The sequence below is a fragment of the Lontra canadensis genome, unplaced genomic scaffold (assembly GCF_010015895.1).
Source record: "Lontra canadensis isolate GAN:19392208 unplaced genomic scaffold, GSC_riverotter_1.0 scaffold59, whole genome shotgun sequence".
In the NCBI taxonomy this organism is placed as follows: Eukaryota; Metazoa; Chordata; class Mammalia; order Carnivora; family Mustelidae; genus Lontra; species Lontra canadensis.
In genome coordinates this window covers 1,005,505-1,076,242 of record NW_022631053.1, presented here as the reverse complement: position 1 = coordinate 1,076,242, position 70,738 = coordinate 1,005,505, and the positions used below count along the sequence as shown (strand labels likewise).

At 52.4% G+C, this 70,738-nt stretch overlaps 1 long non-coding RNA gene across 1 annotated transcript; it reads left to right on the top strand.

Moving 5' to 3' along the window:
- Positions 1 to 40,341: 40,341 nt before the first annotated feature.
- On the top strand, positions 40,342 to 57,154 carry LOC116878834. The gene is made up of 4 exons (XR_004384888.1): positions 40,342 to 40,533; positions 48,767 to 48,869; positions 54,045 to 54,859; positions 56,748 to 57,154. It is a non-coding gene; the product is annotated as an uncharacterized LOC116878834 (long non-coding RNA).
- Positions 57,155 to 70,738: the final 13,584 nt, after the last annotated feature.

Below are 70,738 nucleotides of genomic sequence, written 5' to 3'. Positions count from 1 at the left end.
CAGGTAGAGAATAGGAGAGGCTAGGGAAGGGATTTCATGATCTCTGGAGGTCAAAGGAGTGGCATTCTGAAAAACGCAAGCCGTGCTTCCACAGTTAGTTATCTGGATAATTTGGATCACAGCTAACTGGTCCTCTTGAGAGCAAAAGTGGGGCCAGGGAAGGAGCTTGGAGGGAAGAGTGAATATGTGCCCATGGGAGTAGATGCCCACCAGCAATGCTGCCCTGACCCTCTCCCTAGCTGGTAGCAGGCTTTCACGTGCGCCTGGGTACCTACAGGTTTGGAAGAGAGTGCAGTAAGTCCCAATTGTCAACTCCCTTCATCCTGAGTTGTCGCCTGACATGCAGATTTGATGCAACTGCTAAGGCTGGTGTTCCCATCAGCCATAGAATTGGGACTGGAAGCTCTTTCTAATGTTGGATCCCCTGGGCCACTGGCCGCTTGCTCCTCTTCCTTCTAGCATTTTGAAGAAAGTGGTTCCACAGCAGAGGTGGTGGTCAAAGATCTCCCAGTGGCCAGAAGATAAGGCCCCTTTGTGGTCTACAACATTAAGTATTTGGAGGAAAAAGAATCTCTCCCTGAGTATGGGGCGCCTGGGTGGCTCAGTGGGTTAAAGAATCTCTCCCTGAGTGAGAGAAAGGAGATCTCCTGGAGCTGTGAAGGTCTGAGTGGCTCTTTGAGGTTCCTTTAAGATATTTAAAAATCCCACTGAGATGGAAATTTGGGCTTGTGGGCGTTGGGGAGGAGAGCAGCAAAGAGCTGGGTCTGGTGATGGGCATGCCTGCTCAGTCCTGTTTAGACCCCCACCACCAAGACTGACGCCATGTACAGGTCTTCTCAGGAAGTTAGAGTCAGCCCCTCAAATCCAGATTCTTGAGCCAATGGCATCCGCACTAGAAGGGGTGCTCCCTGTTTCCCTTCCCCCCTAGAGTTGGAAGGCCTTCCACCACTATGACGGCTCCTAGACAATCCCTGTAAGAATGGAGGAGGGAGAAGGAGAAGAACCAGAAAGATGGGACACCCATCTCTCCCTGACACCCAGTGCCAGCTCCTCCCATAGGACCCCCTGCTGAACAGGCAGAAGGGAACAGAGACCCCAGAAACCCAGAGTCCAGGTCCTGAGGTCTCTTTGGCAGGGTTGACCCTCTGGCCTCAGGAAGAACAGAGGAGAAGCATGGGCCCGTGTGTAGAACCCCGTGTGCAGGTTAGCTGTTGAGAGGAATCAGCCAAGTACACTAATGAATCTCTTCCATGTTCTGGTTGGGAAGCAGAAGAATGAACTTAAGGGCCTCTAGAAGTAATGGCTGCAATGAAGTCCCCTTCCCATCCCTTCTAGCCGAATTCCTCCCTGGGAAATAATTTCAGCGGGTTTGTGCTTATCTGCAAGTCTGGAGTAATTATGAATTATTAATTCATAATTAAGACTGTTGATTGTGACCATTGCTCTCTAGTGGGCTCATTTATTTCCTTCTCCTCTGTGAAGCACAGGGCAGCGTCTGTTAGCCCCTGCCCTCAGAAAAAGCAAACTGAGGCCTGGAAAGCAGCCCTTGAACTCGGCCCCTATGTGGAAGGGTGGCCTCACTACTGGTCAGGTCATGCTGCATCCCCAGAGTATCTGCACTCAATAAACCTCCTCCCACTAACGCCAGAGTTTAAAGTGCTTTGCAGGCTTGGCTCCTAGAAAGGTAGAGTGAGGACTGCTGGTGAGACTCCAGCCAGGGAAGCAGCTTGGCCAAGTCTGGGAGGAGACAGCAGGACTCCCAGGGGCAAGACAGCAGGACTCCCAGGGGCAAGACAGCAGGACTCCCAGGGGCAAGAACCCAAGTGATGTGGCATCAGGGGTGGGCCCTCTGCCTTCCCCTGCCTTAGGAGATGCTGGTCTCCCTCAGCCCTCTGAAGACCCCCCACCCCAGTACATACCAGGCTCCTTTTGCTGACCTCCCTTTCCTCCCACCCCACTCCCCTTCAAGATACACCACACTCTGGGATATTTGGGGGCGGGGAGATGGGATCTGCCAGTTGTTTCACATCTGTAAGGGCCTAGAGAGGGAGAAAATTGTATCCTGTGAGATAATTTCCGTCTGAATCCCTGCCTGCAGCTCACCTCCCTCTGCGCTGAGACATTCTCTTCATCCCCTCTTCCCTCCTTCCCTGCCCTCTGAAAATGCTGATGGGGACCTGACCAGGGGCAGCTCCCACAGCTGCATCTAGAGAGACAGAAGTAGAAAACCGAGGGACAGGGTTCAAACCTCCTACTTCCCCTACTATTCCTCAAACCCAGATCAACACCCCAGTCCAGGGCCCTCTCCCCACTTCCCCCAACTCTGCCTCATGGAAATAAAGCCCTTCTCCCATTCCTGAGGCTGGGACCACTCTAAGAATTTTGCTCTAGGAACACCGCCACCTTTCATAGGACATTTGGGGGCCCAACTCCCATGCCTCTCTCAGTGCCTGTCTGGTCCAGAGGGAACCATTGGCCCCGCCAGCACATGGCCACTTCCTGTCCCAGTGGCGCAGTCCATGGAGACTTCTCAGCCGCCATCCCAAACCTCACTTGCTCTCCGCAGTCCCCCAGTCACTCCAGCACCCTTGTGCTCCCCCAAGCCAGAAGGCAGGTAGGAAGCCCATCTAGAGAGTCCCCTGGAGTTGGTGAGCATATTTTAATTTACTGTTTGATGGCAAATAAAGAGACCTTGGGAAAAAGGGAAGGAGCAACTGTGCCTGGCGACCTCCCCACCCGCCCCTCCTCTGGACATTGGCTTTCTCGATGAAACAGTGAGCTGTTGTTCTTGGACAACCATTCCCCACCATCTCCGTTCGAAGGGTTTGAGTTTCACCCTCCGTTCACCCCCATTAATCACCCCAGCAGCTAAACATCACCCAGCCCCCTCTGGCCCTTTCTCTTCTTCTTGCCCTTAGTATTCATGGCGGGCATTCCTCACTGTGGAGTGCCTCACAAAGACCCCTCCTCCGACGCAAGGTCCCTCCCCCCTCTCCAGCTACCCAGTCCTCGGTGGGCACTGCTCACCTTCCCCAACCTTCTGACTGCCAGCTGACACTCTTGAACCCCGTTCCCCAGCTTTTGCCCCTGCCACTGCCCGTTCCCTCCCCACACTCTCCTCCCGGTACCTCATGGCATCCCCACATCCCTCTGCGTCTCTCCCACCCACCATCCTCTTTCCTCCATGTTCCATCCACATGTATCCTTCTCCTTATTTCTCTTGTCCTTCCCCTGCCCAAGACCTTCCTTAGGCCCTTCCCATCTGAGCACTTCCCTTCCAGCCTGGAGAAGCTGAGAGGCCTAGGAGCCCAGTGGTTAAAACCACAGGCTTGGGATTCAAATCCCAGATCTGTCACCTGCTAGTCTGTACAACCTTAAGCAGATTACTTAACCTCTCTGAGCCATCCATAAAATGGACATACCCACTGACCTTATAGAGTTGTTGTGTAGATCAGATTAAATTTTATTTGCATAGATCCGAGCATTCAGCAGGGGCTTGATAAATGGTAGCTATTAATATTAGAGGCTTCTTGTAAGGAGAATAAAGGATGCTCTTCAGTTTCCAATAAAAGTGAAGGGATTGGCCCCTCCACCACCTGAAAGGGAGGGATAAAAGTTACATAGGCTTGCAGATAAGCAGGGCCCCTTTCCCAGGCAGCCATCTTCTGTTAGCCCTTGAGGGGGGTGTCTCATCTTTTGCTGCACATTGGAACCCTCTGAAGAGCTTTAAAAAAAACACTGATGCCTGGATCCCACCTCCAGAAGTTCTGATTTGGTTGGTCCAGAGTGGTGCTCAGGCATCTGAGTTGTAAAAACTCAGGGGACACTGATGGGCAGCCTGAAGTTGAAGTGCGGGCTGGAGGAGGTGATATGGACGTGAGAGGCCACTACTTCACCCTTGTCTTGTGCATCAGCAGAGAGGAAGGGAAGGATGCGAGGCCTGGAGCTGCTTTGTGGTGTGGGCACTCCCTCAGCCCTTGCCTACCTGGCTTCACTGGGGGAGGGTGTCATTTAGGATGGGCTTCTCTGGACCCCTCAGAATTTTAGAGACTCATCTTTTCCATTTCTTACCGTTGCTAGGATTTTGAAAGGGGCCACCCCAAGAGGAAATAGAGAATTGGACAAGACCTCTCAGACGCCCCTTTCTCTTCAGAACAGCGTATGGTCCCAGACCACCAGTGCCAGCGGCCGAGGCAGCGGGTAGGGAAATTTGTAGTTACATAGTAAATGGAATTTCTACCTGGTTGCTACAATAATAGGCCAAGCAATTAGGATACAAGTTTCCCGGATCTTTTCCTATATTTCCAAAAAGATAAATCACCCCCAGGAACAGAATCTGCATATTGTAATTAACTGATAAATATTTCATGCCTGGTTCAAACTTTCTCCTCTTCTATTTAATGGCCACAAACTTGAGCACAGAAGAAACAGGGGAGTGAGGAGAGGGAGGGAAGGGAGGCCCCACATAGGCTTTGGGGAGGGAGAGACTGTCTCAGCTGCTTCTTTATTTACTTTCCTCCTGTTCCTTTAAGGAAACATTGCTCACCTGGAGAAAATTGGGTCCCAGGTGGTGGAGGGTGTGATGTGGGCCTGTTGGCCTCGGCCCTGACCTCCCTCAGGAGAGGCCAGTCTCTGGTGACCCCAGGGCCACTGGGAGCAGCAGGCTTTGGACTCCAAGGGCCCACTGTTTGAATATAAGTGCTGTTCTGCCATTTATTAACTGGTTGGCTTAAGGCAAATTTACTTAGTTTTCTGAAACTCAGTTTCCTCATCTGTGAAATAGGCATAGCCATCTTTTCCTCGTAGGGTTGCCTGTGCCAGCACATTCTCCCATGCACGCTAACTGTTATTATCAGTGGGAACAATTTGTAATAAATTGTTCCCATTGCCTTGTACCCCTTCCCTTGCCCTGTTCCACCCGTGCTTAGGGCACCTAAGCAATGGGACGCTATTGTGAATATGACAAATGCCTATCTCATTTAAGCATCAGAAGAGCCCTCTGAAAGGAGTGTATTATTATCACCATTTATTGTTGTGTTATGCACATGCAGGGCTGAGACCTGTGGAACCTCTCAGTATCTTCCCAGGGTTCTCGGGCTAAGTGCTGAAGAGCACACACCGTGTAGTCTTCTGGTTGGGCTCTGCCATTTCCCGTCTAGCTGTAGATGCAGCATAAAGCGACTTCAATTAACTGAAGTCTCAGTTTCTACATCTGTAAATTAGAAATATCCAGGGTACTTACCTGGAAGGTCACAGTGAGAAATGCACGTACAGCGCCCGGCTCAGTACAGGCACACGGTAGGCACCCAGTAAACATTAGTCAGCATCCTCATCATCCTGCCATCGTCATCACCATCACCATTACACCACCAGTGACTCTCAGGGCCATGGTGGTGGCTCCTGGCCTTTCGTGGTGTTGGGAGGTTAAGTGTGTGTGAGGGTTCTCCATAGGCCACAGAGCAACTCTCTCATTAACTCCCCCTTCCCCCACCCCCACACTTCGGTACCCAGGACTTGGGGAAAAGGACACTAAATAGATTATGACTCCATTTGGGGAATTAAATCAAAACTCAAGACTAACTCAATTTGGCTTCTGACGAGAGAGAAAGGTTAAAAGGGAGTGAGGAGGCGTCTGGGTGTGCTCTCAGAATGGTAATTGGTTCTGGATCCTTGCCCCTGGCCCCTTTGCAGGGCCAGCACCCAAAGGGGATCCCTTGGGGCAGAAGAGGACCGGAGGAGCCTTAGAACTATGTGTCCCCTGGAAGTGGGTGAGGGGCTTGGGAAATTGTTCAAGAACATTTCCCCAAGAAGGATCCTTTCCTCACAACCCTGAGTCAGCCTAGCCCAGGATTGAAGGGGATCCCAAGACCAGATGGGGAATGAGGCTTAGGCGGCTGGGCGGGCCTCAATAGGCGGGAGGAGGAGTCCTGCTGGAGGCAGTCACCTCCCTGGTAACTCTCTTTAAAGAGGACTAAGCAAGGCTGACATTGCCATCTCTCACGTTCAGATATATTTCTTAGACACCCCAAAACCTTATGACACACATCCATGCGGAAACATATATTCTGTATCTGGATAGCCACCCAGCTGTCATTCAGCTTGGTACCTTGGCCCGGATTATTCCGAGCACTCTGAACTATAAGTAAAATCAATGTCGACGTGAGCGCGAGGGTAATTAACCCTCAGTATTTCCGTCTTCGCTGCTAACACTCTCCATCCGCGGATAGAACATTATTTACCATTATGCAGAAGGGGAAACTGAGGCTCAAGGATATGAGCGAGTAGCTTGTTTGGAATCACAGTTGCAGTGTAGGATCCAAGGATGATTCCAGAACAGAAGCCGAGGTCTCCGAGGGAGATAGGGCAGGGAAAGCCCCCACCTCAGTCCTGACCCCGAGGCCTCAGGCCTCCCCAGAGCCGGCTGGGTTGGGGGCAGCGCTACGGAGGGAGGGACTCCGGGGCTCGCCGAACAGCGGGGCCTCAGGCGAGAGCGTCGCCAGCACGTCCTCATTCCGCGATTACTGTCAGGGGACCATCCATCAGCGCCGCCCAGGACGCTCGGCCCAGACTGCCCGCCGCCCGCTGGGGTCTCTCCAGATCGCATTAGCGAGGGGCGAGGGCGCGCTGCGGCACCACCGTGGGGCGGGGGACCTGGGCAGGCCCGGGGCTGCTCTGGAACGCTCCCCTCCTCCCAGATCCCGCCTGGGCATCCAAGGGCGTGGAGGCGGGCGCTAGGTCCGGTGAGTGCCGGGGTGGGAAACCCAAACCCACAGGATCCAGCGAGGGGGCCCGGGTGAGGGGGGGCGTGCGGGGAGGAACAGCCAGAAGCAGAAAGAGAATCACCTGCGAAGGGGGAAACAGGAGCAAATTGGCTGGCACGGGGTGGGGTTAGGGGGTGCTGAACAGGGAGTGCAGAGAGCGGGACTGCTGGGGAGAGAGGGGCTTGGGGGGGACTGGGGAGAAAAGAAGGGGTGCAGGAGGAGAGAATTTGGAAGGAACAAAGGAGAACAACCAAACGGGTTGGAGGGAAACTTAGAGATAAGCTATTACAGCCCCTTCACTTTACACTGGGAGAAACTGAGGCCCAGGCAGGGGAAGCCCTTATCCAAGACCCACTCCAGCTGCTGGCTGGCTGGGCTTTTGGCCCCCACACTCATTCATTAAGTCAATGCTTGGGTGTTGAATATCTGCTCTGTGCTAGGACTGGGGCTACCTACATAGATGGGAGACCTGTTCCTGCCCTCCAGAAGCTGCAGTCTTTCCTGGGCTGAGGGCGGGGTCTGAGCACCCAGAGGAGTTCAGGAGGGGTTCTGGGAGCCCCACTTCTGGCCACTCAGCTCCCCTTGCCCTCTGCTGTTCTGCTTCCTTCCTGGCATGTGGCCGCTCCATAGAAGAACTCCCTCCTTTACTTTCCACAGTACTCCCCCGGAGCTGAGACAGGTGCTTGGAAGTTTGGCCACCTTGTTCTGCCTCCCATGGGCCACAGGCTAGACCTGAAAGCCAGGCCTTTATCGCCGGCTCATCAGTCTTCTGGAGATGGGTAACCCCACGCACCACCACAGTGAGATCAAAGCAAGCTGGTAGGCAGGAGGGAGGTCTGTACACGAAGCATTTCCAGGTTCCACAGCCTGGAGTCATCCTTTTGTTGCCACTCTAAAGCAGCTGTCCTTCCTGAGGACACCAGGAGAATGCAGCTGGCACCATCTTCTAGGGAAGGACTTGTCCTCTTCGGTCAGATTCTCTAGTGCCTTATGAGAGGCTTTGTGCCGCGCATGCGAGCAGTTCCAGAGAACTTTGTCATCACCCAGAGGGTTTGTGGTCTAGACACAGATGAACTGACACCTCCCTGGCTTCCCCCAGTCCCTGCCAGCATCATGGAGTCCCCACATCCTTTGCCACCCTGGACCATTTCCTTCCTCCTACCTCTGGGAGAACTGAGTGGTTCACTCTAATCTCCCACAAGATCTCTCCTTAAGCCTGTTCCCTGACACAGGAAGTGCCTCCTTATGTCCAAACTTGGTCCCTCCTTCCCCATTGTCCATCATCATCCCTTTGACTTGACTTGGGATTTTTGTCATGAGCAAAGCAGAAACAATGCATCTTTTCCACAAACATCCCTCTCTCTCAGTGATTCTCGCCCAGTTCTCAGTAGCCAGGCAGGGAGTAGGGACAACCTTCCTCCAAGGGCTCTAGAAACTTCTCTTTCCTCTATCTGAAACAAGCTCCTATATACTCTGAGGTTGTGGTGGTTGTTTTGACAAAGGGAGCAGGGGTGCCTGGAAGACGCAGTTGGGTAAGTGTCCAGCTCTTGGTTTCGGCTCAGGGCATGATGTCAGGGTCACGAGAGTCCCACCTTGGGCTCCACGCTCAGCATGGAGTCTGCTTTTGATTCTTTCTCCCTCTCTCCCTGTCCCTCCCACCCACACTCTCTCAAATAAATAAATACTTAAAAAAAAAAAAAAAGAAAGAAAGGACCAGCTTTCATACATAGCCCAGGTTGTATTTAGAAGGAAGAAAATGGGAGTTTCCAATCCCAGAATCTTAGCCTCTGTGCCAGTCCCCAGAGTGGTGTGGGGCTGGAGAAGGGAGAGACGTGAGCAGAGCAGGACATGAGCAGATTCTCAGGGATAGGGCCCCTAGAGGGCAAGACACTCCTGAACTTCCAGATCAGAGACCCACAGACAAATTTCAGCATTACTCCTTCATGCAGGCCAAGCCATGCCCTCAGGATCTAGTCTAGTGGAAAAGCCTGGCTCTCTCCGCAGCCACTGACACTTTATCCAGAGGAAGATGTCAGGAGCGGGCCTGGGAGCTGAGAGGTTGGGAGTAGACAAGAAATTCTTCCAAGGGCATGTAGATGAGGGGGTGGAGCGCCCAGCCCAGCAAAGCATCCAAGGAAGGAGGCCTTGGCAATAACTCTCTGTGTCTCCGTACTAATTCCACGTACATTTTCTCGTGTGATCCTTTGTGCGGGGTTCACGTTGGCTCAGAATACATGCTTGTTGTACAAATGGATGAATGAAGAGCCGTGGGAGGAAGGTCACGATCCTCGATTATAGATGAAGAAACAGAGGCACTGAAAGGTTAAATGACTTGCTCAAGGTCACATGTCTTGTCAGGGACAGGACCAAATTGCAGTGGAGAGCCTCTTTGGTGGTCGATGGAGGTGGCAAGGCAGGAAGGGAGGGAATAAACTATTAGATATACATGGGGGCAGGTGGGGTGAACAGAGGAGAACTCCATAAAGACGAGACTCTCTGAGAAAGATGACATTTAAGACCGTGCACATTTTACGATGCCTCTTTGAAGGGTGATTTGTAGCATATACACAGGTCTGCAAATAACATGGACAGGTCAAGGGGGAGAACAGATTGCTGAAGACCAGGAGAGACAGCCAACTCTGAGAGTCTGGACACCTCACCCCAGATATTTGCTAGCCCCTAAATGCTGTGTGACATCAGACCAGCCACACCCTTCTCTGAACGTCTAGAGAATGAAGATACAGATAAGGAGGCTGCACATGGGCCAGAAGGGCTGAGTCATTGTCCTCAGGGTAGCAAATGCGGGCTTTGGGGTCCCACTTCCCTGGACCTATTCTTTGTTGTTATTATTGTTGTCGGTTTTGTCTGATTTCAATTATTTTATGTTTTTTTGAATAGGAAATACGTGGTTGAAATCTCAAAAGGCACCAAAAGTTATACGCTGACAAGTAAGTCTCCCTCCTGTTCTCAGGACTCCCAGGCCACCTGGGTCATCTCTTCATTAGAGCTGCACTAACTGGGGCACCTGGGTGGCTCAGTGGGTTAAAAGCCTCTGCCTTCGGCTCAGGTCATGACCCCAGGGTCCTAGGATCGAGGTCCACAATGGGCTCTCTGGTCAGCAGGGAGCCTGCTTCCCCCTCTCTCTCTGCCTGCCTCTCTGCCTACTTGTGATCTCCCTCTCTCTGTCAAATAAATAAATAAAATCTTAAAAAAAAAAAGAACCACACTAACCACAGTCTCATATCTGACTCAAATGTATTTTCTCCTTCTCCCAGCTTGTCCCCTGAAGGTACCACGAAGCTGAGTTGAGCACTGAGGTTTTGGGGAGAAGTGGTAAAGGGACACACCCAGACCGGTGGGGCTCTGGAGTGCCAAATATTGTCAGTGTCTACCACCGCCCCCACCCTTCACCCCCCTGGAGGATCTCCAGCTCCCAAGGCTCCACACCTTCCCTCTACTACCTGTTGCACCATTGGGAAGTCTTTCTTGATGCCTATCTCCAATCCCTTCTACTTTGGGTGCAGCCCAGGATTTTTTGTTCTGCACTCTGAGGTAGTGGACTTGGTTTCCTCCCTTGCCCTACCTACACCATCAGTCCCTCTCTCCCCACCTTGAAGGCTCTGAATTCCTGGTGCAGCCCTCATTTCCAACCCCTTCGTGCTTGTCTGGCTCATTCCCTGGGTGTTATTTGCCTCAAGTACACTTTGGCCATGGAGATGAAAGCCAAGTCTCCTACCAGCTTCAGGGGTAAATCCAGGCCTGTCCCTAGGGCAACAGAATCTCCCCACTTTTGTTGATGCTCTAACCCAATCCTGCACTTGGGCCCATCACCTTGACTCCCAGATCCTCACCCGTGACTTATATGACCTATAGTGAAATCAGGCGCAAGTTAACTCCATGCCTGGGATGGCCTCTCCAGACTCCAAAGGTTAACCTCATTCTTTGCATTTACTCATTAAGCAATTATTATTCAGCACTATTCCAGGTTCTTGGGATGCATCGGTGAAAAAAACAGAGAAAGACCCCTGTCTATGAGGAGTTTGCATTTTAGCAGAGGGAGACAGATAATAAACAATATATTTATTGAATAAGTAAACTATACTGCATGTTAGAAGGTGATAAGTCTTATAGAAAAAAACGGATCAGGGAAAGAGGGCTCGGAATGGTGGAGAAGTCTGCAATTTTATTTATTTCCTTATTTATTTATGTATTAAAAGTTTATTTATTTTAGAGAGAAGGTGTGTGTGTGCGAGCTAGGAGAAGGGGCAGAGGGAGAAGGAGAAGGCAAGCAGACCCCCCGCTGAGCATGGAGCCTGACTTGGTGCGGTGGGTGGGTGAGGTCAATTTCGAGACCCAGAGATTATGACCTGAGCTGAAACCAAGAGCCAGTCACTTAACTGATTGAGCCACCCAGGCGCCCTGAGATGCCTGCAATTTTAAGTATGTCAGTCCACAAGGTCTCATTGAGAGTATAGTACTTGAACAAAGACTTAGAGGTGAAGGGGTAAACAAGCCCCACAGATATTTTGGGGAAGAGTATTCCAAGTGCAAGGAACGGCTGGTGCAAAGACCTTGGGATAGGTGCATGTCTGGCAAGTTTGTGGAGCCTGCAGGCCAATATGGCTGGAGTGGAGTGAGCAAAGAGAGTGGGAGAGGATGACAGAGGCAATGAGGGGCCGGATGGGGCAGGGCCTTATACAATATCCTAAGGACTTTGATCTCCATTCACTCTGAGTGAAGCAGGGAGGAAAGACATGCCAGGACTTAAGCTTTTTTTTTTTTTTTAAAGATTTTATTTATTCATTTACTTGACAGAGAGAGAGATCACAAGTAGGCAGAGAGACAGAGAGGGGAGGGGAAGCAGGCTCCCTGCTGAGCAGAGAGCCCGATGTGGGACTCAATCCCAGGACTCTGGGATCATGACCTGAGCTGAAGGCAGAGGCTTAACCCGCTGAGCCACCCAGGCGCCCAGGACTTAAGCTTTAAATGATCCTTCTGCCTTTTGTATTGGGAATGGCTTGTACAGGGCAAGGGAAAACACAGGGACACTTGTGGAAAAGTTATTGCACAAGTGCCCCTGAAAGGCAAGTGGCTCAGACCAGGTAGCCGCAGACATGGGGACAAGGACCTGGATTCTGGATAAGGGGACCCTTCTCTAGAGCTTCCTCGGCTTCTGTCCCTTTGCTCTCTTCACATTCTCTCTTTTTTTCTAGATTGTGTGTTTTCTTTTTTATTAAGGACTGAGGGCTCCCTGAGGGTGGGGCTCCAGTCCTGTCCCAGGACCTGTCCCAGCACTCAGGGTAGGGCCCCCTCGAGGGGCAGACAGCCCAGGGCTGCCTAGGGGCAGGTTGAGTGCAGGACAGCCTGGCAGCAGTCCCTGGTCGCCTCACTGGCTCCCAGAGCTAACGGGAGGAGGCTGCTGTCTTTAAAGAGGGTGTGATGGACAGTTATTGAAGGCGCTCAGCTGGGGGGCTCTGCTCTAGTCTTCATCTGAGCTGCCCTCAAGGAAATCATAACCAGCTCTTAAAAACATGTTAAGACCAAAGCTGGTGTGTGTGTGTTTGAACAACGCTTCAGACAGCTACTTAACACTGGGGGCCTCCGGGCCTTTGATTCCTCTACCCCTCGCCTTGCCCTCTCCCCCCATCTGGCTGGTGTTTATCGGCCAAGACGCTGTTTAAATCACACTGGTTTCCTATAAACATTTCACTTGAAATGCCCTCCGCTGCTCCAGAAATTCATCTATCACCAGCTCGGGGGCGGGGGTACTTGAGGAGCCTCAGGGTGATGGCTCCCCATCTCTCTCCCCTGTCCCCCATCAGCCCTCCTCCCCTGACCCATATTCTCAGGTTTCACACCATAAGAACCACTTCCCCTCGGTGTAACAGGGCACTTAGTGCCAGGATTATTTACAACAGCTTCGACGGCAACAGGCTGCGAGAGCGGCCCAGCCCGTGGACGCGTCCTCTTGCAAAGCTCAATAAACGGACCTGGAACACTGCTTACCACCTGATGCCTGGCCTCTTGTGTGTGTCATTTTGGCTTTGGGGGAGGATGTGGAGTTTGGGTAACAGAGGTCTGGCGATTGGGTCAAAGCTGTCCTCAGACTTGAAGGGGTTTAGAAGTCAGGGCCCTGTGTTCCCTGTCTCTCATCTCTGGCCAGGAGCTTCCTCTCGGAAAGGAGCCGCTCATGGGGCTTGTTCTCGGGCAGGTTGCTCTCCCCTGCTCAGTATAGTGCCTGGAGTCAAGCTGAGGAAGGAGTCTGTCCTGCAGCGATGTAGGCGGCTCTAGGGCTTCTGCCGAGGAAAGTTTTGAATTGGCTCAACTTGGGTTAGCATGGAATCAGAGGGATGGATGCATTTACTTCCTGAGGACTGAAAGCTCCCTGACCATCTGACCATCGTCCTCGCCCCCAGCTGTAGCAACTCACTAGTTGTCCTAAGTGGAAGGCTCTGCCCATCTGGGCCTGGAGGATGGTAACCCACATAACGGATCCTCACCCCATCTCTTACTGGCCAGGGTCACATCCACGAGGGGCGTTATCCAACCTCTTAAGTCCTTCCCAAAGGCCCGATCCAACCCTCCCCAGACACTGGGGCCCCTCCACCTCCTTCCTGTGCCCGCTTGCTGCCTGCCACGCACCTCCTGGGTGAGTTCAGGGAGAGCCCTGGTGAGAGACTTCTAGAAGGGAGAGAGGGACCAGGGTGAAGCCTAAGGTGGGACAGGCAGGGGAGCAACCCTCATCTTTGAGGGTCAAGTCATGCTCCCTTTACAAGCCAAATGAAGAAAAAAAGTTCTAAGGGGAACATATGACTCCATAAAATAAAGGGACATAATTGGGAGCGATATCTAATTTATCTATTGAATGCCTCCTACGTACTCTTTTATCACTTAGATGGACAGAATATAATTGGTGTGCTGAACGCCATCAATCTCAGGGCCTGGGCTTCCTGAGCTGGCTACACCTATTACTGTCAGATTATGACACTGTAATACCAAGATCAATGACATTTTAAATGTGCTCCAGTTATGGGCAATTGCTGACAATAAAAACAGTGACAAATTGATGAAACTTGGGCAGCGATGATCTGGTGTCAAAAATAAACCATAAATAATCTGCTTTCCAAACTGGGAGAGGTGCCTGGGATGCCGGCTGAGGGGGGAAAGGCCCAGGGGAAGACAGTTTATCCCCTCACAGCGTCTTGGTCACCAGGGAAGCCCCGGTTGCCTTGGGAAACTCCCTCCAGGCTGGGCTGCAAGGGCCCAACAGGAAAATGGAGAGGTGGTCTTTGGTCATGGCCTGGTGTCCTTTCAGAGAAAGTCCTATCACTGAGACTTGGGGAAGGGCTTGCCGGTGATTCCCACAAGATTCGCACAAGTTCACCAAGATGCTGGTCAGTGTTCTTTCGGGATGCTGGCTGAACTGTGGAACTTGGGCTCGGCCTGTCACAGAGTGGGACCTAGCCAACATTAAAACTGGGACCATGAGAGTCTCTCTTCGAGGAGGGACTGGCTCTGTCCGCCTAACTGCTGCCCCTGTCTCCACCTGCCCCGGCGTTCTTTCCAGGCCACTTGGCCGTCCCCTCCCCCATCCCTTTCCAGGAGATTCTTGGTGTCTCTCTTCCAGGGAGGACTTGCCACAGATGACGTGTTCTGGATTCTGGGCACTAGTGCAGGTGGGAATGGGTTAGGGGGAGTGTTCATCAGGTGACCGTGGAGGAGAGATAGGAAAAAGAACATGAAAAGTAAGAAGGAACTTAAGCTATGGCTCCTTCTCTAGTTCTGACTCGTGTTAGAGGTTTCTCAGTGAAAGGGAGCTCCAGATCTTCATCCAGCTGAACTATTTTGGGGTACGTTAAAGTAAACCCTTCTCCAGTTTCGGATTTTTAAGCTCTGGCCATCCTTCATAGTTTTGTTCTCACACATTTCCCTCATTTTCCTAATTCCAGTTTCTGACTATGGGTATCACTGCTGAGACTACTATTACAAGGGTTACTACCAACAGGAAGCATTTTTGGAGCAACTCTTACATGCCAGACTGCTCCAGATGGTTTGCACATACTACTTTTTAATCTCCACAGCAGCCCAGTGAGGTATTATTTTTCACATTCTAGAAGGGAGGAAACAGGGACGCCTGGGTGGCTTAGTCTGTTAAGCATCTGACTCTTGATCTCGGCTCAGGTCTTGATCTCAGAGTCCTGAGTTCAAGCCCTGCAGTAGGCTCCATGCTGGACAGGGAGACTATCAAAAACAATTAAAAAATAAAAAATTGAAAGGAGGAAACAGAGGTTTAGAGATTTGGCAAACCACTTAAGGTGGCACAGCGGGTAAGGAGGAGGGCAGGAGAGCAGGAAACATGTGTAAGATGTTGGCTCTTAGGTTCATTTTTACTCCAGTCCCTCTCACAGACCTTCTCGTCCTCTTTTATATATGAGAACTCAGAGGCCAAGGAGCTCCCTTGAGAACCTAGAGTTAGTGAGGGACAGAGCCAGCCCTAAACTTAGCTTTTCTGACACTTCCTCTCTGCATTATACCTGTGCTCTTTCTAGATGCACCACAACAGCCTCCTTAGTAGGGATGCTACTGCTCACTCAGCCAGGGGCTCCGGCCTTGACCCCTGAGGCAGCAGGGGGCCGCAGTTAGCTTTGAGTCAATCAGCCCAGTGTTGCTTGACCCCTGTGGAACCTTAGGCAAGCGATCTTAACTCTCTTGAGTTTCAACTGGCTGTAACAATTGAAGGGACAGTGTGGGGGTGCCTGGGTGGCTCAGTGGGTTAAAGCTTCTGCCTTTGGCTCAGGTCATGATCCCAGGGTGCTGGGATCTGCTCAGCAGGGAGCCTGCTTCCCCTCCTCTGTCTCTGCCTGGCTCTCTGCCTAGTTGTGATCTCTGTCTGTCAAATAGATAAAATATTTTTAATAAATAAATAAATAAAAAGAAAGGACAATGTGTATATGGCATCTGGCAGGGAGCCTGGGACACAGTAAGTGTTCGCTAACTGGTAGTCATTAGAGATGTTACCTCTGACAGTGGCAGAGAAGTTTGGTGAAATAAAAAATCCAACGAAGAAACGTAGGAAGCCACACACTGATGTGCTGCTCACTTGGGGGGCAGGTGCCCCAGGGCCACAGGGCAGTGGCTGCCTGGTGGATGTGTCACGGGGCACATAAGAAGCCTCTCTGAGTCCCACGAACGTTTCGATGGCAAATAGTTGAAAACATCATTTATATCAACACACGCAAAATGGGCTATTAATAAAATGCCAAGTTTCCATAATTTTAAAGCTAAAACTTAAGGCCTCAAGAGAATTTGTCCCTTGGCCAGGCCCCTTCAAGCTGAGCTCCCAGGCTGCTGGGGTCCTTTCACTCCCTTCTCTCTGATATCAAAGGGACTTTGGCAGAAAAGTTGGAGAATCTTTATGTTAGGGACAGAACCTGGACAAGAGCCAAGATTTCTAACTTTGTCACTCTTTAAAAGCAAAACATACGAACCACACTACTGTCCCCACCTCCCCACTGCTTAACCTTCAAGTTTAGCATTCAGAACATGAAGCATTCGGTGTAAATTTACAACTTATTCCTGATTCCTTCCCGTTTAATAATTACAGCCGAACCACTAATCGTCAACCTTGTGAACTGCATACCATATAGGAGGCTGCAAAGCATAACACTTATTATTGGTTGGACCCAAGGCTTCCTATCACTTAAATCATTTTAAGTTTTATGGCTGTGGAAGGAATTCAGCCATCCAGGTCCTGCTCACCCTTCCTTGCTTTACCTGCAAGGTGCCTTCTGCAGGTGCCTTCACCTTCTGTAGGTGCCTCGGTTGGCCCAGACTGGAGCTGCCCAGGGCTCAAGGTTGCCAGGCTCTCGAAGGGCCCTGGAGTGGCCTGTCACTCACTGGACATCCAAAGGACACACACCTAACTGGAGCTATGTGACCAGTTCAGCAGCAGCCACCACAATGGCCCTCTATGGCCCTACTTCCTAACTCCTGGTCTTTCCAAAGTTTTACTTTCTTCTTTTCTTTTTCAAGATTTATTTATTTGATGGTGGGGGTGGGGTTGCAGAGGGAGAGAAAATCTTAAGCAGATTCCATGCTGAGCCCAGAGCCTGACACGGGGCTCGATCTCAGAACCCTGAGATCAAAACATGAGTTGAAACCAAGAGTCGGGTGTTCAACCAACCTTGCCACCTAGGCACCAGCCCCCTGCAAAGTTTTACTTTTTTCTTAGTGGCACAACTAATATATGTTGATTGCAGAGAAATTTAACAGTCCAGATAGTGAAAAGGAGGGAAAAAAATCTGAGTAGTTTCCCTGCCAAGGAAGAAACTTGGTTAGCTTGGCAAATCACGTGACTTGGGGCAGCCATGTTGAGTCTCCACTTGTTTAAGTCACACAGTGAGACCCTCTGAAGGTTTGAGCTCTGCTCAGTGTGGGGGTTGAGGGAGGTGGTATTCTGCAGGGCATACTGCTCTGATAAAAGTCAGAAGCCTTTCCAGGTTCAAGGTGGGAGGGAACTGGTCACAGCTTGGTTTGAGGATCATTAGGTTGGTCCTTTGATGACTCTGGCATTTAGATCCAGAGGATGAAAGGCCTTCCCAGTGGATCCCAGCACCCCTTCAAATGGTAGGCTCATGGAGAAGTGGGCTGACTGGATTCTGGCCAGCTCTTCCAAGATTTTCCCCTCCAACTACTCCATTTCTTCATGATATTTAAAATTCCTTGAATGAAGAACAAATCCAAGTTGCAAGCACTCCTAGGAAAGGGAGTCTAGTGACTTGGATCTACAACAGCTCCTTTTCTGAGAGAAGGAAATGTATTTAAACAAACAAAACTAAAGTGACGTTCCGGTACCCCCAAAGGAGTGACGTTGGGGATGTGAAAAGCATTCCTGCCCCAGAACCCAGGGATGAGGTAGGGAAATGCCATTAATTATACTTGGGACCCAAAGAACTCTGAGGCCAAGCTATGGAAGTCTCAGATGAGGGCTAGACAGATGGACAAAGATGGATGAAGATGGAACAGGAAGTCAGTGCTGGGGTACAAGGAAGGGTGGGCTTGGGAAGTCTTCTAGGGGAGGAAAGTATGTCAGAGGAAGAGAAGGACAAGACAAATGGGGGGCTGTTTAAAGATGAATTGACGGGGAGGGTGGGTGGTGACTGGGCCTGGGGAGGGGGTGATGGGGTGAAGGGTGAAGGGGGGGAGTAGTGGCTTTGTAGAGGGCAGTCTTACAAGGTGATGACCAGAACTCTAGGTTCTGAAAGCAGGAAAGCAGGCTATATTTCACATCCTTCCCTGAATAGAGAGATTGGATTTGGTCAAGAATAAGTCCCTAGGAAGCAATTGTGAGCACCCTGCCCGTCCATCTTATTGATGAATATGGAGTGGGAGCACAGTTGGGAGTGTGGGCATCTGACAAGGTCTTTATGACTCTAGAATCACTTATTACACCTTCTTCCTTCTCCTCTGCCTCAGCTAATGGGCTACAGGTACCCACCGCACAAAGGGCAACAAGGCAGTCGTTGTGGGTAATGCAGAAGCTGGGCGCTAGCCTCCTGATGTTCTGCGGAAACTGGACTTTGAATTTGGTTTTCAACTATTGCCTTGCCCCCGGCAGGACTGAGCCTTTCCCCCCCGCCCCCAAACTCTGCGTCCCTTCAAATCCTTCATAGCCTTCAATCCTGAGAGCTGGAAGTCTGTTCTTCTCCCTACCATCTACCCCTCCTGTGCAATGCGGCCCCCTTTTTTGTGGCCCAGAAAGATAGCTTCTGGATTCATCTTTCCCTGCCATCCATCTTCTCTGCTGGGACCCTCATATTGGATGCTAGCACTATCATCCCATCAGTCTCACTGGGGTCTGACTCTGGGAGTCAGTCTGGATTCCTTCGCCCCCCCCTCCCCATGCACCTCTCTGAGTCAACACGTATCCAGGGAGCATGTTTGAGAAGTCAAGCCCTGTTCATGGTGCTGAAGAACAGTGTGTACAGCACAAACTCCTGCCCCCAACTCCCACCCCGGGCTTGCCATCAGTGACCTCTGGTGTGGATTCTACCTCCTGAACATCTGTAGTCCCCTCTTCCACTCTGACCATCCTCAGCCCTCCGCTGTCATCTGGAATTCTCTGTTCGGTAGCCAGAGAGATACTAAAAAACCCAGATCTACCTTTGTTAGTGCTTCGCAAAAACCTCAAATGAAGACTTTTTTAAAATGTGGCATGAGGGCCACCTGGGTGGCTCAGTCCGTTAAGCATCTGCCAGGATCCTGTCTCAGGGTCCTGGGATCAAGCTCTGAGTTGGGCTCCTTGCTCAGTGGGAAACCTGCTTCTCCCTCTGTCCCTTGCCCTCTCCATGCTCTCTCTCTCTCTCTCTCTCTCCGTCTCTCTCTCTCATGCACGTGCACATGCTCTCTCTCAAATAAATAAAATCTTTTAAAAGTGTGGAGTGAAAAAAATCAAGTTGCAAGTTATATTATAATAGTTGAACAGCTTTTTTAAAAAGCACTGAAGCAATATGTTATTCATGGATATATGTATGTGGTGAAATATGAAAACATAGTCTGGACGAACAACCCCAAATTCATATGCTGGTGCATCTGGGAGGAAGGAGAATGGTACTGGGGTGGGGAGGGAGCTCCAGTTTTATCTGTAACGACCTGTTTATTTTTAAAACTTTAGAGCAAAGTTGACAAAAGGTTAATAATAGTATAATAAAACCTTCAGTCTGGACAGTGGGCACAAGACTGTGACATTATTCTATTTTCTGTATTATAGAAAAACTTGTCAAAATACCTCAGGAGTCCCTCACTGTCCCCACCCCCCCATAGCCTGACAAATTGGCTGGTCACCAGCTTGGACCAACCTCTTCTCTTTACCCAGAGGACCTGGGGTTTCCCAAAGAGACCACAGGTGCTCTCGCCTCTAGGTCTTTGCCCAGGCTCTTCTCCCGAATGCCCTTTCCTCTCTGCTGCTTTGCCCCTGTCCTTCCAGACTCACTCAGCGGGGTGGTCAGGCGGGCTGGTGTAGGGAGCCAGTTAGGACTGGGTAGGTGGAAACGTTCTGGAGAGCACAATTCTTTCTTCTCTTGGTTTGTCTGCAGCTGCAGCCAGAGAGACAGATCACTTGTTTCTTTTTATTTAAAATCTGGTTTGTTTCAAAACTGTTATCAGTAAGGGGGATGTGGAAAGAGTAAGACCCTCCGCAGAGCCCTCCTGCCCTCCAGGCTTCCCAAACAGCCTGGCCCCAAGGCAGAAGATTCTCAGCAGAATTAGGAAAACTGATAACCTCCTTCCCTGGTCTGGCTCTATGGGGATTACCGTCTGGCCCTCCCTGCAGCTGCTGGAAGAGCTGCGTTAGCTCAGGCCAGTGCCATCCTGTGCCTAGAGGGAGGAAACACAGCCTGGGCCTGCTGTGCCCACAGCTCCTGCTGGGATGCTGGCCAGGCACACAAACTCTGAGCCTGAACATGCTTCCCCGACCATGCTGCCCTTGATGTCTCTGCATCCTTTGAGGTAGGGGTGGTTTTGCCTCTCCTGCCTCCTCCTTGCTTCCCCTTTCACAGAATAGGGTGGACAGCTCTCCCATGCACCCCTCCACCCGCATATGGCAACCATCCCTGCCCAGCAGAGCATACCTCACTCTGAATGATCTCTGCCTGCTGTGTTTCTATCTTCTGCACCAGACCGTGATCACCGAGGCTGGGGATAGAGTCTGGCTGTTTTGCACTTGTATCTCGAGTGCCTGCGGCTCTGCTAGCCTCACAAATGCTCCGCACTCTCTCTGAATGAGTGGATTGTCTCCCCTACTGGACTGTGAGCACCTTGTTGACAAGGACCAGGTCCTGATCACCTCTGGGTCCTGAGGGCTTCCTACAGTGCTTGGCACATACCTGGTGCTCAATAAATACTTGTCAATTTGTGTGACCAGACCTCTGTTTCTCCCCTTATAATCTGATAACCTCCCCTTATAATCTGGGTGAAGGCAGAGAATCTTTGCTTCTCTCTCTCTTCTCCCCCAACTGTGTCAGGGCTGGTAGATGAAGCTGTGGAGCCCTTTCTCCCTCCAATGACCATATATCGGAACCTTCTAATGGTACAACAGAAGGTAATGGCTGAGTCCCTGGGTCCAGACATCTCTCCCATAGCCAATCCCAAGTACAGGAGGACCGCTTTGGGGGGAAAGGGTGCTTCAGGGCCCTTCCCCACTCACTTCAGTCCCAACATTATCAAAGATCCCATTGTCTACTCTAAATTCTTCTGGATCCCACACAAGCCTTGTTTCATCTTGACCTATTTTCAGAGAAGATGTGTTTTAGCCAATTGTACCTGTTCCTCAACCCCAAATAAAATACAGGATCTGTCCTACTTTGGGACCAGTGTTTCCCCTTCTGGAACTTTCTTTTCATCATTCTACTTCCAAATCAGTTCTCCTCCAGGAAGTCTTCCTTGATTGAGCTAAGCATGTTTTAATTTTCACCCCCTTCACCCATTATTCTATTTCTGAACAACATTTGTAGTTTATACTTGTTCCTATACTGTTCAAATGTGAGTTCTGTGTTCCTAACCAGACTGTATAAGTATGCACTAATTTATTTTATTTAAGTAAACTCTACCTCTAACATGGGGCTTGAACTTACCACCCTCAGATCGAGAGTCAGCTGCTCTAAACACCCCAAGCATGTACTATTTTAAAAGCAGGATGGAGGGACACCTGTGTGGCTCAGTCAGTTAAGTGACTGACTCTTGATTTCCATTAGGGTCATGATCTCAGAGCTGTGAGATCCAGCTCAGGCTAAGCATGGAACCTACTTAAGATTCTCTCTCCCCACCTCTCTCTACCCCTCTCCCCTTCACCTCTCTCTCCCACTCCAAAAAAAAAAAACAAAAAAAAACAAAAAAAAACCGTAGGGAATAAAAGTAGGTAAACAAAAAAAAAAATAAAAGCAGGATTGATAGGTGATTATCACAAATTGACAAGAAGAACAAAATACAGCACCAAAAAGAGAGCAAAGGAGGATTTTCCTTTCCTTTTGTTGCTTTAATGTAGAATTTTCATCTTGGTTCTTGCAAGCTCCTTAGCACAATGAGGAAAGAATTTGACTTCTGCAAAACACTTTACGACACACGGAGTACGTGTAAGTACACAGGAATGAAGACCGTGACTTTTATTTGTATTATTTTTTCTATTCCTCCACTTCATGGGGTTGGCCCCAAGTCCTTGGCTTAAACCCTGAGTGTTAATTGGTCAACCTAGCTTTGGACTGTGGTCGACTGAGATCCCCAGATTCTTTCAAGCTAAAGATTTCATGCCCTGCCATGCGGATGTAGGTGGGGGAAGGACCTTTAAGTGTGACCCATGAGAAGAGAACAGCTTCTCTCAGGCAGCCGGTTCCAGGCTGTGTGTGTAGGGAGGTGGGGGAAGTGGGGAAAGGGAGAGTGGAGACAGACATACATACTGAGCTGGCAGTTGGGGCAAGTTTGGGGAGTGGAGAGAGGGGAAGAGAGGAGTCTGGGCCAAGGCCAGAGGTGGCTCCCAGGGGAGTCCTCAGAGCGGGCCGCCGGACGTCGCTCCATCCTTCCCGCCTGACGGATGGGTCTGCTGCTCAAGCACAAGCTGTCAGGCCAGGCCTCTGCCAAGGCAGAACAGTGGCGCTTCTGTGCGCGCTGCTCCGCGCCTGGAGAGTGCAGTCGCCGCGAAGGCCGCGGGAGTGATGGAGAAAGCAGACGGCCCGGAGCTGGAGCCGCGAGGGGCGGGGACCCGCAGCCGCTGGGTGACGGGAAGCAAGGGCCACAGGATGCCAGCAGAGGGGGCGGGTGAAGAGCCCTGCGGAGCCGGGGGTGAGTAGTGGGGGGAATCAGCTCTGGGCGGGGTGGGGCGAGGGTTGGGGGACTGCTGGCTGGAAGAAAACGCCGAAGGAAGGACGCCCCACGAGGGCTGGGGTGAGGAGCTCAGTCCTCCGGTCTGACGCCCCTCCTCCTCGGTCACCAGAGCCTTTTGCCCGCAGTCTCACGACGCTTGTTTCCCGGTCTGGCGCTCAGAAACCTTCCAAGCTCTTCCCTCCCCTTGGCCTTCGCCCCCTCGGCGGGCACGTTCCGCAGCCGCACCGGCCCTCCGCGCTCGACGTCCGCAGGCTGCCGGCGACATCCCCGCGCCTCGCGCCCGGGGCCGGGCTCCGGCGGGCTCTGCCATCCGCCCCTGGCCCGGCTCCGACCCCGCCCGGCAGCCGCCTCCCCATCAGCGTTAATTAAAACTTGCGAGATGGAGAGGCTGGCGCGGGCGGCTCCGTTTTATTTGCAGCATCTTTCATGCTGCTGACGATCGTAAAGGGCTTTAATATTGAAATATGGGCCATTTTCCCAGCTCCAGCCCTCGCCGCGCGCTCCCCACACCCCCACACCCAGCCACCCCGCGCTTGATGAAAGAGCCCCTGCAAATCCATTAAGAAGAGATAATTGAAAACTCCGGGGTAATATTTAAGGCCGCGCGCCGACGCGGGGCGGAGGGCCCGGTTGCGCCCGCCAGGCCCGGCAGTGCGGGGCGCGCCTGTCCCCCGCGCCCTTCACGGGCCTCCTTGCTCCCAGCTCTCTGAAGGACCTGCTCTCGCTCCCTCGGCTCTGCGGAAGACTTCCAGTTCCCGAAAGGGTGACAAGTCACATGGGCGAAAGATGGCTCTGGAGCCAACGTGCGCGCCGCAGAACCAGCACCTGGCCCCACCGGTCCAGCTCAAACTGGAAACATCAGCTCGGGCGCTGCTTGGTGCCTCTGGGCGTTGCGTTCCCCTCCGCTTGCAATGTCCTCCAGCGCTTGTCCATGAGGGGAACTGCAGTCCCTCCATCCAAACCATCCAGAGTACCGGTGCACCTGGGGACGAGGACACAGGCTTTACTCCATATGTTCTCAATTCTCCACCAAAAAAAAAAAAAAAAATAGGAAGCAGCCCAAATATCCCTTTTATGCCTCTCTTTCCCATAAAGATGAACTACCTGTTGTCCTTCCTGCGCATTACTGTCCCTTAGCACATTGCGCTGTCATTACGGTTTCAAGTCTGTCCCTCTACAAGGCTATGACATCTTGAGAACAGAGATCAGGTTTAATTTCCCTCCATAACCCCTGCTCCTGGCTCGGTGCCAGGAACATAACATATGCTCAGTAAATGTCATTGAATTGGATGCTGCCTGGGTCCCTAGAGGTCTCCAGGGTTTCCATGCAAGCAAATGGGGGGAGGGTAGGATGGAATAGGGGCAGGAACTAATGAGGCTGGGTTGGGGGTCATGTTTGTTTCCCACAGTAACCGGCTCCAGGATGTTCCCAGAATGGAGCAAGGGGGTGGGAGAATGGCTGAGCCCCCATTCTGTGTTGTGGTGTAAGCATCCTTAGGTTCTCCAGGGGTGGGGGTGGGTGGTTCTTTATTCCTTTTGGCTTACTCCCTCAGTCAGGTCAGCCTCAAAGTTCTTGCTGTGAGTGTGAGTGTGTTTGTGTGGGTGTGTATGTACACACCCACACAGATGCCCATAATTTGTTTTTGGGGGGAGGAGGGGAGAAGAGGGAAGCAGAACAGGTTATCTGAAGACCTACCTGTGCAAAAAGCATGAGTGGTTCAGGCATTTCCATAGATAACTAGCTGGCCCCCCACCTCTCTGCAGGGCTCTTCCTGATCGCCCCTCTTGCCCCAGACTTCCCAAACACAGCACCTAACACCCTGCCAGGAGTGGAACTCACAAGAAGGCACCCTTGAGGGAGGGGCTAGTCTGGTTCAACTTCCACCCCCACCTCTTGTTGGTCCCCTGGCCACAGCTGCAGGGACCCACTCTGTGGGGCCAGGATGAGGCCCATCCTCTCCCAACTCTCCAACTCAAGGACTTCTTGGATCATAGAACAGGAGAGCTGGAAGAGGCCAACAGAACATCAGGTCTAGCCCCCTCCTACTACCAATGGGGCAACTGAGGTCCAGAAAAGGTTTGTATATGTGGCCGTTGGTGACAGAGCCAAGGTGAGCATCCCAGACAGTTAGTGGCAGAGTTAGAATTAGACTCCAAGTCTCTTGTCCTACTTAAATACACACATTAGTATATGAAGCACCTTTCACAAACATTATCTAGGGTGGGTTTACAATTCCCATATACAGATGAGAAAAACGAGGCTCAGGAAGATTAGTGATTTGTCCAAAGTCCCACACTGGTAAACAACAGATCCAGGATTTGAACCCCAGCTTGATTGGCTCCAATTCCAGTGCTCACTGTGCATTTCCCTGCCCTCAACACACACACACACACACACACACACACACACACACACAGTCAGGTTGGGCCACCTTCCCGGACATTCACTTTTCATCCCTGGGACATCTGCAGTCAGAAGTCTTTTCTCTCTTCAACCTACCTCTTCCTACCCAGGACAGTGCTCTTTGCCCCAGAAGAAGGCAGTGGGGGTGTCCCTGCTACAGTTCTGGGCACGGGCTGTCATGATCTGAAGCCACGTAGAGCCTGTTCTCCTGCACACAGCCCTGCTCTTGTCCACGGCCACTGAGGCCTCAGCCATAAATCCCCAGGTCTCAGCTCATAACCATTAGCAAGCGATTGGGCTCATCAGGACGCATTTATGAGACTCAGGTCAGATAAATGGATTGCCGGAGGTCAGGAGCAAGGGATCTCCTCGCCTTGCCTTGCTTCTGAGGTGTCCCCACCACCCAGAGGCCGGCAGATTTCATTTGACTTACAGCTGCAGGTAGAAGTAGGGGTGTTGTCGAGGTGGGGTGAGGCTGTATTTCCCAGGTGTGGCAAAGGGCCAGGAGATGTCAAGCCTCAGAGAGCTCACAGTCATCGGGGCTGGAGACACACACACACACACACACACACACACACACAGGCACACACATAAGCCCATGCACACTCTCACATCCCAGCTCAGATTCACATCTAAACTGCTCAGCCACCACCACCACGACTTCCCAGCACACTCACTTCAATGATGTCCTCACACGGCTCCACCTTTGAGGCTTATCTAGATCAATGCTATTCAAACATCACTGTGCAAACAAGTGACTAGGCATTTCATTAAAATGTCGATTCTGACTCAGTAGTTCTGGAGTGGAACCTGGCATTGTTTTTCTAATCAGCTCCCAGGTGAAGCCCATGCTGCATCTCCAAGGATTTTATTTTTTTCTTTTAAGATTTTATTTATTTATTTGAGACAGAGAACAAGAGTGAGAGAGAGCACAAGCAGGGGGAGTGGGAGAGGGAGAAGCAGACTCCTTCCTGAGCACGGAGCCTGACATGGGGTTTGATCCCAGAACCCGGGATCAGGACCTGAGCCAAAGGCAGATGCTTAACCCAGTGAGCCACCCAGGCATCCTGCTGCATCTCCAAGGATGTTAAACAGTGTTCCTATGTATTGAAGAGTTGGGAGTTTCAGAACTTGGAAGAGATGGGGGTGTGTGGTTTGGAACACCCCTCTCCTCTGGGAGATTCTACTATGCACACCCAGCCAACTGAGCCAGTTCTGGAATGCTGTTCCCCCTTTCTTCTCACAGCTCTCTCTTGCCCTTCAAATCTGAGCCAAATGTCACTTCCTCAGAGAAACAACCAACCACCCAGTCTGTGATTTCCTTAGCCCTCTTCAGAGCAAGTACCACAATTTGCACCTACCTATTTGCCCACCTGTTTTGGTCTGTCTCACCCCTTTGAAATATAGGGTCCCTGGGTTCAGGGATTATGGGCAGGCTCTGTTCATTCATGAATTCTCAGCCTCCAGTGACTAGCATATAGTCTGTACTCAGTAAATATTGCTGAATGAATGAATGAATGAATGAGGCACTTTCGTGTTGAGAAGTGATGGGGGAAAGAACATCTGAATAAGGATGGGAGGCCAAAGGCAATTAGAGAAAACTTCTTGGAGGAAGGAAAATGGGAGGAAAAGAACATTGCGTGAAGAACTTTGGAGACATGACCAAAGGAAAGGAGGGAGACAAGTGCTTTTGGGCAACAGATTGGCACTCCGGTCCCATCTGACATAGCAGGGGAGGGGAAAGGGCCTGGAGAGAGAGCTGATGGGGCCAGGGCCGGTGCTGCAGGGTCTTAGAAACCACGGCGGGCAGCAGGAAGGCATATTGTCCTCCTCGAACCTCATGGGCAAGGTCCTTCCCTTATTTCTCCTTTCCCATGCCTGCCAGATTCTCACCGAGCCCCTCTTCCATGCAGGGCACTGTGCCGGGTACTGCATTTACAAGGATGAACACAATGGCTCTGGGTCCTGCCCTCATGGAGTGCTCAGTCTATCAGGAGCGACTGACATTCAACAGATTGAATTGTTTGAGCTGGGCTAAGCCAAAGGAAAGGTGCCTGATGAGGGGTGTGAGGGATAGTGGAGAAGTTTCCCTATGACATGACAGTCACCCCAAGTCCTGAGCAGGGAGGCTCCGCTTACATCCTGGGCTTTCCTGCATTCCTGGGCACTGCCCCTTTAAGAGGCGCGCCTCTTCCCTGAGCAAAGGAGGTTCCGGGCAGGCAGCCGAGCCTGCCAAGGTTGTGGGCTATAAATCAATGCTGGCACTCCCTTGGCAGTGGGCGCTCCTCTGAGTTGCCCAGATGGCGGGCAGGCCTGTGGCTCCAGGGGCAGCCAGGCTCACGAGAGGGGGGAGGCGGGCAAAGTGGGGACACAGCTGGGCCCTGGGCCCCGATGGCAGCTGTCCACCTCTGTCTAAGGGCCTTGGGCCAGAAAAAATGCCAAGGTCCTTCTGTGCCCGTCACAGAGACCTTCTGGCTCCTGAGTCACAGGCTGGCACTGGCCTTTGGGGTCACAGCCCTGACACTTCCCAGTGATCCAAGCCTCACAGACATCCTCTGAGACCAAAGGCCATGGGGTTTTCCTTCTGGATGACCTCTTGGAGTCATAGTCTGTTCTAGCAGCCAACCTGAAAGTTCTGCCAGTGGTTTGACCCTCTTCCCTCTTGCCAAGGCATAGCCAAGGCCTACTCGTTAACTCTCTGAAGGACCACAGCTTCCCATTTGGTGGGGGCTTTGGGACTGTGCTGACAGGTCCCCTCTGCCCTCACTTTAAGCCTCCCAGAAAGACAGGGGAAGATTTCTCAAGGTCGGCTGCAGAGGGTGGAACTCCACCCTCTTGGGGGTTGGCATCCCTCAGCCACCCTCACAGGTGCTGTAACAGAGGGAACATATGTCGCTCCCACCCCAGAGGACAGTAACAACATCTCAGCCGCCACAGCCCCACAGAGTTGGGCCCAGCAGGCCTTGACAGAACTGGAAAGGCAGCCTCTCTCCTGGGCCTGGGCCTGGGCCTGGGCCTGGGCCTGGGCCTTGGCCTGGGTTGTGTGTGGAAGGGTGGAAGCAAAGCCTGGAGACCCTTCCCACAAAGGAATAGACAGGCTTGACTGCTCTCCCTTCTTCCCCCACTCCCAAACAACCAACATGTATCTAGCAGAGTGGAAAATTCCTGGGATGTAAGACGTGCTAGAGATTTCCAGGGGTGTTCTTGTCCTCAGAGTCTCCTGTGAAAAGTCAGAGCTTGCAAGAGCTTAGAAATCTTCTCCCACATGCTCATTGTACCAATGAGGAAACAGACCCAGAGGAGGAGATCCAGGTCTTTGGGCATTCAGGCTATGTCTATTATACGACGCTTGCTTCCTGAACAGAGACTCCCTGAGCCACCACTTAGCAGGATATATTATGCTCTCGCTGTAATGGAGCAGATTGAGGTTAGACAACAAGTAGGACTTTCTCAGAAAACTAGATTATGGAAGAGGCTAAGACAAAGTAAAGGAATTGAGCTCTCCGAAAGAGTAAGGTGGGAGCAGGGAGGGATGGAATTTTGCACAAAGGAAATCTAGAGAATGTCAGAGAAGGGGGCTGGCATGGAGCCTGGACAGGGCCGCTGAGATGTGGGGCTTCTGGGGTTTTTCTTTGAAGACCTCTGGCCCTCACCTGTTCCAGGCTTCTGGGAATCTATGGTAGTTTAAATTCGGTCCTTACCTTGGCTGATTCTCTTGGCTTATTTCTTGCTCTCCCGGGATGGCTTATCTGGCTGCCAGAGTCATTTGCCGTCTCTAATTTGTGTTTAAATTAAAGTTCCCACAAACAGGGGCTTAATGTGCTGTTACCAAGAGCTCCCAGGCCCCCCGCAGCTCTAGGAGGTTGAGGGGGCTGGGGGAAAGAGGCCATTTTGCACACATGGAGGCTGTGCTGACTGGGCATAGGGACCTAGAGTGGGTCATCCCACTGGATAGCTCTGGTGCTTGCTGTTATCCGCAAAATGGGGGTGCCTCGGGGCAGGGCGAGGCAAATCTTACTCACAAAGAGTTTGGTGACCAGTAGGTGGGTCAAGGGGCTCCCTGGTGGTTGTTCATCTTTTTTGGGGACCTTGGAAAGAAGGCGGGGGGATGGTAAACAATAAAAAGAGGGCAGAGGGGAGAGAAGAAGGTGGAGGTACAGGCTTCACCTTTTAGCACTTACACGGAGTATTCACTATGTGCCAGTGCTGTTCTCAGGGACCACACAGCCGCAGACTCACTTAACTGTCTCCACACCCTGATGATATAGGGGTTGCTGTTATCATCAGCCCCGTTTTAATAGATGGGGAAACTGAGATATAGAGCAGTCAAGTCCCATGTCACACCGCTGGTAAAAGGTCGATCCGGGATTCACATCTGTGGGATCTGGCTACAGAGTCCCAGGGCTGTGCTGCCACCAAGGCAAGATTTGTCTGTCACCCTCCAACCCCTTGATCGCACAGTGGGGCTTCTCTTTGATTGCCAGAGTGATGGAGACAGAAGGAAGCTCCCGCATGCTCCCTCTTCCCTCTCTGAGCCCCAGACTTCTCATCAGGAAGGTATGTGCAGGGATTCGGGGCTCAGGAGCCCAGAGGGGACAGGGGGGCAGAGCAAACAGCGGAGGTGGGCCCTCGGCACCAGCCCTTTTCCTTCCAGTTGGCCTGACAATGGCCTTCCTGCAGAATCGTCCCACACTGCCTCTTGCTTCTGCTTTCCCGGGACCCACAGGCAGTGATCCTGCAATGAAAACACTTAGCAGAGCACTGTCCCTCACTCAGTGCTCCAAATCCTGTCTCTTCCTCTGCGGAGCCCCTGCAGAAGAAGGGTAATAAAGCTAACCTCGATCTCTAAACTGCCTGTGCCCTGTCCTCTGCGGGAAACAAATGACGCACTCAGAAGGGCTTCACTGAACAGAGTTTAATGACATGAGAGTCTTCAAGGTATAGATAGGATTGAGGGAACCAGTAAGGACTGATGAGAGGCACCAGGAAGTCCCAAGGGACAGGAAACAGAAGTGGTACCCCCAAAGCCTGACAAAGCCCCGGGATGGGGGGGCGGTGGGCAGCAAAGCCATCATCCCAGAGGAACCACAACCCCAGCCAGTACTGTGGGCAGGCAAGAAGGTAGGCAGCAGGGGATGGGAAAGAAATAGGCTGGCTCCTCTCTCCTTCCCTGCCAGGACCCCTGCGGGCCGAACCCAGCCCAAAATAAGAGGTCGGGAGCCCAGAAGAGGCTGTCAGCACAGGCAGCTGCGTGGGGCCTGGAGCAGCTTAGCCAACACCAGAGGCAAACAAAATCACCCACCCTGTTCACCTGGGATCCCCTGATGACATCGACTTTATGGCCAGCTCTGTTCCCACCTATGGCCAAAGAGTAACTGACGGAAGGAAATTCAAGACTCCTTGTGTGACAGAAATGGTCCAGCTCAGGAGAAAGGTGACAATGGAGGCAGAAAGAAGGTAGATGGACAGTGGGCTGCCTGGGCCAGGTGGGAAGTGCCCCTGAGCGCAGGGAGAGACAAGGAGGGCAGCCGGGGGTTGGGGGATGCAGGGGGGTTGGTGATGTCAAGGGGCGAGGAGAAATGACTCTACGGTTTCAGGATTCAGTATGAATCACTGTCATCTTGTTCCTGCCCTCCCTTCTAGACAGTGAGCCCCTGTAGGGTAGGGATTTAGTCTTCTCCATCCTCCATACCTAGCTCAATCCCTCTTAGGTGCACAGTGGGAATGTGTTGAAGAAATAAGTAGATAATAAGTAAATGAGCAAACAAGCCAATTCACCCCTCACTTGCACACACTGGGCCCTCGTCGGGGAACACTGGTAAGCGAGTAACACACAACACTCCGGCAAGTTTTCTTTCCAGCACCCAGCACCTCGGATTTTCAGTGCCGCCGTTCAGTCACGCCACTCAAGCCCCCAGACAACTCTGCTTCGACAGCACCTGTCCAAACGCACAGTGACTTCACTTGGCTGCTCCTGATGAGGGAATAGGGAAACAGCGAGTTACTTCATTTCACACAACAGCCTTCCTGTGAGCTCTTTCTCCAGAGAAATCCTGATCCGTGGCAAACCGTCTGTGGGATTCCCGGCTGGAGCCTTTGGCAGGAGATGGGAGGCGAGAATGACAGTGCCAAGGAGACGGCTGAAGGATCGTCACCTTGGGAGCCACGACTGTGGCTTGCTTTTTTCCAATGGGCCATAAAGACTGAGGGAGGCAGGGGGGAAGGGGAGGGGATTCACCAGAAAAAACAAACTAGAGTTCCCAAGTGTAGTCACCATGCCAAGCCCACCTGGGGCGGTGATTACACACAGACTGCTTCGTAATCCCTGCTCTGCCTCTCGCTGGCTGTGCAACCTTGGGCAAGACACTCCACCACTAGGCCTCAGTTTCCCCATCTTCAGAGAGATGTGGGGAATACTGACACCTACTTCGGATGGTGGTAGAGAAGAGTAGATGAGTTAGCAGCTGTGAAATACTTCACGAAGAGCCTGGTCCATAGTAAGCCTTGCATGAATGGCATTACCCATAATTGAGCCGGACGCTTGGGTTCTAGCCCCCACAAACTCCCTTTTCCTGGAACAAGGCCAGCCATGGATACCTCTCAGGTTTGTTGTGACAAGGGAACTAATGCATGGGGAAATTATAAGGTGTGAAAGTTTGTTATTTGTCATCAAGACCACGTTAGCGGCCTGATTTAACAGGAGACAGGGAGGGACACGAAAGCGCTGTCACTCATCAGCTTCTGATTATCTGCTTTGTTGAGGTCCCCTTCTTGTCAGCGTCATCAGCTCTTTGGCTGGTTCAAGTCTTTGGTTGACAACATCCAGGCCTCTCGTGGGTCCCTCGCACATAGCCAGGGCTGGGTGGAAAAGGCTGGTCCTTCCCTTCCCACCCACACAGCAGGTACAGCCCACGGACACAAGCAATCAGAGAGGGGCTGACACCTCCATCTTGGCCTGCTTTCCTCTGAGCAGGAGGGGACAGGCCGAGCAGGGACAGGACAGGGGAGGGTGGCCAGTTCCTCTGTGCCAGGGCCTCAAAAAGAGAGGTATTTGTCTTGGTCATGCAGAGCTGGAATGAAAACAAATACACATCCCAGAGTCCAGTACAAATGTTGCACCACTTACAGTTGCCTGTGCAATTCCAAATAGTTGCTTAACCTCTTCCAGTCTCAGTCTTTCTCATCCTCAAAATGGGGATAATTTTACCTAATGAAAAGGGTGAAAATCAGTGATATCTATAAACCCCTTGGCATATGGCAGGTCCAATAACTGGTAGCTCTTTAAGCTAACATTTTGCATTATCCGTGCACGGCCACCTCCGAAGGATGGAGGAAAGGTGGTGGGCAGCACAGAGTGATCTATGACGCCGACGTTTACGGTTTCTTTCCAGAGAACATCCTGAGGACGAAGTGTACACTTGTTCATTCATTCAACAAGTGTTGCAGAATTTGTCCAAGTTGATTTTGCTCACTTGTCTTTGTTGGACCGTCACCACTGGAACTGCAGGGTCCGCAAGGAGTTCTCTGGGTGCCTAATGGATACTTGCCAGAAGAGTGAAATAGATGGAGCAAGACTGAAATGGGTCAGGCAAAGAGGTAGATGTGAGAGGCCTGACTTCCCGCCTTAGTCATGCCTCCGAAACTTTCTCCTGACCAGGAGCCTCCACACACTTTCCTTCAGCTGTAAGATACTGGAGGATCACTGGAGACCAGGCTCAAGGAAACTTTTCCCCTGCGGGAAGACATACATTCACCTGCTTGCGTGTCTTTGAAAGACCTGGAGAAGGGGCTGGGGCCCCCAGGCCGAGGAGTACAGCAAGTGTCTAAAATAATAATGATAAAAAAGGAATTGATAGGAAGGCCTGGGTGACTCTGTCAGCTAAGTGTCCAACTCTTGGTTTCGCCTCAGGTCATGATCTCAGGGTCGTGGGATCGAGTTCTTTATTGGGCTCCACACTCAACTTGGAATCTGGAGATTCTTTCCCTTTGCGTCTTCTTCCCCCTCTTTCCTGCCCCCCGATTGTGCACTCCTCCCCATCTCTCTAATAGAAAAAATCTTTAAAAAAACAAAAAAAGGCATTGCTAGAGAATGGAAGGAGTAGCCCCCTCTGAGTAACCTAATGAGGGGAGGAAAATTCCAGCTTAGTAGCATGTAATTAACACAAAACAAGACATGACCTGCTTTCATGGGTATCGGGTACTCCCACCTGTGAGACGCAGTCATTCTTGCCCACAGACCTCATTCTGAGTGATCCAGGCTGTCTAGAGACATAAGAGTAAAGGGGGAATCATAATATCCAAAAAAGGTGGAAACAACCCACTATTACTATCCAGCAACTGGTGGGTGGACAAACCAGATGTAGCCTAGCCGCACAATGGAATATTAGTCAGCCACAAAAACAAATGAGACTCTGAAGTGTCCATCCGCTCTGCACCAGGGATGGCCCCTTGCAGACTGAGTGAAATCAGCCACACATCGTGATTCCCTTCACATCAAAGTCCAGAACGGGAAAATTGATAGCAACAGAAAGCAGATTAGAGGTTGTTTAGGGCTTCGAAGGAGGAATGGGAGACATGTGGATGATAACTAAAGGTTATGAGATTTCTTTTTGTGGTAATGAAAATGTTCTCGAACTGTGTTGATAGTTGCACACAACTGTGAACACACTAAAACCACCAAATGACTCACTTTAATGGCGAACTGCGTGGTATGTGAATTCTCTCTCAAGAAACTTTAGAGAGAGAGCACGAGAAGGGGGAAGGGCTTTTGAGAGAGAGCAGGAGGGCTGTGGTCAGAAACAAAGGCCAAGCCCTGTTGGCCCTGGCTGCCTACCCCCCCAAGCCAGAGCCTGCAAGTCACATAGGCAGTGTTAGGGTAACCCCAAGCCATGACTTGGGAAGATAAATTGGCCCCAGAAGGTACGGGGCTGGGTCTCTTCTCCCCTGACAGCTCCCTCTCTGTGTTTTTTCTGGCACAAGAAACATTCTGTCTTCTTGTATAAATAGGGAAAATTTATGAGACTTTTCCCCCTTCTCCTCCCTGGTGGGCTCCTCAGAAGGGGCCTAGGGGGGAGGAGGGAGATATAAATGTGGAAAGACTTGAAGGAGTCAGGGATCTTGGCTCGGGCCCTGCTCTCCTCTCCCTCTGCATGTTTGACCATCTGGGTGAGGAGGCAGTGGGAGAAAAGGTACAGGCCCAGGGAGGCGGCTCTCAGAGGCAGATATCCAACGGGAGGGGCACGGAGGACATTAGGGAAACATAGCTTAGGTATCCTGAAGCATTATCAGATGAGAGAGAGGGCCCCTGCCTGGTTTCTGTTCCTGCTGCGTGTTGAGGCAGCTGATACAGTGGGAAGAGAATTCATCTTGGATTCGGAAAATTACAGAAGAACTAAGTAGGCAAACTTAAGGAAGTCATTTCCTCTCTCTGAGCCTCATCTCTAATAAAAGGGGGGAAGGATTACACTTATCAGGGGGGTTAAAGCTGGTGTTAGTGATGGGGCCCTCTTTTCAAATACAATCTAAAGCAACAACCCACCTCTAACATGGGTGTCCAGCGAGTTTCTTAGGTCGAAGGGAGGGTGGGGATGAGAGATGCCCAGGGCCCTGTGAGGACTGTGATGGGGTTTGGCCAAGCACAAGAGGATCTCCAAGGTCTCCTCCTTCTCCTTCTGCAGGAGCAGACTTGGCCCATACTAGAGAGCTCAGGCTCTGCACACTCCGGGGTTGGGACCACAGTTTGACTGCTTACTGTGTGTCCACAGGCACATCGCATAGTCCCTTCGGGCCTCAGTTTCCTCATTATTTTTTAGTTTCCTCTTTTGTAAATTAGAATAATAGTGATCCCTATCTCAGAGGGCTGTCATGCTGATCATATGAACCAACATGCCTAATATCTGACAATCATTAATGTTGCTATTAGAACCAGTCTATGGTCCGATGTGATCCTGTGGGGGGCGGGGACAAGGGGGGATCTGGAAGTGGCAAAGCTGGTGTAGGAAAGTACATTAGGAAGGATGAAGGCAACACTATCAGAACAAAGGCCCCCAAACACAGTCGCACACAGAAACCAAGTTTATTTCTCATGTAACACTCTAGATGGAGCAGTTCCTGACCGTGGACTGCTCTGCTCCACCTTGTCAATCAGAAACGTGGCTTCCTTCCGTATCGTTGCTCAGCTCTCTCCCAGGGATTCCTCCTCTGCTGGCTGTGTGGTCAAAGACAGGCAGCTCAGGCACCTGTCTCAGGTGAACGTGGTCCAGCTCATGGAGTGGGGAGCTTACCCAATGTCTTCAGGCTCTCAAGACGTTACTTGGCTCTCATTCCCCTGTGGCCACATCTGGAAGCCAGGGCACCCGGGAAATGGGGTGTCCAGATGGGAGGCTCTCATTCAACTAGGAGAGAAGGGATTTTATCGAACCACTGACAGTCCTAAGCCAGGGCTCAGACCCACACCTGCGCCACCCTTTCCCTCTTCCCTCTCAAAGGAGGGGAAATAGAGACCAAGGTCCAGAAAGCAATGGGATCCCCATGAGGTCTGTGTGATCCCCAGTGGCTATCCCTCCATGAGCAGTAGTCATAGGACAGTGACTTGGAGCCCTTGCTCTGGAGAGGATACCCTCCTGTCCATCTTCTTCACAAAGATGTGAGATGAGCTTCTTCTCCCACTGCCTACCCACTCCTTTCACATGGTCTTGGTCCACTCTCCACTGCCTGTTCCCCGTCACTACGTGTGACTGCAAATGTGGGGGTGCAGTAGGAATGGAAGGCAAGACCTGGGCCAGGAGGCCATGCTGTACAGGCAGCTCAGGCACATCCAGCTACTAAAGGCGTGACCTGAAATGGGGAAGCTCTCTGAGCCGCAACTGACTCTTTTAGAAATAGGAATAAGAAGCTTACTTGTCAAGGTTGTTGAGAGCATCACACAGGATACACCTGTCTATAATGTCTGTACCCGGCACAGAGGAGGCCTTCAAGACATGGTGATTTTACTTGGCTCCAGCACAGCAGAACTGGTCCCGTAGCCAGGCCTCACCCACCATTTGCATGGCATCTCCTCCCTCCCCTGCCTGACCAGTGTACCACTCCCTGCCTCTTCTTTACCTCCCAGCCTCACCCCCTTCCCACCTGAACCTTGGTGTATGCTTTCCACCTCCAGCAAGTCTTGCCTGATGAAAACTTTCCCACTCAGCCCCTTCCCAACCCCGGCCCTCACTCCCCACCACCCTCTGCTGACTGCTCCACCGTCCTGGCTTCCACCTTTCCACCACTTTCCATGTGTCCTGCCTCTACCTCCAGGTCACTCCCCCACCACCACCAAACTTCAGGAAGTGTGCAGCAATGTTAGGGGGTTCAGACTGCTCATCGGGCAGATCAGAGTTCAGATTCCAACTTTGCCAATTTCTGACTATGACTTCAGCAAAGTCACGCCTCTTTGGGTCCCTCTGGAAGGGTTTGGGTATGTGGGGGCTGGTACATAGCTCTCGGGGATTTAGGAAATGTCAGTCTCCTCTGCTATCCATCACATCCCCCATCCCACACTCCAGGGACTGACTCTCTGCCAAAGGGAGGTATTAGACCAAGAAAGTAATTCCCCCACCAAGCCCCTCTCAGGGTTTAGGGCGGGGGAGGGTAGAAGGGACTTCCCCTTGAAATCTGTGGGCACTGAACAGAACCGCCAACCCAAGAGCCACAGCAGAGGCCAAGAAAGAACTCAGGCATCCCAGCCCCCACGGTCTTACTACTCTCACCACATATACAAGCCCCCCCCAGGACCCCCACTCTCCTACCCTCACCACAGACACCCCAGTTGTTAGACACATTCAGGGATGGGGGTGAGTAGGTTGATCTGATCAGGGTCTTAGAGAATCCATGGAGCTCTTAACCTCTAAGAGGTTCCATGCCTCTATCTCCAACCTTCCCGGATCAGAAAAGCAACATCAATAACAAATGCTTTACTGTGCTTCCCGCTCCACTGACATCGTTCTAGACACTTCACACACACGCACTCAGTCTGTACAACAGCCTACGGGCTGGGACCATTAATTCCGTTTTGCAGATGAGGAAACTGTCCTCTGGAGAGGTGAAGTAACTTGCCTAAGGTTACACAGCTAGCCTAAGGCAGGGCTGAGATTCAAAACCAGACAGTGGGACTCCAGAAACCATGTTCTTAACCGCTCTGCTGGAATAAGGGAATTCACTTGTAGTTTCTATGTGCCAAGTACTGTGGAAAACATAGCACCTGTATTTCATTTACTCCAAAACAATGCCCTGAGATGGCTACTGTAAATATTATTCTCGTTTTACATATCAAGAAAGTTAAGATTCGAAAAAAGTTTTAGGCAACTCACCTAAAGTCCCACAGCTAGATAGCTTCAGAACCCCTACCTGTTTTGCCTCACATCTCCCACCCTTGCCCCCAGCTCCTCCTTCTCTAGATGGGTTTTAGCACCTTCCTTCACAAATCTGCTTTACCCCCACAACCCACAACCACTCCCATTCACTTCTGTCCCTTTCCCTCCCCACCTCCCCCTGCTATGGCCCCACAGTCCCTGCCTCTCCCCCACTAAGACTGACAAACATTTCCGTCCCTCTCCCTCAGCTCTCCTCAGTTCCTCAGCCCTCTCCCACAGTTCCCACTGAATCAGATAAATTTCACCAGGAAAAAAAAAAAAAAAAAGACCATCGGACATTCCCCAATCAGGCCCCCACTGCGCCTGGATGTGGAGCCCCCAGAGGAGGCACCTCAGTGGCTCTGTTGGAGAGTCAGAAATAAAACCCTCATTCTCCTCCCCCGCCCCCACTTCCCATCACTCATCTGGGAATCCAGGGCGAAGAAGGGAGCTAAAGTGCAGAGCGTTCATTTAATATTAACAAATTGAAATGAATTCTTTTAATGCCAATTAACTTGGAGCGGCCCCTTATTAATAGTAATTTAGATTCATACTTGGGAGAAGCGGGGAAGGGGGCTGGGCCAAATGTGCCCAGAATGTCAATGTGACAATGGAGCTGGAGAACTCAGAGGGGAGGAGCAGCCGCAGTTTGACTTCTGCTGAGTTGGGTTCTGTTTCCCTCAGAGAAATGGACAAAATCACAGGAGGTGGATCTTTGGAAAGAGATTACTCTGGAATTTCGATTTTTGTGCTTGCAATGATTCTGAAGAGGCTAAACTGTTATCACACAATTTTGGTGGTTTACTTCACAGTTATGTTGAAAAAAAAAAAAAATTTCCTCAGAGCTGAGATTTACCCCAAACTATCCTAAGCCTGACCTCACTGACCAGCGTGTGATGGAGCCCCCAGGAGAGCTCACTCTTCCTTCTTTGTGTTCAGTCCAGCCAGAACCGAGATCAAAATGGGGTACCCTAATCCCTGCCACCTCCACCTTAATCAAAAGTAAAAGAGAGGACTAAACATTGCATTTCTTCTGGGAATCTTCTTCCAGAAGGTAAAAAATACCAACAGACTTACCCTGAGCTAGCAGCTTACATTTAGGGGAGAAAAAAATATCTGCTTGTACTTCCTTAGAATTTAGGGAAAAGATGAAAATGAAAAATCCAACTTTGTATAGAAAGAGTTGCTCAGAATAAAACCAAGAAGAGAGAGCTCGGTCCCAGACTAAAAAGTCAAACATATATTCTGCTTGCCCTGATTTTGCTGGGTGGTCCTACTAAAGGTGCCCAGAACTAGAACCTTGAACGTAGGCTTTGACCCAAGCAGATCATTTCTTCTTCCTGGGTGTCCCTCCTTGGCTAGGAGGGTGAGTCGAATTTGAAGCTGGGAATTGTAGACCTTGGGGGTGAGAGTCCTGAGAGGAGGAAAAAGGAGTGCAAAGGGGGCTGGGGAAGGGTTAAGAAAATATATAAGACTGTGAAGTTTATAAAATAAAAACTTTAAAAATGGTTTAACAGATAAAAGATCAAATTTAAAGAACAAGTCAGGGTTTAAAAGGAGGTAAAATACAACAAAATTGAGAGCTTAAAATAAACAAAAATGAGGATAAGGCATAAAACACTTCAAGTAAATTATTCTTCAAAAGAGGAGGGGTTGGAATTAATCAAAAGAGACCTTGTTCACACCCCCCATAGAGTTTCCCAAACAATAAATTCATTTACCAAACAAAAAGAGAATACAAACTTAACAGTTTCACACGGAGGGGGAAAAAAAAAAACATGGAGAGTCAATAATGGCTAAAAAATGAATAAGGAAGGAAAAAAAGAAAGAAACAAACAAAATTGAAGTCTGCTGATTATTTGTAAATACTGAAATTGGAAGATGGAATGGAGAAAGGCGGGAAACTGACATCTTTCGAGAAGTGAAACTTGCAAAAACAGAAGGTGTAACTCATTCTCAAAGAAAAGTAAACTCTCCCTAAGTAGAATGCTTCTCCCCAAAAGAAGAAAATATAAAACGGATGTAAAAAGTGCCACTCACCCTTCTTCCAGAAAAGTGTATTAATCTGAATTTAATCTCCCCCCAAATCTGAAATAGATTATACAAAAAATAAATAAAAGGATTGCTTCCTTTCAACTAAGAGAAAAGCAAAACCGGATTTAAACTGCCTAATGGGGCAGGAAGGGGGACGTTGTTTGCAGGTGCCAGATAGGATGGGGGAGGGGATGCTTCAGGGGAGGAAGACCCGCTTACCTTTTTCTGGAGCAGTGGCCGCTAGACCGAGGTGGGCGCGGGACACAGTGAGTGTCTGCGTGCGTGTTAGGTCAAAAAAGAAAGAGAGAATCCGGGTGCCCCTGTACGAAAGAGGAGAGTAGAAGGACTGGGGGTACCCACCTCCCCACCTCCGCGCATCTCCCTCCCTCTACCCAGGCCTAGAGAGCTACTGAAAGTTACAAATTGCTTCCATTATTAGCTCATCCCGGGCGTCCTGGTCATTGGCCAACCCTGGACCACGTGGTCCCTCGTACCAATCGATCGAATTTCTAGTTGCAATTCTCTGTCTGTCCCTTGGCTCTGGGCAGGAAAGGGCGGGGGGACCGGTGGCGCGGGGGTTGGGGAGGGGCTAAAGAGGGGGGTCTCTTCGCCCCTTCACCCTCCTTTTCCGCCTTGTCCCGGGCCTGAGTGGCCGCCCCAGAAGGGGTTGAGAGAATGTTGTTGGCTGGGACACACCCGGGAGGGCACAAACTGGAGGAAGCGGACAGACACTGCCATGGACCCAGGGCCCTCTCCTCCCAGTTCCCCCGGCCGGGTCGGCCACGCTGGCCACACCCTCTTAGAGCGCCCGCGGGGTCCGGGCGGTCCCGGGGCTAGCAGCCAGGCCCCCTTGTGCCGGACGCTTGATGTTCTCTCTACGGATCACAGCTTCGGCCCACACTTTGGGGAAGGTGCTTCCCTGGGGCTCGCTCTGGATCAGGCTCCTGCGCCCTCAGGGGCACCCTTCTCACGCCACTGCCGAGTTTGCGCCCCTCCTGGGACAGTTTGAGAGGTGAACAAACTTTTGAACAGATAAAAATCAAGAGGAGTCCGTCTGGAGCAGGAGCAGGTGAGCTGGGCTCAGGAGGGGTACATACCCTTCAGCCTGAGGACAATCTGTCTCTCCCTCTCTCTGTCTCTGTGTGTGTGTGTCTCTCCTCCTGACTCCATACCCCTTCCCCTGCAGGCTGATACTAATCTGCCCTCCCTTGGAGGAATTGGGGTTAGGGCAGGGCGTCTGTCAGTTAAGTGGGTCCCGAGCAGCTTTCCTTCGCGGAATTCGGGGACTAAGGTGGCAGCTGGCAGAGGTGGAAGGATTGCTTCTGAAACTGGGGAGGGCGGGTGAAATTGGGGGCCTAAAGACCCAAAGAGTCTGGGTGTGATAACTGCTTTCTCCAAACGCAACTTGCGGGAACTTCAGAAAAGTTTTTTGAAGGAAGATGGAGAAGAGAGCAGAGTTGGGGTTTTGAGGTTTAACCTGGGAGGGAGGAGCGCTTCGCTTCCTACGCTGAAGGAAGGATGAATTTGCTTGTTTCCCCAATCAGGGTGGATTATCAATGCCCCAGACCTGCTCTCCCAGCAAACTCTTAGAGACGCTTGGAGATCCCCATAGGGGTCTCCGACGAAGGCGAGAGAAGTACCAGCCGAAAATAGCAGTTTCCCACTCTCCCGCGGAGGGGGTGGGGGGCGGGGTTATCAGTCCGGAGCCCCAGCTCTGGACAACCTCAGCCCCACTGCTCTGGGACCATTGGCTGATTTTTAAGTTAGGATGACATGAGAGAGGGAACAATTCCCAAATTTCTTCCTCTTTTCCTTGGAAACCCATTTTGATGCAGAGATCCAACTCCCGAAGATGCAAGAGTACCCCTCTCCATCCTACCACCCCCCATCACAATCCTCCTCCTTTCTCCAGCGCTCAAGGGTGAGCAAGGAAAAGAGCCCCTTACTCCGACTGGGGGCTGAGATTGCCCCCATCCACACAAGGGAAGTCCCCGGAGAAAGAGATGGTTCTTTTAAAAGGAGTCAAGGGCAGAGGGTGGTTTCAGAGGGCGCAGCTGAACTTGGGCATGCCCTGGTTGAGAGTGGGGGGAGTAGGCAGGCCCCCGGTGGGGTGCTGGGCCTTCCTTGCAGGATGGTCTGAGAAAGCAGGTGAGGGCAGAGGCCGTGGTGGGTGTACCAGCAGAGCCTGGGGAACTCTCGAGCTCCGCATGCCGGGAATGGGAGGCCCAACTTGGGCTGGCAGGTCCCCGTAGCATCTGAGGTTTGTGGGTCCTTCCCTGCACAGCCGGGCAGGCAGCAGCTGGCAAATTTGGACTAGTTCTTGGAGAGGGTCGGAAGGGGTTGTGTATCCCAGGAGGGACCATTCTCATAGAAGTACATGGTATCCCTGGCCAGTGCCCAGCCCACACCTCCAGAGGCTGCTTGGCCCTGCTCCGTGGGGAGCTCAAACCTGCCCAGACCTTTGTTTTCCCAGCAGGCGCCTGAGGTTTTTCCGCTGGTAATGCAGTGGCTGTCCAGCACCTGCTCCTCCTGGAGCCTCCGGAATTGGGCCTGCCCCCCTAACAGGTTTAAGAGGGCCCAGCCTGCACTGCCTAAAGACCTGATCTCCAGAGTGTGGGCCTTGAGAAGTCCAGGGGCAGACAGGAAAGTGATTGATACCCCCAAACTAAGCCCTTTTCTTTCCTTCCATTCTGTGGACCTACCAACCTCTCCAGCCCAGAGGAGTGGGGTGGAAGAAAGGTCTCATCCCGCCGCAATTCCAGAACTGACCTGGGAGCCGACTGGGGCTTCTCTTTGGCAGCTGCCCAGGCTCTGGGTACACTAAAGAGAAGGTGCCTTGTTCTAGGCTTCACCCCCCCTCTTGATGAATCCAGTCCTTTTGCCCCTATCTCCCCAGCACTCCCCTCGCCAAGATCTGTGGGGTTCTCTCTTTTACTCCGTCCTTTCTCCTCTTCCTCTTTCTCTTTTTTATCAGGATTGACAGAGAGACAACAATTTGCTAAGTCTTGTCTAAGCCTATACTGGGGAGCTGCGGACTCAGCCCCGACTTCTCAACTAGGGGGAACCACCCCATTCCCAGACCCTTGAATTCTGCCCCCAAGTTGAGGGAAGTTGACAAAGAATGGGTGAAGGATGGCTGGCCTGCCATGGGACAGAGCCCCAACCCGGGGAGGGTGCAGTTTTTAGCTATTTGCCTGTTGCAGAGAGAGGATTTAGAAACAAAGGAAGAGAGAGGGAAAAAATGGTGGAGGAAACAGCACAAAGAACTGGAAAATTTGTGAACAACAAAGATAAAAGACTGGTGGGGGAAGAAAAGATTTGAAAAAGCCCCAGTACTGGGGACAGAAGAAGGGCCTCCACGAGGGTGGGTGGGACAGAGGTGAACATGAAGAAATTCTGGTAAAGAACAGAATGATAAAGCAGAACTTGTTTGTTTTGTGAGGAGGGGTAGGCAGAAGGGAAGGAAAGAGAAAACAAAGGAATGAAAGAGGGAGCTCAAAGTAAAAGAAGCAGGAAGGAAAAAAGTAAAAGAGAAAAGAAACAGAAGGGAATAGACAGGAAAGGAGGATGGGAGGTGAAGGGAGGGAAGAAGACAGAAAGAAAGTAGGGTAGGTTGGGGGGGCAGAAAGAAAGGAAAAAGTGAGAATTAGAGAGACAGAGGAAAGAAAGGAGAGCAGGAAATCGGAAATCAGGTTAACAGAAAGGGGATCCCAATTAGGAGGAGGGAGGGAGGAGGGGGAAGGAGGTGGGAAAGAGGCCTGCTATGGTCGCTGTGGCTGAGCTGGGGTCTCCTGGTGCCCCACCGGCACCCCCTAGGCTACATTGGCCTTGACCTCCCCCCACTGGCTGCCCTGGCCCAGGGGAGGGAGGTGGAGGTTCTCACCAGCCCTCTGCAACCAGCTTCTCTGAGAAGCCTCTGCCTGAGCTGGAGAAGGGCTTCCTTCCACAGCCTTACCTACCTCCAGCCCAGCCCAGTGGGACTTGAGGCTCAGCGGGTCCAGATCCACTTCCAAAACCAGAACATGAAGCTAAAAAAGGTGGTTTAGAGAGGGATGGCTGGCCAAATCGCCATGGCTGTCTCCTCACCCACAGCCCCCAGCGCCTCCACCCTGACCTTGCTGCAGAGGCTGTCTGCAGGCGGGCTGCCTGGTTCTGCCATGCTCTGGCTGTGACCTTGGGCCTCAGTTTGATCAGAGGTCAAATGAGTCCTTTGTGCTGGAGGGTTCTTCTGTAATTGTGGTTACAATGCCTGTCTGTGTTTGTGCAGGTGAGAGAGGGGTAAAGAGAAGGCCTGCCCCCGCCACTCTCCCCACCCTCACCACCCCAGGAAAGGTATCTTCATTTTCTTCATTGGTGAGAAGAAAATTCCTCCTTGGCCAGCCTGACCTCCACCCATGCTCCAAAGAACTTCTTTCCAGGGCAGAGGCTTTCTCTCCACCAGAAAGGGTTGTATTCATCTGTACGAGGCTTGGCATGAGGTTTTCCAGGGCTGAAGGGGCCAGAGAAGGAAGTCATTCTTAAAAGAGAATGAACACATTTCCTACTAGGGCGAGTGGACTCTAGGTCTGCAGGACACTGCACTGAACTCATGCACACATAGATGTTAATTGGCAAAAGGGCTTTAGATTCAGCTGCAGAGGAATGAAGGCGGGGGGTGGGGGGTGTGGATGTGTGTTTCTGGAGCCTTTTGGGCCTGCGTTCCCGGGCCCTGTTCACACGCTTCCCTGGACAGCTGCCCCGTTTGATTCAAGGGGCTTTGCTTCTTTTTTTTCCCCTTTCCTTTTTTTTTTTCTTTTCTTTTTTTAAGAGGGTTTCTTCTTTTTTTTTTTTTTTAAAGATTTTATTTATTTATTTGACAGACAGAGATCACAGTAGGCAGAGAGACAGAGAAAGAGGAGGGAAGCAGTCTCCCCACCGAGGAGAGAGCCCGATGCGGGGCTCAATCCCAGGACCGTGGGATCATGACCTGAGCTGAAGGCAGAGGCTTTAACCCACTGACCCACCCAGGTGCCCCTTTAAGAGGGTTTCTTAAAGCCTGTTAGGTACCTCCTTTGTTTCCCATCAGTGCAAAGGGGAAAGTCACTGAGATGAGCCCGATCTCCAAGGGCAGTCCAAGCCTTGGGAATGGACTGGGGGACCTCAAACAACCAGCTGCCACTGGGTTCCCAGTAGGCCTTGCACTTCTTCTCAGGACCCTGGGTCCAGCACTTCCCACACTACGCTTCTAGCTGCCCCCACCTCAAGCTGCTGCTTCCCTTCATCTATCTTTCTTTCTCCCTCTATCTCTCTTGCTCCCTTTCTTCCTTCCTGTTCTTTCTGTTCTCTCTTTCCCTCATCACTGAGCCCAAGATGGGGCTTTGAGAATCAGGCTTTGCTCTGAGACCTTCAGGCATGCTACCAGGAGACCTGCCCTCGGGAGGACATGGATGCAAATATGAGGATGGGAAGATAAGGGTCAAAACAGGGAGTCAGTTTGGCTGATCAGGTGCGGGATGAATCCGCTGGTTTTCTCTAGCAGTCCTGATTATCCTGCATCCCTGCCGCTCATCCCAGAGAATCTGTTCCCACCTCATCCACCTGCTGGCCTGCCCCTGGCCACAGGGCTGGAGTTGCTGGTGCCCCCAAGGCCATTCTTTCCCAGGATGAGGGAGGGCTTACAGGAGCTCCCCTTGCCTCAGCGGGTAGGGGTGCCGGGGAGGGGGTGTGGGGAGGTCAGGGACTCCAGGTCAAAGCCTCAAACTAGGAAAGAAGCAAAGCATATTTCCTGATGCACTTCGGGGTCCTCTCTCCCTTGGGTGGAGAGGTTGGTTGGCTCTTGGCTCTTGGCTGTCTCTCCAAGGAAGACACCTGATCAGCCAGGCCCCCAGCCTGCCACATCTGCTCGGCAAAGAAGGGAGACCTCTCCTTCAAGGTCTGGCGAAAGGGATGCAGACTGTGTGCCCCAAGCAGCTTTCTTGCCTCAACCGGCCCTTCAGGGAAGGAGGGAACCTACTTGACTTTGCAGGATCGCGATCTCAGCCAGCAGAGCTGTGACAACTGCAGCCACATTCTGGAGCCTGACACTGGAGGAAGCTTCTGCCACTCGGCTCTCCTTGCTGCCTCCTTGCTGCCTTGGCCCCTGCTCATTCTGCTGTGTTGCAGCTTTCTCCCTCATTCCCGGGGTGGGAGGGATGACAGGGAAGTAAGATGTTCCTCCCCTTCCCCCTAGTCTTTCCCCATGCCCCACCAAGCCTCAAAGCTACTGATCATAATCAACCACTGCTCCCAGCCCTGCTCAGAAGGGACTCACAGTGAATTCAGATTCTCTTCTGGGCGGGAGGAAGAACGAATGCTCCTTCCTCAGTCCTCCCTGGTTCATTGATCCATTCGAAGGCCATTGGGGGGGTCAAAGTTGAGACCGGTTTGCTTCAATTGGTTTAAAATTAGCATTTTTAAAAATCATACTGAAGGCCCAGATTTCTCACATGGAGGAATGGGAGGTCTCGGGGTGCTGGGCTGGCTCAGTCCATAGAGTATGTGACTTTTGATCTCCGGGTCATGAGTTCAAGCCCACCTTGGACCTAGAACTTAACTTAAAAAAAAAAAAAAGGAATAGGAAGTCTTTACCCAGACCCACACCTCCTCTCTGTCCTTTCAAACCAGCGATGATATAAAGGCTCGTTGAGGTGAAGGCATGGAAGGAGAATGAGCAGTTGGCCCCATCTGCCAGCTTCAGCGGTTCATTCCGCTAATATTTATTTAGAGCGTACTGCATGTGAACCATCATCTGTACCTCAGTTTGTCATGGACCATCAAGAGCAATTCCTGCCCCTATGAGGCTTCAGTGTGTATGGACAGATATACAAATAAATCAGTGGAAAAGAAAGTCTGGGTTCAGCTGATTTCTACTGCAGCCTTCCAGGTGCCTGGTCTCAGAGCCACAAGCTCTGAGGGAGCCCCCAGTCCCCTCACCCCAGCGACCCACACCCACTCCGTTGAAAAACAGGACGGCCCTGGGTCTCGTTTGTTTCCCGCACTGGAAGAATATAAAATGGGGCAAGAAACATGCACTGGGATTGGCAGACCTGAAATAAAGGGTTTGGGATGTCGGCGAAGGGGCCTTCCAAGGGTCCCGTTCCACCCTTGGGACATGCCCTGTCGCCGCGCGGGGTGACCGGTTTCTCTGGGGTTGCCGAAGCAGGCTTGGGGTTTGTCTTAGTGTAATCACATGCCTGAAGGTGACAGTGAGGGTGTGCATACGCAAGTAGACTGAAGGGGGTGTATTCAAGTGTTACCGCACAGGGCTTGGCACTGGAGCAGGTGTGTGTGTGCATGCACGCTGGGGGGCCGGCTGCACACAGATCTGAACATAGCTCTTCATACATGACCCTCTGTGTTTGCAAGTGTGTGCGTACCCTCTGAATTATTATAAAATTACCCTGACCCTTACAGAAAATCCATACCAGCCTCGGCCTTTCTCCCCCGACCTCTCGACCTCTGGGGTGCCTGAGGAAAGAGCTGACCCGGTCACTGCCTCCCCCAGTCAATGAGTCTCTCTCCATTAGCATAAAACATGAATCTGCTGGCAGCTTGACAAATTATAACTAGCAGCCAGAGTTTTGCCAACTGGCTGGCTTGGGCTCTGTCTATTTATCATTGAAAATGGTAAATCATAAGAATCCAGATGACTTAATTATTCAAATCCACCCAGGACCCAGAGAAGCTGCAGTCCCGTCAGTCTCTGCCCTGAGCTCAGGGAAAGGGCAAGAGGACGGTGCTGGAAGCTTGGGTGGGGGCTGGGAGACACAGGGTCCACGGCCACCCGTCTCCTCTGCCCGGCAAGCCCAAGCCCACGTTTCTCTGCAGCCCCTCCCCTCCCTGCCTGCCTGCTACTGTCCCCAGAAGAAACCAAGCCGATTGTTTTGGCTACTGACCCTCCCAAGGCACCCCCTTCCCCACCTCCCACTGCCTGCCACCCATCCCCTAGCTCACACAGGAGGTTCTCTGCCTCTCTTTGTGTGGGTCTCTGCTAGCTTGCTCTCTTTCTCTTTCTCAGTGCCTTCATTCTCTTTCTCCTCTTTCTCATATTCCTCCCCCCTACCTCTCTCTCTCCGCTCCTACAGATGGATCCTGACCTCCCCCCACCCATAACTTCTCAGATGGAGGTTTGCCTGCGCTCCTGCCCCCTTTGTTTATACACGGTCCCAGATGTGCCCTCTCAGGACCTCCACACACCCACACTACACCACCCGTACCCCAGCACTTGAGTCCTGGGAGGTTTGAATTCTCTCCTCCGTGGAGCCACACAGAAGCATAAGTGCCATGGATGACCTTGGCCTACTCAGCCCCTCACCCCCACCCTCCACACACCTAACCTTCCTTCTGTGGGTTTCTGAGCACCATTCTGCACAGCTGGGGAGCTGGGAGACCGGCTGTCACAGATATGCCCCAGCAGGAGACAGGACTGGGTCCCAAGAAGGCCCACCCTGGGGCTGTCCCCCGGCTCCCCACACTGGACCACCTCACACCGGAGCAGAGGGATCGCTCAACTTGAGAAAAAGAAAATCTGTTTGCAGAACAAATTGTGCATCCAGAGGTCTTCCTGCTGAGCTTCTGGGGTCCCTTTGATTTCTGGGTCCTTTTATCTTTGTGTCCTCGCAATCCAGTGTAATGTCCCCAGCCCCCAGTGGGGGGTGGTGCTGGGTCCTCCACCTTCACCCATCATGCCGGAGGAGAATGTGGGCCATGAGGGGTTCACTACAGCTCCTCTCTTTTCGTGGCATCCTGACTTATTCTTTCGGGGGGCTTGTTCTCTCTGTGAAGGCCCCAGAGCCCCGGCCCCAGAGCCCCAGAGCCCACTTCTGTGTCTGCAGATGCTTGTCAGGTTGGTTCGGAGTGACCGTGTCAGCCTGTGTGTTTGTCCCTACACTTTCAGGAATCCTTATGCTGGAACAACAAGTGACAATGTCCCCACCAACAGGACACCTGAGGAAATAGCCCTCTCACTCCCCACAATTCCATTTTAAAGCCTCTGAGAAACAGTGCTCTCAGTAAAATATCAATCTTGATGAATCATCAAACTCTAAAGAGGGAGCTACTCATTTCTGCTACTGAACCTGCGTAAGTTCTTCCTTGAGTCTAGCCTTCTCCTTTCAGGGTGGAGTATGGGGATGGGGCTCCCCAGTCTCCGGAGGGGACTCCTCCACTCCCTCTCCGAGAGAACATCTACGGCGTGTCAGGGACCCTTCCAGCTCCGGACTCATCCTCACTGCTAAAACCAGCATCCCTTCCCTCTTCCCTCCCTCCCAACCTTTCCAAGCCAGGTTCCTGTTTGACCGCAAGGGCAGTGGTGAGGGGTAAAGCAGGAGTGGAGAGGATCAAGATTCAAAGGCAGGCCAGCAGCTGGACGCCAGGAAGATCAATAAAGTAGATAGATTGGAGACAGGTTTCTCCCACTTCTTTTTTTTCTGCTGGCTCAGCGGCCCCGCCCCAGCTCCTACAAGCAGGTGGGGGACAGAGCCCAGTCCTGGCCTCTCTCTGCCCTTCTAACTCAAACAGGTTCCTAATCCCTGGGTAGAGGGTAAACAGCCTCCGAACACCACCCACATTAACCACAGAAATGCCGCCAGTGTATTTTGGGCACTCTTCCCTCCTGCTCCCCCCAACCCCGTGTTACTAATTAGCCCAAGAGCTTGGGAGAAGCTTGGGAGGGGCAGCTAAGAATGCCTTTGTGCAGGCCCTACGAGCCCAGGTCTGAGCTCTGGATAGTGTCTCTGGAGCTCGAACCACTGATGGTGGCAGAGGGCTTCCCGCCCCCTCCCCACTCACTGACTCCTAAATCAGCTCAAAGGGAGACAGAGGCTTTTTTCTCTGCACCCCTCCCCAAATCCCCCTGTCTCTCCTTGGCTGTTCACAGCTGGAAGGCAGGTGGGGGATAAGAGGGAGAGTGGAATCGGCTCTGGAAATCAAACGACCCAATAAAAAATTAATTGTCTAATTAAAACCATGAGGAAGCCCCTTGCCAGAGTTTGGCTCTGAGTCGTCAGGGCTATAAAGGGTGGGAAAATGAGTCTCAGCTCCTAATAAATTCCTGATTTGCAGCTTGGTCTATCCGCGAAGGAACGCTCAGCGTTCTGCCAGGGTAGAGCTCCTGGAGGTCACTCCTTCCTCCCTCGGCCCCCAGCCCAGGTGATCACACCCACTGCCACCTCCACTCACCCAACTCAAGCCCAGGGAAAGGAGTCTCTCCAAATGGGCAGAAAAGGCTCTGCTCAGGGAGGGCAAGCCTTTCTGAGACTGGTGCTCAGGCCCCCTGACGTGGTGTTCCCCCTCTGCTTCCTGGTCCTTCTCCAGGAAAAGGAACTTCCTGGAAACTTCTCCAGCTAGAGAGGTCTTCGTTTAAGTTAACTACTAATTGTTATAGACAGGCTTACTGTGTAGATTCATTTTGACCTCACCTCCTCTATTTTTGTGAAAAATACATTTTTACTGAATTTCCAAACCAGCAGCTTCCCTCCCTTAGGCTTTAGTGCTGATTTTTGCAGGTGAATGATGGGCGACCAAGCTAAGAAATTTAATATTCCCCGCAGTAAAGGGCTGAGCACACACTGCCTCATTGGCCAGATCTTCTGGAAGAACAAACACGGAGCTAGTCTAGAAAGGAGTGCGGAGCTAGGCAAGTCTCGGGTGTAGATGAGGACCCAAACCCTGAAAAATTGTACCAAATCTTCCCTTGGATCTGTCCAATGCCTCTCTTCCCGCCCTTCCTTGGCAAAAGCCAATGCATTATACATCGTCAGAGGCATTAATTTGCAATAGCTAGAGAAGGAGGAGGAAGTGGTTAGCATATAGCCCTCAACATCATAATATGTCATTTTATTATGTAGAACACAATCCTGGATATAATATCTGTGATTTGCTTTTTAAACCCAGGAGAACAAACAAGGGTGTTCTCAGAAGGACACAGACTTATCCCATATGTACCTCTATTAATTAAAACATTTCTGTAAAGTCTCCTTTTAAGATGGACTTCATAGCTCTTCTACAAAATGAATTATTTTTTGACTGATCCCCCAAAAGCAAAGGATAAATATCTGTCACCAATAAGGACATTCAATAAACTGAGTCATGCACCCTGAGGAATTGGAAACACGTGGAGTCCCTGGCCCTTGTTGGCCGGAGGGGCTTCCCCGCCAAGGTGACTGCTGGGTGTCCGTGTGCTCCTTCTGAGGTCCTTCTTTGTGGCCACATCTGGAATGTATTATTTATCATTCCTGATAATTCTTCCTTCGTTCATCTGGTTGTTATTTTTCATCCTAAACAGTGAACTAAGCTTTCCCTACTAAGGAGAAAAACAAAAGGAAACAAATTCCTGAGCCCCATGTGGCTCAGGATCCCATTTCAGATTTCAGCAAGGTCCCACCCACAAGTGTCACCATGGTGGCTGGATCTTCCCACTCCCGAGAGCCCCAAACCTAGAGACTGGGGCACAGACCCTGGTGCCAATTTGCCTTGTGCCCACCGGGAACCAGGCCCCACTGGGTGCTTACATATGGGTGACCCTTTTCAGGACAGGACTAGCAGGCAGTTTTCCATCCCCCGATGGATGGAATTGGTCATTTCTTGTCCCTGCTACCTGGTGGAAGACTGCGTATTCCTCCCAGGTCCTACTGTTCCTGGAGAAGCTCCAGTTTCCTGATGTCCACTTCTCTGGAGGACTTAGCTTCAGAGGTCATTCTGTGCAGCTCTGTGTCTCTGGGCAAAACTCCCTTGAATATTCCCAGTCCTCAGGCGGACCAGCTTGAGTTTGTAAAGAGAACCCTGAGCCCAGAAGGGCAGGACAGTGGCCCGTGTTCACACCATTTGGGGCAGGGGGTATGGGGGTGGGCAGGGCACCACGTGTACTGAATTCTATGTGAATGGCACCACCTAGAGTGTGCTCTAGGAGCGCAGAGAGCGCTGGTCCCGGAGCTGAGTCACCCGGCACCCCAGGGGTGCCCGGTGACTCCACATGGCGTTCAAGGGTGAAACACCTACCTTCTGACAACTGATATGTCAACACCTCAGCCCCAGAGAAAGGGCTTAAAGGGGAAACCCTCCCTGCCTCACTGATGGCTGAGAGATCTAGGCTCAGCACACAGCTCACCAATCTTCTCTATTCAACTTCAAAGGCAGCCCCAGCCCCAGGGAGGACCTCAGGGGTATGGAGCAAAGCTGATCTGACCTAAATGGACAATGGATAATGTTGCCTGAGCACAGGTGAGGCCAAGCCTAGAAATCACAGGGAGACCTAAGATCCCACTCGGCCGGCCGGCAGTTTGGGGAGGGAGGGGAGCAGGTAATGGAGGGGCCAGTACAATCTTCAAGGTGCAGAGGTGTTTACCGTTGCCCCTCCTAGACCGAAGAGCCCCTTGCCTGCAAGCAAGCTGCTCTAGCCTCCTCACCTGTGTCAGCCTGGCCCGTCTGGCCCCGGTGCTTTACCCTCTGCAGAGCCCTCCCTCTGTCCTTTCAACCCCTTCCATTTTCTCCTCTCCCAGAGTCTTTTTGAACAAAACCTACTGACCTCTGTTATTTCCACGACTTTCCCCTCAAGCATTCTCTCAGCCTGCAGGCATTCAGGGCCCCCCACCGTGTCCTCCCCTCACTGGGACAGGGCCCTTTCCCGCGTCCTAGTCACCCCATGATGCCAGGACACCCCCGACTCAGCAGCTCACAGATGCTCTGCTCTCAGAGCCCCAGATGAGCTACCACATCAAAGACTGGGACACCAGCACTCAGAGGATGGGGACACCCAGTCAAGGACCAACCAACCTACCTTGACTGAACTCCTTCTTTGTTCTGGCATCGTGGGCCACAGAAAGAGCAGGGGTAAGGAATCTGGTCCCAAAGAGCACTGGGTCGTGCGACCAAAAAAAAGAAAAGACATAATCATCCCAGACTTAAAATAAACCTTACCATGAAGGTGTACTTGGTGGACAATAAATTTCAGAGGTGGGAGAAAAAGCTGTCAACTAGAATCCTCCCAAAAGACACCCGGAGGAGGTCAGCTGGAGCTGGGATCCCCTCAGAGGCCTCCCCGAGGCTAAAGAATCATCACATGGGTGGGCTCCATTTCCCCAGCACATTGGCCACTGGGGAACATCCCTGAGCACCCGCTCTCTGCCAGGCTCTGCGCCAGGCACCAGAAACACAAGTCCAAGGGAGTTTGTGCCTTCAAGGCGCTGTCAGCCTAGATGGGGGAAGAAATTGTAAGTAGATCTTCATAAAGCAGTGAGGGAAGGACCATCACTTCTGGTACAGCCAGGCATTATCAGAGCACCACAAACACACCTAAATCTGTCTGTGGAAAGGGCAGACGAAAGGGGTAGGGAAGGCATCCTGAAATGGGGAGGCCAGTGTAAACCAAGCACATGGTACCCCTTCTTCTCCCTGCACCCCTCCCAACGGAAAGTCACCTTCCGCCCCATCAGCTTCTTCAACCAAGGTCCTTGTGGGGTGTGCACACCCCAGCACACTTTCCCACGCAAACTCGAAGCAGGTAACTCCAATCCTGAACTGGGATGGGAGCTCTGGGGTGCCTCCCTAACCCATCTGCCCCTCAGTTCTCCCACCCACCCGGCACAATGGCCGCGTGCTCTCTGATTCCCAGCCTTGGAAGAACCCTGGGCAAGAGAAAGGGAAGACCCTACCGTCTCTGGGAATCACTTGGTCTGCCACCTTCCTCCTCCCCACCTTTGGGGAAGATGGCCCTGCTTCCCCCTGGTTCTCCATCTGTGATCCAGTGCCCACCTCCCACTGCTGCAGCTCTTCCTCCTCCCCACCTTGGAAGAACACACGCCTCCCTCCAGATCTCCCTCCAAGGCGGCTGAGTGGGAGGGAGGTCACCTTTGGCCCCATTTTCCTTGGCCTAGGCGGGCTATTTTGGAAATGAGAAACCCCCTTTGCCCTTTCCTCCCCTCTGGGGAGCACGCTCCCTCCCCTCTCCACATTCCCCAGAAGTTCTCAGACTGAGATCCATCCTACGTGAAGTTATGTGGTGAAATCAGCGCTTTCCTGCCCTGCAGGCGCCGATGCTGGGAAGGGAGCCTACACAAACCTTTGATGTAGGCACGTTTTTAAAGGCCCACCTGTCCCCTGTCTCTCCCCAGCCCCCAGCCTGAACTGCTGGAGCCCCTCATCACAGCTTTAAATCCCAGGCTCCCCACCCCAACCAGGCCAGGATCAGGTCACACACACCCTCTCCCACTGGGGGTAATCAAACCCAACCACGCTCACTCAGGGACATCTGTCTCCAGTGAATAAGGAGCGATCCCAAACTTGAGGGGTTCGGTGACACTTAAAAGCTTCAAGCAGGAAGATCTGCAATTTCTCTTGGAGCAGGGCCTGTGGGGAGGGTCGCTGGGAAACCCTTGTTTGATGTTGCGCTTTCATGGCTGTGGTTTGATCCAGATGTTCCCCACTTGTGGGATTTTCTCCTTGGGAGGGAGGGGCCCTTGGCTGTGAAGACATTTCCACCATGTGCACATGTGGGTCTGGGCCGGCGGGGTGGGGGTGCTCCTCTAGCTGATCTCACTCTGCTCCCACCAACCTGATCTCCCCCAGGATCACAGCTATTCCCTCCACACTCAAAGAAGAGAAGATAGCATTCCCACCAAGGGGCATTCCTAGCCCCTTGTAGGTTTGCTGTGTCACTCTCTAGAAATGGCTCTGCCTCTCTGTTCTTCTGGCTCCATAAGATGAAGCTGAATTTGGTGTCCAAAGTTGGTTCATTCCCAGATCGTGAAAAGAATAGAAGAGCAAGTTCAAGACCCAGATTTCTGGCCAAGGAACAATCATCTAAGAAATTGTAAGTGGGATTGACCTGAGTGTGGATGAGTCAGGGCTGTGGAAGAGGAAGTGGTCATCCCTCTGGGGGGTCAGTCCTACCAGGGTCGAAGTAAACCTTTCCAGACACACAGACCCCTCTGCTCCCTCAGAGCTTGAAAAGGTTAAGACTCAAAAGCTGCCCTGAAACCTGGAAATCTTTCCTTCAACGTTAAAAGTCTTCAGACGTTCCTCCTGTTGTCCAGCCTCAGGGACTGCTCCCTATCCCAGGAGGCGCCTCCCCCAAAGAAAGCATGTCGGTCACAATCAGTGATCCTCCAAAGCCCCAGGCATCCTTCTAGACACTTCTGTCTTCTGGAATCAGAAGAAGGGCTGCCAACTCCATCAGAAATCAGGTTGCTCCTGGAGCCATGCCGGTGAGCACATAAACACTTCTTGAATCCCTGCCCTCATCGTAGAGGTCATGGCTTACACTGGACACGTGGGTGTTGAGTGATGGAGGCAGGGAAGGCAAATGAAACTCCAAGCCTTGCCGGACGAAGGCCCCAGGCTACAAGCAGATCCTAAAGGACTCACCTCAGCCCCAAGGTTGGGTAAGTGGACTATTTTAGGAGGGGACTGTGTGGGGAGAGAGAACGTGTGGGAAGCTTCTTGCAAGAAGAGGAGATTTGGGGGAGATGAGGGAGCGGGGGAGCCACGGAGTGGACGGAGGAGGGCCCAGGGCTGGAGAGACCCAAGAGAGATAGTCTAGTGGGAGAAGAGCGAGCTGCTTCTCCCAACAGCCCAGAGGGAAGGAAGGCAGAAGATGGGAAAAGCCCCACAGGCTATCCCACCTGGAGAAACTGAACACCGTCCCCAGCTCCCCTTACTCTGTGTAACACCAGAAAAATGCATGTTTGGGGGATCAGCTTTTCCCCTGGAGGCCCTGAGGGTCAGTTCTCAGGTCCACCCTTCCTTCGGATTTTGATGCAGTCAAGCACAGATGGGTCAGGTCATAATGGTGATGAGGTGAGTGGCATCGGGTCTCCCTGGCTTGAATTTTTTCTTATTCCCCTATATCCTCTCTCTCTTAGGCAATAATTTCTCATTTCACTTGGTCTTATATACCCCATATGTCTCTAGCTCAGAGAACTAAGAAACACTCCATCATTCTTAAGCTGGGCCTTGCCACCTGCGAGCCCCTCCCCTCTCACACATATGTTCACACAACTGGGGCAAGTGGTAAGCTTCCCCACGGCCCCCTCCTGCCCCTCTCCCACACTACCCTTCTCAGCTTTCGGACTAGAATTAGAGCTTTCTCTCCAGCTGGGGGGTGGCAGGGGCATGATAGGAGATCTTCACAGCTGGATAGCAGCTGGAAGAGCCCCACCTGTTCTGTGCACTCACAGTGGCTCCCTGGAGGCGACCAGTGACAAGGGGAAGAGGCACTGGGAAATCGTGGGCTGGGGGAGCTCGTGCATTGGGATTCAGGACATGGTATGGTCTGGTCTGGGGTGCAGGGGAGGCCAGGTGCTCAACAAGGTCTCCTGGGTCTCTCAAGCGGCTGATGGTGTGGGGCACAGTCCGCTCAGGGCATCTGAAGACTCTTCTTCCCCACCTCCTCCCCTCCGCCTCTCCTAGTCCTCATTACTGTGGAATCTAAGTGAGGACACACCTGTCCCAAGTGCTGCCCTCAATCTGTCCCCCCACCCTGCCCCGTGACTTCCACTTCCCTACACCCTTCCACCCGTGCCCAAATCATCACCCTGCGGGCTTGCTAGAGTCTGACCCAAACTCTCTACTCCAGAGACAGACCTGTCCCTAACTCCCACTGCTGCTGTGGGTGGAGAAACTGACATAGGACCAGAAAAACCATCCTCCGTCTTTTCTCCTGAAGGGCTCACAGACCCCAGGCCCCTTCCCAGAGTCAGAACTCCCAGGTAACATGAAGAACCTGACAGGGGAAGGGCCCTCATTCTCTCACTCGGGCCTGGAAACATGAGAGCTTCCCCTGAGATGTGAGGGCTCCGCTTCGGCGCTGTGGAAGGCTCACCACCACCAACCCCCACCTACCCACCTCATCAGCCCCATTACTGCCAAAACAGAGCTGTTTGGACAAGTCTGACGCCCAGGACTGGGCTAAGAAGTTCGGGCAGGAGGGCAGAAGTGAGAAACACTTCCTCAGTGTTTCCTGCAAGCCCACTAGGCTAGAGGGCCATGAGCAGGTCCACTGGGTCACAGCCCTGGAAACCTCCCCGGGTTGCACATGAGACCACTGAACTCCCTGAAGCTGGTAAATAAGATCCCGGCCAGCAAGCAGTCGGCACGGAGGTCCTGCTATGTGCTGGGTTGGATTCTGCAGGGGGAAGTAGGGGAAAGGAGGGTCATTTCCTTAGTCTTATGCTCCATATCCCACAGTAACCCCCAGAGGTACATAGTATAAATATGGGAGATCCCCATGCTAGTACAAAACCCCATCATCTTATCTTCCCCTCTGCTCAGACATGTGATCATGTGTGGATCTCAGACACCCAAGCTAGACAGAAGGAAGGACTTCCCCGAGTACGGGTTGGCAGTGCTGTTAGCAATTTCATCAGACATGGAGGCCTCTCTTCTTGGAAGGCAGTGAAGCAGGAGAGTCCCCATGCTGCTGAGCCAGGGGTGAGGTAAGTCCCCCGTCTTCACGAAGATTGGGGGAGGGGATGGCTAACATGACACCTCAAGACCCTACCCAGCAGAGATGTGAATATGAGGACAAGAGGACACACAGAGGGACAGACGGATGGAAGGACTGGAGGAGCAGGGAGGGGGAGCATGGTGGGAGAGATGAATGGTCTCCGGTGGACTGATGGATGGTGGCTGAGGTTTGTTTACTGGCAGCCCCTAGCCCGCCATCGCCGGGGGAGAGGAATGGCGGCTGGTACATCAGAGGGCTCTTAGGGAAGCTCATGGAGATGATTTAGATGGGAATGAATCAGCTCCATATGGATTAAGTGTCCCCGCAAATCCCAGGATCTTACAGATGAGGGGACGGGGCAAGGGCACCAAGGGGAGGGGCAGGGGAGGGGGCAGCGTGGAGCTGGTGCAAAGAAACACGGGCCTGGAGCCAGGTGGGGGGGTGCCCTGGGAGAGCCCCAGGGGGCCAGCCAGGCACCAGCGGTGTGCCCCCGGGTCTGTCCGTACCGTGTCTCTCAGGCTCGGTATCAGGCTTTAGGGGAAGACCCTGTATGCAGGAGTGCCCTGTCGGGAGTTTCTCTCCATTTTCCTTCACCTCTTTCTCTCTCCTCCTCTCTTGCATGTGTTTTTCCATCTTTGCTCTTGGGTCCCTCCCCCTTCCTTCTCTCCTCTCTGTTCTAGTCTCTCTCCTTCCACACTCCCCTCCTCTCCTGCCCCCTCTCTCTGCTGCCCTGCTCCCTTCACTAGAGGTGTGGCTGACAGCTGCCAGCAGGTCCTGTGTGCTCCAGCCCTCTGGTCAGCCCTCCCTCTGGATTCAGGTGCAGCACTCCCCTTCCCTCGGAGCCCTCAGGCTTGGAGGCGTCCGAGAACACCAAAGGTGGTATGAAAGTGATTTTTTGACTACAAAAATTTCTTTCTTTTCCTCTCTGCCTGCCCTGCCCTCAGCCCTCCGTTCTCCCAGTGCCAGAGGAACCTGGAAGCAAGACGCCCACACTCAGCAGACAAGGGCAGGCTAAGCAGACCAGGCTTTCCCGTGCCACCAGAGGCAGTGGGTCACCTGCTGGCTGGGGGGCTCCCGGAAGCACTGTCTCCCCACTGTTCCTCCCATGCCCCGTGCAGAGGGCCCCAGAGCTGACTGCGGTTATGAAGCCGGCTGCCATGTGGACGACCTGGATCAGAGCATGGGGTAGTCATATATGACAATCGTTTGAAATATCACAGCCGCTCTCCCCCCACCCCCACTGGTGATCTATGGGCTGCGTGCCCTGTAAAAATTATTTATCGGGGCCTCAGAGTGTCCTGATTTAGTGCCGCTGCCTCTGGGGCCGAGGGGCCTGCATGTCCGCCAGAGCCTAAGCGTTAAACGACGCTAAAAAGTTAAACGGCCAACGTTGGGGGCTCACTCGAGGAGGCACCATAAAGCTGTCGGAGCTGCTTAAATCAGGAGTGAGGATTCCCCGGGACATCTTCTCACCATATGCCACAAGCCAAGACGGCTCTCCTCGCTGCTTTGGACTCACCCAAACTCAGCAGCCCACACTGGGCCGGGGGCTCTGGGGCCAGGCCGGGGCCAGAGCCAAGAAGGAGGTCAAGGCTGACCTCTCCTATAGACCTTCGATCAGCAGCACCGGGCCCAGGGCCCAAGAGTGTAAGGGAACACACCATCCAGCCCTCTGCCCTTGGCCAGGGCTCTCCTCATTCACACCCCATGTTTAAAGACCTCCATCAAAAAGCACTGCGGCCCTCTCTTCCCACGGCCCTGGGGGAGCAGCACCTTCCTGTCTCTCACTTCTGTCCCCCAGTTCTGTGCCACGAACCCCCTGTGAGGCCAAGTCGGTCTATGGTGTGACTCCAGTCTCTTCTGTACCACCGCCGCCCCCACACCCACTTGCCAGGCTCCCTGAAGAATAGGGCCCAGCCCCGGCTCCCCCGACTCCCCACAGACACCTCTGGGGGTCCCTGCACAACACTCAAGACTCGGTGGACGGGTTTCCAGGCTGAAGCCCAGTCCGTGCTGCCCCCACCCGGCCACCAAGCAACAGGGAGGTGGGTCTCCGCAGGCTGTCTATCACGCCTGCTTTCAGCAGCAGTAAAACTTGCTTCTTAAAACCTCCACTTGGGTCCCTAATATTTGCCTGGCTATATATCTCCGGTGATATATGGACAGAAATTGCTCGTAAACGGCTATAAAACCTCTTAGTCGGGCTGCGGAGGAGGCGCCTGAGTGTGGGCACGGCCCAGGCTGCGGGAGGCTCAGAAGCCGAACCATTCCACCCAGCAGGGCCCCAGGAATGAGGGGCTGTGTGTGGGACCCTCAGCAGAAGAGTGGAGGAAGGAGGTCCGGGGGACGTTCTACAAGCTCCTTAGGAAGTCCTGCAGGGCTCGCTCACCTGGCTGTCCCCGTGAGGGGCTGTGCGGCTTTAGGCAAGTCACTCAGGGGCTCTGTACCCTGTGAGGATAGTGACACCCACCCAGCTCCCTCTAAATTGTCATGAAGAGCAAATGAGGAAAGGCCTAGAGAATTCGTCAGTACTTTGCAAGCAAAAAAATTGGATGCTGCCCTTGGATGGGCCCAGTGTCTCGTGAAAGCCTTTATACCTGCTGGATTCTTGACCTAAGTGTTGCCAATCTTGACAACACCCTGCCATGCAGATACGACAGTCACATGTCACAGACGCAAACCTGGCTTCACAGAGGGCACATAGGTCGTCAGGGCCAGGGACTGATTCCAGAGCTGGTGCCCTTTCCACAACATGAGCATGAGATCCTGGCCACAGGAGGGATAACAGGTAAGAGGCCAGAGGGCTTTCCATCAAGGAGGTGGGGGACACTAGGACAGGTGGCTTCTCTCCCACTCCCTTCCCTTTCCAGAGCACAGCCGCTCACTCAGACATTTTGGTTGCAGTCCCGGCAGGGCCCAAGAGCCAAGGGGTTCCCTCAGCATGTTCCCAGCCACTATAACCCCTCATCCAGAGAAATAGCTCCCCAAGTAGAGAGGGAGACCTGAGGCTTTGTGGGAGGTCTGTGCTCTCCCCTGTCACCACAGACCGAGAGACACCAGGTTTGGGTGGCCCAGGGGATGAATGGCCTTCAAGGGGACAGGTCAGCAGGTATAGACCCTAGACAGCCATGTCCCAGATCCCCTGGCCCAACCCCCAGCTATCACTCCCTTCTGGTCACCACTCCCCCCCAGCCTTCCTCTTCCCCCATCCTGTGACCTCTCTGGTGACCTCATGCTCTCCCTCTCCCGCAACATCCCCCTGAGAGCTTCTGGCTGTTCCCTCCCCCTTCCTCCCTCCCCAGACAGCATCCCTCCTTCACCTAGCTGCCTCTTTTCTCTACTTGGAGCCCTGCTTCTCTTCCTCTCCAAGTCCCTTCAACCCTTGCCTGTCCCTTTTGGTTTCCCATGTTTTTCCTCCCTCGTGGTGTCCCCCCAGCTCCTGGGTGTCCCTTCCTTCCATAACCCCCTCCCCCAACCCTTCTCCTAGTGTCCCTCTGGTCTCTTCCCACCTGCCCTCCAGGACCCATAGCCTCTGTCCTGCCCTTTGACCCCCTCCATTGACAAACCAGGACAACAGTAGGAAGGCCACCCCTCTGTCCCACAACTCCCCTTCCCTGGTGGCTCCCACCCCCAACCCCACTTTTCTTTAAGTTTCCAAATCAACCTTCCTCCAATAATAATGATAAAGCAGGAAGCCGGGCCGGAGGACAGTGCAAATTTTTCTTCTTGACACGGAGTTTCCGATTAAAGGCAAAGGGACATAAATCCTCCTGCGTAATTGCTGTGCTCCAGCTCAGAGCCACTTGGAAGGGAAGCTCCCACCCCCTCTGCCCCTGCCTCCGGGAGCCCCACCCCCATCCTGAGCAGGGCTGTGTCCCCAGAGCCTGGGGCTGGGTTGGGAAGGGGGAAGGGAATGGTGTAGCATAAACCTGAGCCCAGCTCCCCGCATTTCCCTTCCAGGGGTCCCAGCCCAGATGGACTGCTACCCGTGGCCACCCCAGGAGCCCCTCAACCCTTCACACTGAGAGGATGCCGTATATCTTGGCAAAGCTTCTCAGCATCCATGATCTCAACTGATTCTTTGGAGGACTTTGAGAATGACCAAACAAGTATCAGATGGAGGGAGGGGGCTGTGAGGACCACCAGAGCAACACCCCTGTGAACACCCTTCACAGGCAGGGCAACAGAGCCTGGGACGGGGGCGGGCTGGTGGCAGGGCAGGGTGGGAACACTGTCCTGGTCCGGTGGGAGCTTGCCCTCTCACATACAAAGGAGGGCTGACACTTTCCAAAGCCATGAAATTGGGGCCCAAACAGCCCCCCATCATCTTATCACCCAGCAAAGAAGCTTCTATAAAACTCCAAAATGCTCAATGTTCTTATCCCCCAAGGTCAGAGAAAACACTAGAAGTATGTGTGAATTGCTCAAGGTCCAGGGCTCAGGGGCAGAGCCTGGAGTCACCAAACCTCCCCAGTCCACATCTACATCCACTCTTGCAGTGTCCACACCATCTGCCTTACAGAGAGACGAGCCTCTGGCCACTCTGCTGCTTGAACTCAACCTGGCCAGGACACCTGCCTCAGCCTTCAAAGTAACCCTCAGTTCCTGTGAGAGCCCCACATTCCCTCCCTCTCTTCTTCCCCAATCCTGCTGCCCACTCTCCCCTCCAGGAGGCCGTCCTGACATGAAGCCCTTGGTTCTGCTTTTCTCTGTTTCTACCTGCTGTGAACAGCCTCCTCCATGTCCGTGCTCAGGCAGCTGCTGGAGCGACTCTCCTCGTTCGTGCACAAGGGGAAGGGGCCTGCATCCCCTTCCTCTAAGCCGCCACTGCAGCCCCACCCTGCAGCCCTCTTCACCCTCTCAGACCCAACCAGATCTGCCCAGTGGCTGTGTGTACGTAGATACAGTATATGGCTCCCGTGGTCCTGGGAACCCAGCCGCCTCACCGCCTCTTCTTTAGTAGAAACTGCTGAAGTCCTAGGAGTCCCACATCAGACATAAACGACCATGGCTTCTGGGGTTCCCTGGTCCCCCAGGGGTCTGGAGACCCCTTCCCCAACATCCCAGGTGAGGGAGGCCTTCGGCTAGAACCAAAGGAAGGTCACATCTGGATCCTGCTTTCCCATCTCTGAGTAAAACTGGACCCAAAAGATTCAGGCAGGGCCTCCCAAGGTCTAACTTCTAGGTCTCCTGCTTGCGCTTCTCAGAGATTGTGACAAGGGGACAGACAACTGGGTCAGTCTAGCAGACCCTGACCGATATCCCCCAAGTTCCCCTCAACCCGCGTCCAGCGCTATGCACCTGCTTTCCCGCAGGTGAGAGGAGAGGAGAGGAGTCTTCAGGAAGAATGTCCTGTCTGGGTCAGGAAAAAAAACAAGAAGGGGAGGGTGGCAGGGTGGGGAATAGTGAGGCCAGCCTGAGGGGCTCAGGTGCCCCTGCAGGGAGCCTGGGTTGAGGTTCCCAGGCCACGGTTGGGGGGCGCTGTAGCCCAGCCTGGACCAGGTGGTTCTGGGAGTTACTAGAGGGTTTTCAGGGGCTGTAGCTTCTGGATGCTGGTATAGGCTTTTGGGGGATTACAACAGAGTTGCCCTAGGGATTATAGTGGGGTGTTCTGGGCATCATGGTAGAGTTTCTTTCTTTTTTTTTTTTTTAAAGATTTTATTTACTTATTTGACAGAGAGAGAGATCACAAGTAGGCAGAGAGAGAGGAGAAAGCAGGCTCCCTGCTGAGCAGAGAGCCCGATGCGGGGCTCGATCCCAGAACCCTGGGAGCACTACCTGAGCCGAAGGCAGATGCTTTAACCCACTGAGCCACCCAGGTGCCCCAATGGTAGAGTTTCTCTGAGACTGTTGGGTTAGTCTAAAAGGCCAGAAGCCTGTGCTTCTAACCTGGGCCCAGTAGGGGAGAGAGCTAAGTCCATAAAAGAAAGCTAAGGGGTGGAGAGAACAGAGGAGGGCCCAGCTCCCAGGAGGAGGTCTGGTAATCTGACACTGCAGGGTATCGGGCCTGCTCCATCTCAACTTGGTATTCCCAAACCCTGACCCACAACCTCATTTGTTGACAGTGAGGGGCTGGGAGCAGAGAGGGGTCCTTGCTCCCCTGGGAGTGACTACAGGCAAGAGATTATGTATGCCCTTGGCTTTCTCTAGGAAGGAAGGACTGGAGAGAGGGCCCTTGATGGCAGGACCACCCTCCTGGGTGGGTGCCCTCAAGAACAACCAGACTCTGGGCTCCAACCTCAATCCTAGAGCCCTCCCTGGGTGTCACTTAGGCAAGGGAGAATCTGGAGAGGAAAGACATAGACCTTTCTCTCTGGAGACCCCAGTTTTCCAGGATGACAGACCTTCATCCTAGACCCAGACAAATAAATGGAGAATAATCCTTGTGGCTTAATCATGGAAAATTTCCTCAGAGATGGCAGTATGGGGCAAGCAGTGGGCAGACAGGTGGAATGGGAGGGATCCCGAGAGGGAACAGGCCGAGGGCCATTTCAGAGGTGAGTAGGAATAAGGGTGATTTCCAGCCCCAGAGACTGGGAGCAGGGAGAGAAGGCTCACTCACTCTTGTGTCCATCATTCACTCAGCAAATATTTGCAAGAGTAGCCACGAATCAAGTATGGCCAAAGGAGACACGGAGATGAATCAGAGAGGCAGGAACAGCAACTGGAGAGGTTCTCAGAAACTCAGTTCCTCCCCCCAAAATATCAGAGTCCACATGCGGAGTTTGCCAGGTCCCTGCTAGGGAAGCACCCACCTCCAGGCCTCTCTAATCCCAAAGAAATCCATGATCCATCATTCTTGCTTCCTTCTTCCCCAGGGTCCCATACCCTGCCCCAGCCCTTGCCCTGGGGCTCCTGCCTCTCAACTCTGCCATGCTCTCTCCCTCTGGGCAGACTTGGGAGCATGTCCAGGCCACAGCTACAGCAGGAGGGATTGGGGCTAGACATGCTGAGTACCTGGCTGGCCAGGGAGAAGGATACCCAGGGCTCCAGGAGGGACCAAGGGAGAGATGTGTGAGCATAGGAGTCCGGGCTTGAGATCCTCAGCCAGACTCTGCCTTGTGCTGGGGAAGGCATCATTCATCGGCCCAGGGGTGGAGATGGGGCAGGGGGGAGGGAATGAAAAACACCCACAGCCCATTAACCTACTTTTGCAACTTCATTAAAACAGAGTCTCCGACATGTCGCCATAAATTGTCTTCTGAGGAGGAAGCCAGATCCAACATCTAGTTTGAGCAGTAAAGCCTCTGAGAAGAGGCTGGAATAACCAGGTGTAAAGGACATGGGGGGTGAGGGCGGTCACCGTGTGGCTCTGCAGGCTGAGCCAGGACGGCTGCCTACCACCCCAATCTCCTAAGTGGGCACACCACAGGGTGGGGGGGGTGCAGGGAGGGCCTTTTCTATAATATTGTACTGTTAGAACCCTCGTACTTCTGGGGTCCCTCATAGCAAACCTAAAAGCTTCTCCTAGTCTGTCAAGAAGCCTCGTTCAAAAAGCCCCATTCTGGCACCTGGATGGCTCAGGCGTTAAGCGTCTGCCTTCGGCTCAGGTCATGATCCCAGGATCCTGGGATGGAGCCCCGCATCGGGCTTCCTGCTCAGTGGAGAGACTGCTTCCCTCTCTCACTGTGTCTCTTGCTGTCATAGGGGAAAAAAAAAAAAAAAAAAAGCCCCATCCTAGCCTGAAGCCCCCTTCCCCAGGGTGTGTGCTGAGTATCACGCTCACAACCCTGAGGACGGGTTGTGGGGGGGAACCTAGCACCCTCCAGACAGCCCAAGACCTGCACCACCCTAGCTGAGGCAGCAGCCTGGTCCAGTGGAATGGGCACCAGCCCAGGGGGTCAGGGGGTTGGGCTCCCACTCCCCAGTGGGCTGATCTGGTCCAGTCCTCACCCAAGTAGTGACTGGGTGCCCAGGCCCTGGAGGGGGACTGCCGGGGTTCCAATTCTGCCTTTGCCACCAAAGGACCTCAGCCAATTTATTTAACCTCCCTTGGTTTAGTGTTCTCATGGGAATAATTATACCTCCTAAAGTGAGTGAATATTAAATGGGGTGACCCATGGAAAACACGTAGCACTTAAGACCAGCACATCCTAGGGGTCAATAATCAAACAGGCTATTGTCATCATTATGCACTTCTTTGTCTAGGGAAGGAAACCAAAGCCCAGAGAGGGGAACTGATTTGGGTCAGAATTAGAGCCCAGACTTCCTCTTACCTAATTCAAGGATCTTCTTCAACACATTACCTCTGGGCCTTAGTTTCTTTGTTTGTATAATGAAGGGGTTAGAGGAGACCTTTAAGGTATAATGAAGGGGGGGGGGGCGCCTGGGTGGCTCAGTGGGTTAAAGCCTCTACCTTAGGCTCAGGTCATGATCCCAGGGTCCTAGGATCAAGCCCTGCATCGGGCTCTCTGCTCAGCGGTGAGCCTGCTTCCCCCTCTCTCTCTCTCTGCCTCCCTCTCCGCCTACTTGTGATCTCTGTTAAATAAATAAATAAAGTCTTAAGAGAAAAAAAAGGTATAATGAAGGGGTTAGAGGAGACCGTTAAGGTTTCCATGATCATCATCATCGTCGTCATCGCCTTAGAACTTCTTTCCAAAGCAACCTAATCCTGAATCCTGACACATAAAGGTGGACTAGGTCCAGAGAAAACGGTGTGAGGGAAGGAGTGGCCTGGAGCAACCCTAGGCCCACCCCAGAGACTGGGGATATCCAGACCCCAAGTCAAGCCCTTGGCCAGGATGATCTCAGGACTTCTGCCACTGGTACTCTAGGAAGCCGGTGCCCCCAGAAACAGCAAGACCTGGGAGAGGAGGAAGGGCTGGAAGAAAGACTTTCTGCAGATACGATGGTCTTCATACCCTCACTGCACAGCATAGTGGTGGAGGAGGGAGGCACACAGGGAGTGAACCAGAAGGCTCATGGAGAGGGGCTGGTCCGAAGCCCAGGCCCAAACCACCCTGAGTACCTCCACCCTCCTCAGGCTTCCCAGCTTGGAGCAGCCTGTGCTCCCGCCATAGCTGCAGCCCAAGAAAACACGGCTATAAAACAGACATTTGCTTTAATTTTGACTTGAAGGGGCAATTTAGCGCAGGCTGTTTGCAAGCTGTCAGAGTTCTTTACGAGGCTCTATCATGTTTTCCCAAAATGCTCCCCCCAAGCGGATTCCTGGGGTCAAAGTTCACACATAACTATTTAGGGGGAAGAAGGGTTGGAGGGAGCATGGGAGATTGTGGAGACTGTAGAACATACATACATACATACATATATATGTGTGTGTCTATATATAACCACACATATATATAGTTTGTTTTTAACTCAGATCAAGAGTGGCTGGGAGGGGCGCCTGGGTGGCTCAGTTGTCAAGCTGCTGCCTTCGGCTCAGGTCACAATCCCAGGGTCCTGGGATCAAGCCCCACATTGGGCTCCCTGCTCTGTGGGAAGCCTGTTCTCCCTCTCCGACTTCCCTTGCTTGTGTTCACTCTCTCACTGTGTCTCTCTCCATCAAATAAATAAAATCTTAAAAAAAAAAAAAAAAAAAAAAGAGTGGCTGGGAAACAGCAAGAGAGAGCCCCATTAGGAGACCCCCTGGTCAGTGGCACGTGCTGTGTGACTCTACCCCACCCTCCGCCCCTTCTGGGCCTCCCACAGCAGAGGCCTATCCCAGGCAGAAAAATGCAACTTTGTGACTCAGCCCCAGTCTCAAGGGCCTTCACACACTTATTCGCAATGACCTAGATACTTGGGACACTTGCATTCACAACCAAACCAATCTTGCTGAGTCCTGACTGGCATCTTCCTTTTCCTTTTTTTAAAGTGTATTTGTTTATTTATTTGTTAGTAATCTCTACTGGCAACATAGGGTTCAAACTCATAACCCCCAAATCAAGAGTCCCGTGCTCTCTCAATGGAGCCAGCCAGGCGCCCCGACTGACACTTTTTGTTATTGGCCCTCTACCTTGCACTTCTAGTAGCTCTAGCACCCCCACTCCCCCAACCCCCACCCCAGCCAAACAGCAAACTGCTGACCCTTCTCTCTGCAATTTCCCCTCTGATACCCCTGCTTGTTTTCTAGGGTCCTTCTTTCCTAGGAGAAACGTCCCCGGAGACCACAGAGTGAGGAGGGTGTGGGAAGCCAGACCCAGGGTCACCTGAATCTGATACCCTACAAAAGTTTTGTAGGTACCCTTCTGCTCCACACAAAAAAAGGTTCCCTGCATTTCTGGTCCTACAGAGGCTGGGGCATAGGGGTTTGGGGGTACCTACTGGGGCCTTCATCCAACCTCCCCCAAGGTGACACGGGAAGCAAAAGAGAGACAGAGGCCAAAATATAGGACGGGGGTGTCCCCTCACTGAAGACCCCTCCCTCTTCCTCATATTTCTAAGGAATTTTTCTGGTCCCTGTGGACAATTCTAGCCTCAGTATTCCCAGGGAAGGGTGATGAGGGAAGGGGGACATGTCTCAGGCTGGGAGAGATCCCAGAGGTCAGGGTCAGATGGGGGCAGGATGTCCCGGGGGCAGGATGTCCCGGGGGCAGGGGAATTGGGACTATGGGAATCAGGTGTGACAGGAAATCTCTCAGATCTGGCAGAGCAGTATCCCCACAGGAAACTCCCCCAGAGGAGTTGTCTGGAAGGGCTCTGAGGTGTGCTGCAGCCCAGACCCTGCCCGCCAGCCATGGACCAGGGCCACCACTAAGGCCTGATGCAAAGCCACTCAGGCTGACTGAAGGAGAGGGGAGAAGCGGTTCTCCCAAGCAACAAGCAAGGAGAAAAGATACAGAGAAGAGCCCACACAAGGAGAAACGAGATGGTAAGGGGACGCAGGCACAACTCTCCAGACAACTGTCCTTATCTGTGCTGCATGTGAATTAAGCTCCCACCTACTTAATGTTCTCCATTGCCCCAAAGCAGCCTGCAACATTCATTCTTTCTTCCATATAGCTAAACTGAGGGTGCCAGGGGCCAAGGAAGGGGTCTAAGATACACTTAATCTTTCTAGACCTGACACCAGTCTGCTTTCTCCTGGGGAGGGAGAACTCTCTGGACCCCGGAGTCAAACCGCTGTTGAATTAGATACCCCTCCCCAGCCCCCAGCTTCCTACATCTGGGCCGAAAGGGGCCATCCGTGCACCTAACCTGAGGAAAACACAATATTTCAGATTATGGAGGTCTAAACTCCTCATGGAACCAGAGAAGGTAAGCTGCTGGTCTGGATCGAAGAGCCGGGAGGAGTCAGAACAGGGACCTGACCCAGTTCAGATGGATGCTGTTCCCGGGGGCCAGGTCCTCAGCGATTTATACACACAGATGCCAGGCACCATGTTGGGACCTGGGAAGTAAAGAGGAATACAGACAGGCCCTGCCTAGAGAGGCTCAGAAGTGAGGACGGGGGCCCCTCACATCCTAACCAATAGAAAGATTTCTCCTTGGGACGTCAGAAACCAACCTAAAAAATAAGTTACTATAAGTGGAGGCAATCAAAAAGGCCTCTTGGAGGAAGCGAGCTTAACCCAGTAGAGATGTTAATGGGAAGAGGGCATGGCCCCTGGGGAGCCAGGCAGGAAGAGAAATGTAAGTGTATGTGACCTGGATTTCTTTTTTTTTTTTTTTTTAATATTTTATTTATTTATTTGACAGAGAGAGTGAGATCACAAGTAGACAGAGAGGCAGGCAGAGAGGGGGAAGCAGGCTCCCCACTGAGCAGAGAGCCCAATGCAGGGCTCGATCCCATGACCTGAGGTGAAAGTAGAGGCTTAACCCACTGAGCCACCCAGGCACTCCAAGTGACCTGGATTTCTTTAGGAAAATACTCCTACGGAGGATTATGAGAGGTCAGGCTGGGAGGTCAGGTTAGCACCAGATCAGAGAAGGCCTCAAATGCTAAGCTAGGGAGTCTGAACCTTATCCCACAGGCACCAGGGAGTCATGAAAAGTTTTCATCTGGGGTAAGAGGGGGACCCACCAAGGGGGTTTATTTGGAAATTTGCCCTAGAAGCAGCTTTCAGGGCAGACTGCCTGAAAGAAAGCCTGAGACACCAGGAGCATTGGAGCAAGGACCGGTGCGCTGGCTCTAGGGGTGTGTGTATTGTGCGTGGTGTGTTTATGTGCACACACGCACATGCCCACATCTACAGGTAAGCGTGATGCTAAGATCAGGAAAGTCTGGTTTCACAAAACCATGCCGGTCCACTTGAGGGGAGAGATGACAGAGCACCAGCTCCTTGTCTCTTCTGTCTCCTTCTCATAACCACCCTGAATGGACAAGAGCATTGCACCCCAGTGTGCACATGAAAAGAACCCTCCTAGAAGCGGAGACACACACCCAGGACCAGAGCGAGCCTCTCCCCACCTGACATTTCCCCCAAATCTCCCGCCAGTAGTGAAGGACACCCAGGGATGACCATCCAGCAGCCCATGAGCTCAGAAAGACAGTGATTCAGGTAGGGGAGCAGGCGTGGGGGCAATGCTGAGGACAGTTCAACCAAGACCCACGTAAACTCAGAGAGGAGGGGAAAGCATCCTGGAGAGGCAGAAGAGAAGGGAGAACCATTTGGAAGAGAGGTCCCTGGGGGGCATTAGGAACCCATGTGCTCCTTGCCTTCCTTCTCACTTATCTCCTCACTACAGGCACTGACTGCTTTAAGGAAGAGCCCTGCCTTACAGGGACAGCTGTTTTTATTTTGTCTTCCTGTGGGAGCTAGAGTGCCAAGGGTCTCAGCCAAGAGACCCTCAAGAATGGGGGGATTGTGACTAATGAATCCTGGTGGGGTCATCAATGATCACAGCCACGCCATTATACCCACTGGTGCCAACATCAGCTCTCTGCTGATGTTCCCTGGTTTCCCTTCTTTTTATTCATTTATTTTTATTTGTTCTTTACTTTTTAAGGCATTCCTTTCTCCTCTTTTTAAAGTTTATTTCTTTATTTTAAAGATTTTATTTATGTATTTGTTTATTTGAGAGAACATAAGCCGGGGGAGGGCCAAGGGAGAAGGTGACACAATTTCAAGCACTCTCCGTACTGAGCGTGGAGCCCCCCATAGGGTTCCATCTCACCACCTGGAGATCATGACCTGAGCTGAAACCAAGAGTTGATGCCTCACAGACTGAGCCACCCAGGCACCCCTATTTATTTATTTCTAAGTAATCTCTATGCCCAATGTGGGGCTCGAACTCATTGACCCTGCGATCAAACGTTGCATGCTCTACCAACTGAGCCAGCCAGGCACCCCATTGGTTTCCCTTTTTAAAACCCATGGAGATTCCGGGGCACCTGGGTGGATCAATGGGTTAAAGCCTCTGCCTTCGGCTCAGGTCATGGTCCCAGGGTCTTGGGATCGAGCCCCACATCCGGCTCTCTGCTCCGCAGGGAGCCTGCTTCCTCCGCTCTCTCTCTGCCTGCCTCTCTGCCTACTTGTGATCTCTCTGCAAATAAATAAATAAATAAATAAATAAAATCTTAAAAAAAAAAAAAAAGGAGATTCCTAATTTGGAGATTTCTAGGATCTGGGAGGCAGAACAAATCTTGTAGGGGTCCCACCCATTCGTAACCATCTGTTTGCCCATCTCCAGACTGGGCACTCGAACCCACAGGTCACCCACAGCCCTGTTAAATTACTGAAGACAAATACCTGCCCCGTAAGTCCTTGGTGGCCCTATGGAGAAGGCTGGAGGAGCTCTTTCATCTTCACAGTCCCCAGCTCTTCCTCATTCTTCCCCAGGCAAGTCCAGACATACACAGCCTCCCACGCTGCTCTGCGACCATCTCTTTGAACATCCAGTTCAGGGTCACCCGCCAGACCCCATCCCACCG